Source organism: Aegilops tauschii, chromosome 1 (genome assembly GCF_002575655.3).
Source record: "Aegilops tauschii subsp. strangulata cultivar AL8/78 chromosome 1, Aet v6.0, whole genome shotgun sequence".
NCBI classification, from domain to species: Eukaryota; Viridiplantae; Streptophyta; class Magnoliopsida; order Poales; family Poaceae; genus Aegilops; species Aegilops tauschii.
Window position 1 is genome coordinate 6,997,950 of NC_053035.3, and position 72,089 is coordinate 7,070,038.

Below are 72,089 nucleotides of genomic sequence, written 5' to 3' on the forward strand. Positions count from 1 at the left end.
GTCCAATTCGGGCCAGAGGGGGAGGGGCACCGCCGGACCAAGGTGAGGAGGACCGCGGGGTCGGCGGCGAGGATGGCGACGGGGCAGTGGGCGCGCGCTCGGGGTAGGGGGCGACGGCGGCGAAGGGCGACGGCGACGACAGGGACGGGCCGGGGCAGCGCGCGTCGGGGCAGGGGCGCGGCTGACGGCGAGGGCGCGGGCAACGGCGACGGTGACGGCGGGGGCGGCGTCGGTTGCTTATAATGTTTTGAACAGAAAATACTTTGATAATTTTAGTTTCATAAATTTTATTTATGTTATTAAAGTTTATTTTATTTTGTTTCTACTTATATATTTTATTAAAGTTTATATTATTTTGTTTCTAATTATTTATTTATTTTATTTGTTATTTTTCATGCACCATTTTTCATGCATTTACTGATTATTTTGAGCTATAAGACCCTAAAATTGAAAAGCATTTCAAATGAACTCTGAAAAGGTTGAAAGTTGGCATGATATCATCATTTCATGCACATAGCATGTGCAAGAAAGTTGAGAGGGTTACGGCAAAAACTGGATGCACTTCGTGTACAAAACGGACAATCTCTTTCGAAGTATCAGGATTTCATACGGAAACTCGTCTGTTACAAAGGAATTTCATTTTTTAAAACTTATTTGAACTCCTGACTTTGTGTGTGTTCAAAATGCACCATTCAAAGCCACATCTCATGAATTTTCAACCCTTTCTGACTTCATTTGTTATTTTTCATGCATTTATTAATTATTTTGAGCTATAAGACCCTAAAATTGAAAAGCATTTCAAATGAACTCTGAAAAGGTTAAAAGTTGGCATGGTATCATCATTTCATCCACATAGCATGTGCAAGAAAGTTGAGAGGGTTACGGCAAAAACTAGATGCACTTCATGTACAAAACGGACAATGGTATCATACTCGTCAGTTACAGGCATTTGTTCTGGAACTTTTTCTCTGGCATATTTATTATTCCCTTTATATTCGACGAGAAGCCAGTCGGGACCTTCATACTGAGCAGGCATTCAAAGAAGATTTCTTTCTCTTCTTTCGTAAGAGCGTAGCTGGCAGGACCTTCATACTGCTTCGGAGGCATGCCGTCTTTTTCGTGCAAACGTTGCAGGTCCTCCCGTGCCTCAGGTGTATCTTTTGTCTTCCCATACACGCCCAAGAAGCTTAGCAGGTTCACGCAAAGGTTCTTCATCACGTGCATCACGTCGATTGAAGAGCGGACCTCTAGCTCTTTCCAGTAGGGTAGGTCCTAAAATATAGATTTCTTCTTCCACATGGGTGCGTGTCCCTCAGCGTCATTCGGAACAGCTAGTCCGCCGGGACCCTTTCCAAAGATTACATGTAAATCATTGACCATAGCAAGTACGTGATCACCGGTACGCATGGCGGGCTTCTTCCGGTGATCTGCCTCGCCTTTGAAATGCTTGCCTTTCTTTCGACATTGATGGTTGGTCGGAAGAAATCGACGATGGCCCAGGTACACATTCTTCCTGCATTTGTCCAGATATATACTTTCAGTGTCATCTAAACAGTGAGTGCATGCGTGGTATCCCTTGTTTGTCTGTCCTGAAAGGTTACTGAGAGCGGGCCAATCGTTGGTGGTTACAAACAACAACGCGTGCAGGTTAAATTCCTCCTGTTTATGCTCATCCCACGTACGTACACCGTTTCCAATCCACAGCTGTAAAAGTTCTTCAACTAATGGCCTTAGGTACACATCAATGTCGTTGCCGGGTTGCTTAGGGCCTTGGATGAGAACTGGCATCATAATGAACTTCCGCTTCATGCACATCCAAGGAGGAAGGTTATACATACATAGAGTCACGGGCCAGGTGCTGTGATTGCTGCTCTGCTCCCCGAAAGGATTAATGCCATCCGCGCTTAAACCAAACCATACGTTCCTTGGGTCAGCTGCAAACTCAGCCTAGTACGTTCTCTCGATTTTTCTCCACTGCGACCCGTCAGCGGGTGCCCTCAACTTCGCGTCTTTCTTACGGTCCTCACTGTGCCATCGCATCAACTTGGCATGCTCTTCGTTTCTGAAAAGACGTTTCAACCGTGGTATTATAGGAGCATACCACATCACCTTCGCAGGAACCCTCTTCCTGGGGGGCTCGCCGTCAACATCACCAGGGTCATCTCGTTTGATCTTATACCGCAATGCACCGCATACCGGGCATGCGTTCAGATCCTTGTACGCACAGCGGTAGAGGATGCAGTCATTAGGGCATGCATGTATCTTCTGCACCTCTAATCCTAGAGGGCATACGACCTTCTTTGCTGTGTATGTACTGTCGGGCAATTCGTTATCCTTTGGAAGCTTCTTCTTCAATATTTTCAATAGCTTCTCAAATCCTTTGTCAGGCACATCATTCTCTGCCTTCCATTGCAGCAATTCCAGTAAGGTATCGAGCTTTGTGTTGCCATCTTCACAATTGGGGTACAACCCTTTTTTGTGATCCTCTAACATGCGATCGAACTTCAGCTTCTCCTTTTGACTTTCGCATTGTGTCCTTGCATCGACAATGACCCGGCGGAGATCATCATCATCGGGCACTGGTTCCTCTTGATCTTCAGCAGCTCCCCCCTTGCAGCATCATTGGGCACATCGTCTGGTTCCTCTTGATCTTCAGCAGCTTCCCCCATTGCAGCATCACCGTATTCAGGGGGCACATAGTTGTCATCGTCCTCTTCTTCTTCACCGTCTTCCATCATAACCCCTATTTCTCCGTGCCTCGTCCAAACATTATAGTGTGGCATGAAACCCTTGTAAAGCAGGTGGGTGTGAAGGATTTTCCGGTCAGAGTAAGACTTCGTATTCCCACATATAGGGCATGGACAACACATAAAACCATTCTGCTTGTTTGCCTCAGCCACTTCGAGAAAATCATGCACGCCCTTAATGTACTCGGAGGTGTGTCTGTCACCGTACATCCATTGCCGGTTCATCTGTGTGCATTATATATAATTAAGTGTGTCGAAAACCATTACAGAACACCATGAATAGATAATTAAGTGACCAAATTAATAGAAGTTCATCATCACATTAAAATCAAAGTACATACATAGTTCTCATCTAACAACATATATATAGCTCTCCAGAGCATCTAATTAATTAAACCATACATTGAAACTATGTAAAACATTTCAATGCGAAAACAAATGCGATCATAATCGCAACCAAGGTAACAATTGATCCAACGGCATAATGATACCAAGCCTCGGTATGAATGGCATATTTTCTAATCTTTCTAATCTTCAAGCGCATTGCATCCATCTTGATCTTGTGATCATCGACGACATCCGCAACATGCAACTCCAATATCATCTTCTCCTCCTTAATTTTTTTATTTTTCCTTCAAGTAATTGTTTTCTTCTTCAACTAAATTTAACCTCTCGACAATAGGGTCGGTTAGAATTTCCGGTTCAACCACCTCCTAGATAAATAAAATCTATGCCACGTTGGTCGGCATATTTGTCATAAATAATAAATGAACGAAATAGTTATAAAAAGATAATATATACCACATCCGAATCATAGACATGACGAGGGCCGACGGGGGCGGATACCAAAACCATCGCACTATGTAATAAGAAGGAATAATAAAAGTAACAAAATTAGACAAGTATCTATCTAAAGTAAGAATTTTTTTCTTTCAGAAAGAAGGTAAGAACAAGAGGCTCACCACGGTGGTGCTCGCAACGAGATCGGCGCGGGCGATCGACGGCGGTGAAGACGGGGACGGGACGTGACGGACCGCTAAACCTAGACAAATCTCGGGGAAAATGGAGCCCGGAGGTCGAGTTTCGAGAGGAGAAAGATTAACTAGTGTGGCTCAGACATTTCATCGAACACCTCATGTGCATAGGAGGTGAGCTAGAGCACCCAAATGCCCTCCCCTCGCTGGCCAGAAAAAACAGAGCACTGTGGAGTGCTCTGCTGTGGCGATGGGGTATATATAGGGAACTCATTGGTCCCGGTTCGTGGCACCGACCGGGACTAAAAGCCTTTGGTCCTCTCAACTGCAGGCTTTCGGGCCTAACCGTTCTCTGTGGGGCCTACTGGGCCTTCTGCGGGCCTGAATCCTGGCCCATGGATGGGTTTCTAGTCGTATTCAGGCCGTGGTGGCCCAGTAGGTGGCATAATTTTTTTTCCCTGTTTTTTCTCTTTTGCTTTATTTATTTTGTTTTGTTTCTACTTACAACAAAAAACTTATTTATTTTATTTCTAATTACTTATGTATTTTACTTTAGTTATTTTATTTTTATTTATTTTACTGCGGCTATTTTTATTTATTTTACTGCTGCTATTTTTATTTAATTTATTAAGGTTTATTTATTTTTAGTTACTATAGTTTATTTTATTTTATTTTATTAAGGTTTATTTATTTTTATTTATTTTATTAAGGTTTATTTATTTTATTTACTATAAAAAAATGAACATAGATGCGCCTATAGAGAAAATTCAACCTAAATTCATAATAAATTTCTATGAAATTCAAAGAAATTTACTGTGAATTTAGGTCAAATTCCCTGTATAAGGGCATCTATTTTCACTTTGAGAGGAGCTCAACAAGGCAGAGAGGGACGGGCTTATAAACTGGTGTGAGCGCCCTTCGGTTGGCGAGGTGGGACTAAACACTGACCGCAACTAGGACCAGCCTTTAGTCCCGGTTTGCGGTATGAACCGGGACTAAAGGGTGAGCCTCTGGTCCCGGTTCAAGCCACCAACTGGGACCAATGGTGGTGGGCCAGGAGCGAGGCCCATTGGTCCCGGTTTGTCCCACCAACCGGGACCAAAGGGGCCGGACGAACCGGGACCAATGCCCCCACGAGGCCCGGCAGGCTCCTGGCCGCACGAACCGGGACCAATGCTCACATTAGTCCCGGTTCGTGACTGAACCGGGACTAATGTGAATATTGCCCTGTGACCAAAGCCCAGTTTTCTACTAGTGTAAAGGAAGCTACTCGCTAAAAAGCAGACTTCTTCCTCTGGCTATGCTGCTCGCCTAAATCGATATCAATGACTTATATCGTACTTCGCTACATATGGATGGGTCCGTGTCTATCCGAAAAATGCCGAGGAGCTCCAGGGAGCGGACCTCACCGATATTTGTCCCTTCAAGCCACCTCGAGATTAGCAACTACCATTTGTCAGACCGGTATGATTTCTTTAGATAGGTACATGAGAAAAATCTGTGCTTGGCAACTTGTTCGATGGAAAAGATACTTTTGTGGTAGCTAAAGAAGAAGAAGAAGGGCAAGGCGGTGGGGCTGCACGTGATGATGGGCATGAGATAAAGGAAGGGTTTGTGGTTGAGGAAGAACATGTTGTGCTTGAGGGATGTTGGAAGGCCAAGACTTTCCAAAAGCAGCAAAAAATAAACCAAGGGACCATGGCTTAAGGACATTCCCGGAAAAGCAAGGTATGGTACTTGACAAATGTAAGCCCTCGAAGACAAAGGGGGGGAGGGGGGGTGTTACCAGCTGGACAAAAAATTAGTATTGGGACCACATGTCAAGACTTAAGATTCGAAACTGGCCATGTGTCAATCAAAATGATGCTCATGATAAGAGGTTTCACACTATGGTTCAGCAAGACATCTATGAGGGTATTTGCTTGGACCCAAAGATATTTCTTTTCTTTTTATGCCTCAATAAACAGTCAACCTTGCTATCATTAACAAGCACCGGTGGTGGAGGTCGAAATAATTTTTAGATGTGGCGTAGTTTATGAAGGAGAAAACCATGTGTAGTACAATTATGCAAGAGCTCAAGAAGTGTTAGGGACCAAGTGAAAGTTTCTTAATTGAGTGTAGCGCTGACCATTGACTCGTTAGAGAACTCCGCAGATTGATACTTTGATTCTCAACTGAGGGGTATTCTCAATTGAGGAATATTTACTTCTCGCTACATACCATTGCGCTTGGGGGGCCAACATGATTTCCATTGGAACTTAAGAATAAGTAACATCCGTAACATAGGCTTCGGAGTCTACTAAGGTCCGGAAGCCACCTTTGGGTCATCTCCATTTCCCCCCTTTTCATACAATAAAGTTTAGTCTGAACTAGCGATTGAGCTCCTACTTTGTGTGAGAGGCTCAAGGAGAAGAAGATGAGTCTTGGTGGTGTTGGTAAACCCTGGTGGTGCCCACACCTCTCTCACAGTGACTAGCTTCTCTCCAAGGAAGTGGATACATCTCTGTCTCTGCACGCCTCGGTTAATTCTTATCCAAGGTTTGTCACTTGTGTATTTTCTTTGATCCCTTCATATCTGCATATAGGTTGTACCCACCATAGTTTCATTTAGGAGAACTTATTTATCCGGAATGCCTAAAGTGCAAAAGGAAGAAGTAAATTTACAATTGCTTACTCTCCGCAGTCAATCATCTTGATCCTTCAATTCCTCATAAAAAATTAGTCTGAAGGATTACATTTGGCTCAAAAGCTCAACACTAGACATCCTCTCAAACTCTGAGAGACGATCAATTACACACCATCAACAAAACATAAACACCATTATTGATGAAGAACTAGTAGTGATATACATATATACATCAACATTTTCAAATCAAGGATTTAAGGGATAAAATCATCCGTTAAGAAAGCATACACATATTCAATTCAACATGCAATACTTTTTCTACAAGCGCTTGCACACTAAAATTGGAAATAAATAAAGAAAGAATTAGGAACTCCAAGCTTTGCCTTCTTTTGTTCCCTGTACTCCACAATAACACTTTATAATTTGCAGAAACGACAATTAGTCACATCGACTGTGACTGTTTACTATGTATATTGAAGAGGTTGCACCATATTGTTCCGTCATAGCCGCAAGTTGTCTCGGCATCGGGGGCATGCCAATCTCCTGTAGACCCTCGAGAACCCGAACCATTTCACCCATCGTCGGTCGATCAAATTCATTATCTTGGATACACCAACATGCAACCTTGCAAACCCTTTCGACCTCTTCTAAATTGAAGTCACCATGCAAATTTGGATCCACCAAACTCTGCACATCACCCCCATGAAGCTTGTAGATAGCTTGCACTGGGAAAAATTTAGCAGAGTGGTTATTCCTAGTGTTGTATGTTCCAGATGAATTCCTAGCCCCTGATATGATTTCTAGAAGTACCATGCCAAAGCTATAAACATCAACTTTTGGCGTAATAGCATTCCCGCTAAGCCACTCCGGAGCAAGATAACCAACAGTTCCTCTGAACGTGGTTAGAATTCGGCTAAAATCCCGTCCGACTAATGCCGCCAACCCAAAGTCAGCAACTTTAGGAACAAATGATGCATCCAAAAGTATATTTTCTGGCTTAATATCACAGTGTATGATGCATTGGCGACAACTCTGATGCAAGTAGGACAATCCTCTAGCAATTCCAAGGGTTATTTGAAATCTAGTGTTCCAATTCAGGATATCACCATTAGCATTGCTCTTCTTAAACAGATGGTCATCCAGAGACCCATTTGACATGTGTTCATATACAAGTAACCTTTTATCACCTTCGCTGCAGAAACCAATCAATTTGACTATGTTGATATGTTGGATGAGTCCAACTGAGCTCACCTCGGCCCTGAATTGCTTCTCTCCTTGAGATGCACCATCAAGCCTCTTCACTGCTATACTAGTTGAGTCATTTAATACTCCCTTGTATACAGAACCAAAACCACCTCCTCCTAGCTTTTCAGAGAAGTTTTTAGTAGCACGGACTAAATCCGTGAATCTAAAGGCCATAATCCCTCCACCACTATCTTGATTGCCGTATAAAGGCAAACCACACCATTTGAGTTTCTTCATCCAAATCAATAACAACACCATGATCATTAGTAACCCAAGACCAGTAATGGCTCCTGCAATAACAACTCCGACATGCAGCTTTCTTTTATTTTTTCTGAAACTTAAATCTTTGGCGGCAAGGCGAATGTAAAGAACATCTTCAGCTGTAAAATCAATGCCATCATTCATACTTACACTAAGTAATTCCCCATACCAGACGGAGCATTTGTCATTGTTAAAGGAGTAAGCAGTGCAAGAGCAAGAGCTAAGACAAGCTTCTTCGCATTTTGTCTGAGTTGAAGCAAGGGCTATGAGTTGGGGCTTGTAGGGCAATGTAGCTTGAGCAATCGGGTGGAACATGTCTTTTGAACTTGTCATGTTTTTCTCACTAGTGCCGCAGTACTGTAATGGTGTGTTTCTGATGCATCCGCCTGTTCTATCATTAAACTCCCAATCCTGTGGTGACTTCTGAGAGAAGCCCTCCATACACTCACATAATATATGTGCATGGTTGTTGCAGACCGCAAAAGGTCCACATGTAGCAGGCGTCATGCAGGGACCATCAGGGTTGGCACCTATGGTTTCCCAGGTCTGTCTGGCTTGAGACCAAAACATCATTTTTGTTTGACCCGAGGTGTCCAGTGAGACAAATAAAGGCGGTGATTCATCCGGTGAAGTGTACATGTAGTACTCCTCTCGGTTGTTATCAACATATATTGGGTTAACCAGACCTTTAATCCGAGGATCCAAATCTACCAGTGACTGGATTATTGGTACCAATGTTGATGTTGTAGAGGACACAAATTGCCAATACACTACAGAGGGGTTGTTGCGGCGCTTGAGGACCATCCCCGTGGCACCTTCTAGTCCAACACTGTATGAGCCAAGACCAGGATTAATGAGACTCTTCTTTGAGATGATCGTGTTGATCAAGCCGGTGACCTTGTCCCAGCCAAGCTTGACGCCAGGAAGCACAACATCTGTTGGGTGGTCGAAACTCTGCCACGAAGGCATCTCTTGGCTAGTGTTTGTGGGTAGGAGGACAAGGTTTCCACTGTTTAGGAGAACAAGGGTTGTCGTGGTGGTGGTGGTTTGTGTCCTATTGACGATGTGAGTGGACCAGACAAGGGATTCAGTGCCGGCATCAACATGGTCTACGATGATGACAAGATTGCCGTCACTTGAGATCCTGAGCTGTGTGGAGTTGATATTGGGATGAGCGATGGGCTCCTCCCTATTAGCAACCCACACAGTAGTAAAAACTGGAATCTTATTGAACCATATGCCAAAGTACCAGCTAGAGCTAGAGCTGGTGTTGTCGTGGGACTTACTACTACTCATGGTGCTTGCAATCATTGTAGCTGGTTGGAAGAAGCCGAGCGCGTACTTGCCATTTCTTGAGACGAGCTTGCCGGCACCGGCACCAACAGCCGCGAAAGTTTGACCTGCCGCGAGAGTGTCGCCTGCAGAGGAGCATCGAGGAGCTGCGTACGAGAGAAGGAGAAGCCCGAGTAATGTGTAGATGAGAGGAGGCATGGCATGGAGAAGTGTACAAGTTGTTGGGGAAGATGGGATAGTTTGGATGGATGGATGAATGCTTTGTTCTACTAACTCTTCGGAGAAGGAAGAAGATGTTGTGTGCATATATAGGGAATACGACACCCTGCCGGGTGGTTGCGCGTGTAGTTACAAGGTCAACCAGAGAGGTTAATTAAATACATGGATTAGTGAGAGGGTGTTTGTTTCCAGAGACTTATTGATTTAGGGACTTAAAAAAGTCCCTATAAGTCCCATCTAAACCAAACATGAGGGACTTATAGGGACTTAAAGTGGGCATTTGGGACTTATGAAATAAGACTCTCAAGGAGGGACTTATAGGGACTTATAGTTGTAATATGGTCTTTTAGTCCATATTAAGTCCCAGAAACCAAACAGGTAGGGACTTTTTAGGGACTTGGGACTTATAAGTTGGGACTAAAAAAAGTCCTAGGACTTGTGAACCAAACAGGGCCTCATGTAGTACTAGCTAACCATGTGAGTTGGATACTTGAATAAGTTGAGTTTTCTTTCTATGAACCCTTGTGAACGGTGATTAATATATACGTGCAGGTCATAAACAAATATTTCGTCCAGTAGACTTCATCAACAAATTAAATAAATGATTATCAAGACGTATCGAATTGCAGTTACAAAATTATAGTACCAAGGTCAGCTATAACTCCGCAGACGGCAGATCCACAATAATTGAGTGACCACAAATATTTAGTTGACTAGATAGCGACGAATAAAATTAATCTCTCTGTTGGCATCATTTTCGTATAGGGTTTGTACAGTCATATACACAACAATTTCTATATATCATAGCGAACAGACAACACTTTGTGTTAATTTTGTGAGACATGTGTACAGCGACGGCATGGCGCAGAAGTTTAGAGCAATTTGTAGTTAGCAAAGCTCTTTCGAGACTTTGATTTGTTTATATACAGTAGCCTAATTTGATTGATGGCGGCTATACATAGGAGTACTAGTTATGTTTTTATATATGTTGGGGGAATCTGACCTTTGACTAGTGACTTCCTTACGTATTATTGATTCATAATTTGCTTTAGGTGCGTACAATACCAGAATGTTATTGATGGCGGCTACTAGCTATGTTCTTATATATGATAGGGGAATTTGACCTTTGATTACTTTGTTTATTTGTTACAGATTTGTACTTGGTGACTCACTGGTTTTCGTTCATCTCAATCTTGGTGAATGATTCTCTCTCAAAAAAAAAAAATCTTGGCGAATGATTAAGTGTGTTTGCTTCCTAATAAAGTTCACTTTGCTATAAAAAATAATTCCTCTAATCACGAATGTTCTTTTTTGCAAAAAGGCCAAAGCCCATATATTGAGTAGCACATACTATTACAAAAACAGCCTTGCAAAAATAAAAAATAAAATCCAAGTCCTTGGGGATGCCGAAGTCTTCTTCCTATTGCGTCTACCGGCGGCGTGCCATGAGCAACGCTCGTTGGCGCCTCTGAGCCTTCGTCTCAGTGGAGAAACTTGTTTAAACCAAATAGCTCGTAGAAGCAACGACTGGGAAGTTGTCGATGTAGACCAGAAGATGTTGCTGACCATGACCTGCGGAGCAAATAGCTGCCCGGCCCGGTGAAGGAAACTTCTGAGAGTTCCTGAAATTCACCCAATATATATGTATAATGTATGAATAACATAAGTTCAATACATTGTTTAAAGGTTTCTAAAAAATAAACTAAAAATATCATAATATGGTCCAAATATCATTAAAATTATAAGAAATAGAACCAAAATTGGCTTTATGTTTTTTTACATATTTGGAGGGGGTGCCATGGCACCCATGGAACCCCCACTGGATAACCCCTGATTTAATCTTAACAATTTCCAATTCGTGACCCACTTTCTCTGGTGTTCTTTTCTATGAAATGCTGTTCTTGAAAGGGAGCTGAAAAATTAGTTACAATGAGTCTATTCCCAACCTATTTCACACATCTTTCATGATGCAACAGACTTGGATTACTAACATGCACATTATGTTCTTGTACTACTTGTATTGATGGTTATTATGGAGGTAGGGGTGTATAGCGAATCTGTGAGTTACTCTAACCTGTTTGCAAATGCAATTGCTGCTCAAGTACTCACTCATTCAGGATCCTCAACATCCTTTTAGTGTGAGTTCTCTCCAACCAAGTACGATACTGTTCTTTTCTTTGTTTAAGATAAGAACTCAAAAACAAAACATGCAAAATAGAATGGTCACATGATCACACAGCCGACTCACACATGATAAACAGTTGCTTGATGGTCTGCTCATTCAACACATACTCCATGCTCACATTTTTCCCCATATAAGAGATACCGGAGACTCTTGGTGTATAGAGGGCTATATATACCCCTGCCTTTAGGATGTCAAAGCAAAGCATGATATGAGTTCATACTCGGGCACCCCTTTATCAGCCTTCAAGCAATCTGAAATATTGGAGAAAAACAAACGGAGCATCGTAGCAATTACAAGGAGAAACAGAAGCAGGCCGTGACACCTTAGTATGTGTGTTTTCCTCCTCCTGTAGTTTGTGAAGAATAATGGGAAGGACGGGAAACATGACAGGGCGATCAACTATGTCCCGGGTTTGTTGTGAACGTGTTCTCCTTTGTGCTTGTCGAAACAGGATGGACATACACTAGATGCGGAAGAGGTGCTTAATTCTGTGTGCCACTAAACATTTTCAGGCCAGCAGTCTCGGGGAGGAGATACAACGCTACCTATGCTAGAGAGAGGAGGATGATATAATTGTCTCTGATATTGTAAATTTGTAATGCTTGGATAGGTTGTCAATATAGTGGACTATATCTAGTCTTGCCACGCAATCGCCGCCACACCACTACTCATTCTGCAACTCTGCAGACCATTTTTTTTCACTTGCATTTAGTTGCTGGTCACAGATTCTGTAGTGTACTAAAAACTGACACATGATATTTCTGAAATGCCACATATATTTCATGATGCAACAGACGTTACTCTCTGCTCTTACTTGAGGGATATTTCCTTTGGATCATACAAGAGTAACCTATTCATGAACGCAATGCCGTTTAACTACTTGCACATTTGGAACTTCTCGTCGTTCTTTTAGTGTGAGTTCTGCAGTCTATAGTCATATAACAAAAAACACATGATAGACATTTCCCGGATGACTGGTAAACACATATCCCATGCTTAGAAAGTTAACAACGACTAGAGATATAAAGAATTCTTATATATAAGCCCCTGCCTTAGTCATATGAGTCCACCGTCCTCCTTCCACGGCGTGCGCTCCGACCACCCCAGCCTCCTCATCTTCTCACCGTCCAAAAAGTACCTCTGGCAATTGAACGGCCTGTCCTCCACAAACCTGATGACCTTCTCGGCGTCCACCCCAAAGATGAAAATGTTCATCAAATTGAAAATGTGTTCATTGAATTCAATATTTATTCATCCATTTTTTTTCAAATTTTTCCTTGAATACAATTTTGTCCATCAAGTTCAAGAATTCATTAAATTCAAAATTTGTTTCATCAAATACAAAAAATGTTTGTCATTATTAGAAAATTCTCATCAGAATAAGAAAAGTTCATTCTTTTGAAATCGTAATATTTTTTTTGAACTCGGTGAACATTGTTTTAATCCGTGAGCATTTATCATTTCCCGAATTTTTTTTTTCAATCATGAGCAATTTTTGAATTTATGAGCATTTCACAATTTGCAACTTTTTTTGAAATCCCAGATTATTTTTAAAAGCAAAAGAGTTAAAACAGAGAAAAGAAAAAAAACACAAGGTGCTTCCCTGGTTCCTAGCGCGTACAGCGTGGAATAGGAGCTCCCAATGCGGCGGATCTATCTACCGCTGCCGCCGTCAATCCCTCCTCTCTCTCTCACCGCCATCGGCCATGGCCGTTCCCCCTTCTTCCTCCTCCTGCTGCTTTCTCCACACTGTCCGGCCATTGGGGCTCCTTGCCTCCTTCTTTCCTTCCTTTGAGGTATGGATGCATGAGCAGCTGCGTTGTTTCTTCCCATCCAGTGCAGGCAGCAGCATTTCTTTTTGTTGTCTCTTAAATCATTCAATCACACTAGGGTAGGGTAGGGTAGGGATGTGGCCTTCACAATTTCACCATCCAGCTAGCTAGATCCTCCCCTACCTTCGGTGGCGATTCGTCCATTCCGCCTCTTCGATCTGTTGTAATTCGCTGGAACTACTCGTATGCAGCATTTGTTTTTTTTTTCTCACTATTTCTTATATGCGCGCGTTATTATTTGTAATATTAGTTGTTTTCTTCTGTGTTTGAGGTAGAAATTTTTAGGCCGTGGGACGGATAGATGCCGGCAGTTGTTTTTTTTTTTTCGGGAAAAACTTCCGATCTATTCATCTTTCGGCGGTTGCTAATCTGGTTTAGCACCAAGTAGTGGCTGACAGGATGTTCACACATCATGCCACGATATGATATAAGAATTTCATGATTGATTGTTATTGGGTAGGCTTTATGCTAGTCTGTTTGATTTTGTCAGCTAGTACTTGGTTGCGTTGGTGTAAATGAAAGGCATATGGAAGAAAGCTGACTGCGTTGGTGTAATGAAACGCATACGGTAGGTCATGACTGTGTCATTCCTTATTACTATATCATATTCTGGCCTTCAGCATCACTGTAGTGTTTGCCGGGCGGATTTCATTCCGTTGTTACTCCTGTAGCGGCGGGGAGCCATGGCCAACGCCAGTGAGCCGCCGGAGGAGAGCGGCGATGCGGGGGAGGTGCTCGGGTATGTCAAGGTCATGACGAACGACCCAATGGAGGCGCTGCAGAAACAGATCTCCATCTACGCCACCATCTGCGAGCAGCTCGTCGAGATGCACCGCGCCTTCACCGAGCACCAGGACTCCATTGCAGGTATGTACACTTGTGGCAGGTAGCAACTACACATGCTTGTTGTTTGTATTACGCTGTACAAACAACTGTATTATCAGTCACTACTCCCTCCGTATCTAAATATAAATTAAAAAAAATTCAATGCAAACTACATACGGAGCAAAATGAACGAATCTATATTCTAAAACATGTCTATATATATCCGTTCATTTTGGAATATCTAAAAAGACTTATATTTAGGAATGGAGGGAGTATGTGTTAAGTTTCAATAGCGAGAGCATTATGTTAAGATTTGGAGAGGAGTTGAAATGCCGCAAAATAAATCAAATAGAGCCGATTATGCATGTATGACGACACGAGTTTGCCATGTGGGACCAACTGTCTTTTTGTGCCATGTTCCCATTTGCTCCCCTGTGGTTGTTCGCAGTCTTATGCTTTTCTGTAGAATGTAAAAAGCATCTCGACTCGCCCCCCCCAATAGGCCCCTCAGGGCGCCTTTTTTTAGCGTCGACGGCGAAAAATCGGCCCAGTCGCGCCTCCAGCTCGTTGTTTATCGCCGGTTTGAGCCGAAATAGCAACCGGCGAACCCAGCCCCCCGGGGCGCCGACTGAAGCGAAAAGGCGCGTGGGCTCGCGCTGTCGGCGACAAACAAGCCTATTTCAGCCGCCCCTTTCCCTCCATTTCCTCATTGCTTCCCCCCTTCTCCCCCGCCGCTCCCGCCATGCCACCGAAGAAGTATTCGACCCCTTGCCCCGCCGCCGATTCCACCCAGCCGAAGCAGAGGAAGTCGAGGGCGTCGATGGCAAGACCATCGAGCTTGTCAAACGCCGAGTGGAGGGCGGATGTTCAGCACCGGGAGGCGGTCAAAACTAACCGGCGGAACAGGCTCATCACCAAGAGGGCCAGGGACGCGGCGGCGGCGGAGCAGGTAGAGGCGTCTCACGCGGGGATGATGAACCTTCCGCCCGGCCACTGCCCACAAGCCACGTGGGGGAGTCAGCAGAGCATCGCATCGCCGGCCAACTTCTCGCTGTTGGGGACGTAGTAATTTCAAAAAAATTCCTACGCACACACAAGATCATGGTGATGCATAGCAACGAGAGGGGAGAGTGTTGTCCACGTACCCTCGTAGACCGAAAGCGGAAGCGTTAGCACAACGCGGTTGATGTAGTTGTACGTCTTCATGATCCGACCGATCAAGTACCGAACGTACGGCACCTCCGAGTTCAGCACACGTTCAGCTCGATGACGTCCCGCAAACTCCGATCCAGCAGAGCTTCACGGGAGAGTTCCGTCAGCACGACGGCGTGATGACGGTGATGATGTTGCCACCGACACAGGGCTTCGCCTAAACACCGCTACGATATGACCGAGGTGGAATATGGTGGAGGGGGGTACCGCACACGGCTGGGAGAGATCAACAGATCAACTTGTGTGTCTAGAGGTGCCCCCTGCCCCTGTATATAAAGGAGCAAGGGGGAGGCCAGCTGGCCCCTTGTGGGCGCGCCAGAAGGATGAGTCCTCCTCCTAGTAGGAGTAGGACTCCCCTCTTTCCTACTCCTACTAGGAGGGGAAAACGAAGGGGGAGAGGGAGAAGGAAAGGGGGGCGCCGCCCCCCTCTCCTAGTCCAATTCGGACCAGAGGGGGAGGGGCGCGCAGCCTGCCCTAGGCCAGCCCTCTCTCTCTCCACTAAGGCCCATAGGGCCCACTATTTCTCCCCGGGGGGGGGGGGGTGGTTCCGGTAACCCTCCGGCACTCCGGTTTTCTCCGAAACCACCCGGAACACTTCCGGTGTCCGAATATAGTCGTCCAATATATCGATCTTTACGTCTCGACCATTTCGAGACTCCTCGTCATGTCTGTGATCATATCTAGGACTCCGAACTACCTTCGGTACATCAAAACACAAAAAACTCATAATACCGATCGTCCCCGAACTTTAAGCATGCGGACCCTACGGGTTCGAGAACTATGTAGACATGACCTAGACACGTCTTCGGTCAATAACCAATAGCGGAACCTGGATGCTCATATTGGCTCCCACATATTCTACGAAGATCTTTATCGGTCAAACCGCATAACAACATACGTTGTTCCCTTTGTCATCGGTATGTTACTTGCCCGAGGTTCGATCGTCGGTATCTCAATACCTACTTCAATCTCGTTACCGGCAAGTCTCTTTACTCATTCCGTAATACATCATCCCACAACTAACTCATTAGTTACAATGCTTGCAAGGCTTATAGTGATGTGTATTACTGAGTGGGCCCAGAGATACCTCTCCGACAATCGGAGTGACAAATCCTAATCTCGAAATACGCCAACTCAACAAGTACCTCCGGAGACACCTGTAGAGCACCTTTATAATCACCCAGTTACGTTGTGACGTTTGGTAGCACACAAAGTGTTCCTCCGGTAAACGGGAGTTGCATAATCTCATAGTCATAGGAACATGTATAAGTCATGAAGAAAGGAATAGCAACATACTAAACGATCAAGTGCTAAGTTAACGGAATGGGTCAAGTCAATCACACCATTCTCCTAATGATGTGATCCCGTTAATCAAATGACAACTCATGTCTATGGCTAGGAAACATAACCATCTTTGATCAACGAGCTAGTCAAGTAGAGGCATACTAGTGACACTCTGTTTGTCTATGTATTCACACATGTACCATGTTTCCGGTTAATACAATTCTAGCATGAATAATAAACATTTATCATGATATAAGGAAATAAATAATAACTTTATTATTGCCTCTAGGGAATATTTCCTTCAGTCTCCCACTTGCACTAGAGTCAATAATCTAGATTACACAGTAATGATTCTAACACCCATGGAGCCTTGGTGCTGATCATGTTTTGCTTGTGGAAGAGGCTTAGTCAACGGGTCTGCAACATTCAGATCTGTATGTATCTTGCAAATCTCTATGTCTCCCACCTGGAGTTGATACCGGATGGAGTTGAAGCGTCTCTTGATGTGCTTGGTTCTCTTGTGAAATCTGGATTCCTTTGCCAAGGCAATTGCACCAGTATTGTCACAAAAGATTTTCATTGGACCCGATGCACTAGGTATGACACCTAGATCGGATATGAACTCCTTCATCCAGACTCCTTCATTCGCTGCTTCCGAAGCAGCAATGTACTCCACTTCACACGTAGATCCCACCACGACGCTTTGTTTAGAACTGCTCCAACTGACAGCTCCACCGTTCAATATAAATACGTATCCGGTTTGCGATTTAGAATCGTCCGGATCAGTGTCAAAGCTTGCATCAACGTAACCATTTACGATGAGCTCTTTGTCACATCCATAAACGAGAAACATATCCTTAGTCCTTTTCAGGTATTTCAGGATGTTCTTGACCGCTGTCCAGTGATCCACTCCTGGATTACTTTGGTACCTCCCTGCTAAACTAATAGCAAGGCACACATCAGGTCTGGTACACAGCATTGCATACATGATAGAGCCTATGGCTGAAGCATAGGGAACATCTTTCATTTTCTCTCTATCTTCTGCAGTGGCCGGGCATTGAGTCTTACTCAACTTCACACCTTGTAACACAGGCAAGAACCCTTTCTTTGCCTGATCCATTTTGAACTTCTTCAAAACTTTGTCAAGGTATGTGCTTTATGAAAGTCCAATGAAGCGTCTTGATCTATCTCTATAGATCTTGATGCCCAATATGTAAGCAGCTTCACCGAGGTCTTTCATTGAAAAACTCTTATTCAAGTATCCTTTTATGCTATCCAGAAATTCTACATCATTTCCAATCAACAATATGTCATCCCACTCACTTTCTTGTAAATACAGGCTTCTCCAAAAGTCTGTATAAAACCATATGCTTTGATCACACTATCAAAACGTTTATTCCAACTCCGAGAGGCTTGCACCAGTCCATAAATGGATCGCTGGAGCTTGCACACTTTGTTAGCACCATTTTGGATCGATAAAACCTTCAGGTTGCATCATATACAACTCTTCTTCTAGAAATCCATTCAGGAATGCAGTCTTTACATCCATTTGCCAAATTTCATAATCATAAAATGCGGCAATTGCTAACATGATTCGGACGGACTTAAGCATCGCTACGGGTGAGAAGGTCTCATCGTAGTCAACTCCTTGAACTTGTCGAAAACCTTTCACAACAAGTCGAGCTTTTTAGACACTAACATTACCGTCCGTCAGTCTTCTTCTTGAAGATCCATTTATTCTCTATGGCTTGCCGATCATCGGGCAAGTCAACCAAAGTCCACACTTTGTTCTCATACATGGATCCCATCTCAGATTTCATGGCCTCAAGCCATTTTGCGGAATCTAGGCTCATCATCGCTTCCTCATAGTTCGTAGGTTCGTCATGGTCTAGTAACATGACCTCCAGAACAGGATTACCGTACCACTCTGGTGCGGATCTTACTCTGGTTGACCTACGAGGTTCGGTAGTAACTTGATTTGAAGTTTCATGATCATCATCATTAACTTCCTCACTAATTGGTGTAGGTGTCACAGGAACCGGTTTCTGTGATGAACTACTTTCCAATAAGGGAGCAGGTACAGTTACCTCATCAAGTTCTACTTTCCTCCCACTCACTTCTTTCGAGAGAAACTCCTTCTCTAGAAAGGATCCAAATTTAGCAACAAAAGTCTTGCCTTCGGATCTGTGATAGAAGGTGTACCCAATAGTCTCCTTTGGGTATCCTATGAAGACACATTTCTCCGATTTGGGTTCGAGCTTATCAGGTTGAAGCTTTTTCACATAAGCATCGTAGCCCCAAACTTTAAGAAACGACAACTTTGGTTTCTTGCCAAACCATAGTTCATAAGGCGTCGTCTCAACGGATTTAGATGGTGCCCTATTTAACATGAATGCAACCGTCTCTAAAGCATAACCCCAAAATGATAGCGGTAAATCAGTAAGAGACATCATAGATCGCACCATATCCAGTAAAGTACGATTACGACGTTCGGACACACCATTACGCAGTGGTGTTCCGGGTGGCGTGAGTTGCGAAACTATTCCGCATTGTTTCAAATGAAGACCAAACTCGTAACTCAAATATTCTCCTCCACGATCAGATCGTAGAAACTTTATTTTCTTGTTACGATGATTTTCCACTTCACTTTGAAATTCTTTGAACTTTTCAAATGTTTCAGATTTATGTTTCATTAAGTAGATATACCCATATGTAACACCCACGATGCGGCTATATCTCCCACGTGCCGAGGCACGACTTAGAGGCATAACCGCATTGTAGGTATTGTCGCAAGAAGGGTCATCTTCACACAATCCCATGTAATGAACAAGAATGGGATAAAGAGAGTTGGCTTACAATCGCCATTTCACACAATACATAAATAAAATCATACATCATCCAAAATACACACATAGACCGACTACGGTCAAAACCAAATGAAAAGAAGATAACCCCAAATGCTAGATCCCCGATCGTCCCAACTGGGCTCCACTACTGATCATCAGGAAACGAAACATAGTAACGACCACGTTCCTCGTCGAACTCCCACTTGAACTCGGTTGCGTAATCTGCACTGGTATCGTCGGCACCTGCAACTGTTTTGGTAGAATCTGTGAGTCACGAGGACTCAACAATCTCACACCCGCGAGATCAAGACTATTTAAGCTTATAGGAAGGATGGGGTAATGAGGTGGAGCTGCAGCAAGCACTAAGCATATATGGTGGCTAACATACGCAAATAAGAGCGAGAAGAGGAGCAAAGCATCGGTCGAGAAGCTAGAAGAGATCAAGAAGTGATCCTGAAACTACTTACGTTCATACATAACCCAGATCGTGTTCACTTCCCGGACTCCGCTGAAAAGAGACCATCACGGCTACACACACGATTGGTGTATTTTATTAAGTCAAGTGTCAAGTTCTCTACAACTGGACATTAACAAATTCCCATCTGCCACATAACCGCGGGCACGGCTTTCGAAAGATAATACCCTGCAGGGGTGTCCCAATTTAGCCCATTATAAGCTCTCACAGTCAACGAAGGATAAACCTTCTCCTGGGAAGACCCGATCAGTCTCGGAATCCCGGTTTACATGACATTTCGACAATGGTAAAACAAGACCAGCAAAGCCGCCTGATGTGCCGACAAATCCCGATAGGAGTCGCACGTATCTCGTTCTCAGGGCACACCGGATGAGCCAGACGTCGGGTTGGCATAGACCCTGGTTGCCCAGGGGGCGCCGGACATCGCTCGGTTTGGACCAGCACTCGAAGGAGCACTGGCCCGGGGGGGGGGGGTAAATAAAGATGACCCTCGGGCTCGCGAAAACCCAAGGGAAAAAGGCTTAGGTAGGCAAATGTAAAACCAAGGTTGGGCCTTGCTGGAGGAGTTTTATTCAAGGCGAACTGTCAAGGGGGTCCCATAAATCACCCAACCGCGTAAGGAACGCAAAATCAAGGAACATAACACCGGTATGACGGAAACTAGGGCGACAATAGTGGAACAAAACACCAGGCATAAGGCCGAGCCTTCCACCCTTTACCAAATGTATAGATGCATTAATTAAATAAGAGATATTGTGATAAGCCAAAATATCCATGTTCCAACATGGAACCAACTTCAACTTCACCTGCAACTAGCAACGCTATAAGAAGGGCTGAGCAAAAGCGGTAACTTAGCCAAACAACGGTTTGCTAGGAAAGGACGGTTAGAGGCTTGACATGGCAATATGGGAGGCATGATATAGCAAGTGGTAGGTAGCGTAGGATAGCAATAGAACGAACAACTAGCAAAGCAAAGATAGAAGTGATTTCGAGGGTATGGTCATCTTGCCTGCAAGGTTCTCAGAGTCGTCGAAAGCTTGATCCTCGTAAGCGTTCTCAACAGGTTCCTCATAAGAGTTCTCGTCTCCCGGCTCTACCCAAAGCAAGAACACAAGCAATGGAACCACGATCAAACACGGTGCAATGCACAAGCAACATGATGCAAAACCTGCATGATATGCGAGATGTGGTATGCAATGCATATGCGTGCTCCGGAAGAAAAGATGAACAAGGCATCAACTTGGCAAACCAAGTATGCCGCTGGAAATATGGGATGATTTCGGTCGAAATCGATACAAAGATCACCGGAAACGGATGCACGGTTTGCAAATGGCGAGCAAAACAAGAATGACACCAATCTGCGATTAACAACATGATAGCACTTAGAATACATCAAGTAACTATGCTACAGCACCCAACATAGCAACAAAGCATATGGCAGTGATCTACAGGAGATGCTTGACAAAATATGAACACTGAGCTACGGCTAGATCACACAATAACAGGTTCAAACAAGCATGGCAAAAGTGCAAAAGATATCAGCTTCGCAGACTTGGTGAAAATACTGGACATGGCATAAACAGCATCAGGTAGCAACGTTTAGAGCAAGCAATCAACGTGCTACAGGAACTTATCATAGCAAAACAAGGCATGGCAGGAATCTAATAAATGCATAGAACAAAAGTCCCTTACTGACCATGAGCCAAAAAGGCACAGAAGATATGATGGCACCCATGTAAACATAGCAAGTTTCGTTAACAGATTTCAGACTTAGCATAAAACAGAGCATGACATTAACAGAATTATGAAGGCATCTTTGTGAGCTCGATTCACTCATCACAAGGCAATGCATGACAAAACAAGCATACCAACAGCAAGAAGACATGTTCATGAAGCTCTCCATGGCAAGAGCAAGTTCATAGCATGTATGGGTCAACTACAACAACCTTGACAAAATTGAATCGCATGCTAACGTACTGCCAGAAACATTTTATAGCAAAAGTAGAGCAAGATTGAGACATGCTAGGGCACTCCATAATTGCAAACACTGGCATGGATGGATAGAGCACAACTATATGTCCAAAACATCCTTACTGGACATACTGAAAAGAAGCATGGATCTCATTGTAGCATCAAGTTTACATGGCATCAAAATAACAGCAGGAAAAAGACTTAGCAAAATCGTAAGTCCCTGAAAACAGAAACATCACGAAGCCTAGTTTTCATGCTCATGCTCATAAGATGCACACATCAAATGCAACAAAAATGACAAATCATCAAGTTCTGATAAGTAACAGTAGTAAACATCATATAGCACTCTTGCATCAGAGATTTGAGCACCCAGATGAACTCAAACGAGCATGGCACAATGGAACAAAATGAAGAGCATCTTGTGATGAACATTTCGATATAACATGCGCATGAAACGGAGCAGTATGCAAGGAGATATGATGTGATGAACAGAGCCACATAATGTGATAAACTCAGGACTTGGAGGATTTTCGGGGTCAACCTTTGTCCAGATCTAGGGTTCGTCGGCGCGGACGTCGAGATTCGTCGGAGGAGTGGCCGGAGGAGTCCTTGCGGTGGCTGGAGCTAGGGTTGCCGGATCCGGGGTCCGCCGGGGCGGATCCGTCCGGCACCAGGCGCGGCGGCGAGGGAGAGGAGGCGGCGCGCGGAGGTCAGGCGGCGTCGGGGTGAGGCGGCGGTGGCCGGCGACGACCGGAGCGAGGCGGCAATGGGCGGCGGGGTTGCCGGAGCTTGGCGCGGGGGCGGCGCCCTGCCGGCGTGGAGGAGCGGTGCGGGAGGCGCGCGGGTGGCGGAGCCGGGCTCGGCGGGCCCGCCGTGGGCTCGCGGGCCGGCGGCGGTGCAAGGACACGTGGCGGCGAGCGATAGGCACGGGGCGGCGGCGCGATCTGTCCGGCCGGACCGGACGTGTCCGGCGGCGGAGAGGGAGCGGGGCTAGGGTTTGGACTGCGCGAAAAATCCGGAGGGGATCACATATTTATAGGTAGAGGGAGCTAGGAGACTCCAAATGGGGTGTAGTTTCCGCCCACACGATCGTGATCCGACGACGGAGAGCATGGAAGTGACTTAGATGGGTTATTGGGCTGTTTTGGAGGGGTGTTGGGATGCAACACACAAGAGGCCTTTGCGGTTACCCGGTTAACCGTTGGAGCATCAAACGGCCTCCAAATGGAACGAAACTTGATAGGTGGTCTACCGGTGGTGTACCAAGGACACTTGGCAAATCTCGGTCCATTTCGAGAACGTTTAACACTCGCTCACGAGAAGAGACAAGAAGGGTGCGCCGGTGCATGTGGGAGTGTCGCATTGCAAAACGGACAACGGGGAAAATGCTCGGATGCATGAGACGAACACGTATGCAAATAAGATGCACATGATGACGTGATATGAAATGCATGACATGAACAAAATGCAAAACGAAAGACAAAACCCGACCACGAAGGGAATATCATAACACATAGCCGAAAATGGCAAGAGTTGGAGTTACAAATATGGAAAGTTACATCCGGGGTGTTACACCATATCTGCTCAAATCATCTGTGAAGGTGAGAAAATAATGATACCCGCCGCGAGCCTCAACATTCATTGGACCACATACATCAGTATGTATGATTTCCAACAAATATGTTGCTCGCTCCATAGTTCCAGAGAACGGCGTTTTAGTCATCTTGCCCATGAGACATGGTTCGCAAGTACCAAGTGATTCATAATCAAGTGATTCCAAAAGTCCATCGGAATGGATTTTCTTCATGCGCTTTACACCAATATGACCTAAACGGCAGTGCCACAAATAAGTTGCACTATCATTATCAACTCTGCATCTTTTGGCTTCAATATTATGAATATGTGTATCACTACTATCGAGATTTAATATAAATAGACCGCTCCTCAAGGGTGCATGACCATAAAAGATATTACTCATATAAATAGAACAACCATTGTTCTCTGATTTAAATGAATAATCGTCTCGCATCAAATAAGATCCAGATATAATGTTCATGCTCAACGCTAGCACCAAATAACAATTATTTAGGTCTAAAACTAATCCCGAAGGTAGATGTAGAGGTAGCGTGCCGACCGCGAGCACATCGACTTTGGAACCATTTCCCACGCACATCGTCACCTCGTCCTTAGCCAATTTTGGCTTAATCCGTAGCCCCTGTGTCGAGTTGCAAATATTAGCAACAGAACTAGTATCAAATACCCAGGTGCTACTGCGAGCATTAGTAAGGTACACATCAATAACATGTATATCACATATACCTTTGTTCACCTTGCCATCCTTCTTATCCGCCAAATACTTGGGGCAGTTCCGCTTCCAGTGACCAGTTTGCTTGCAGTAGAAGCACTCAGTCTCAGGCTTAGGTCCAGACTTGGGTTTCTTCTCCTGAAGAACAACTTGTTTGCCGTTTTTCTTGAAGTTCCCCTTCTTCTTCCCTTTGCCCTTTTTCTTGAAACTGGTGGTCTTGTTGACCATCAACACTTGATGCTCCTTCTTGATTTCTACCTTCGCAGCCTTTAGCATCGCGAAGAGCTCGGAAATCGTCTTATCCATCCCTTGCATATTATAGTTCATCACAAAGCTCTTGTAGCTTGGTGGCAGTGATTGAAGGATTCTGTCAATGACACTATCATCTGGAAGATTAACTCCCAGTTGAATTAAGTGATTGTTATACCCAGACATTCTGAGTATATGTTCACTGACAGAACTATTCTCCTCCATTTTGCAGCTGTAGAATTTATTGGAGACTTCATATCTCTCAATCCGGGCATTTGCTTGAAATATCAACTTCAACTCCTGGAACATCTCATATGCTCCATGACGTTCAAAACGTCGTTGAAGTCCCGGTTCTAAGCCGTAAAGCATGGCACACTGAACTATCGAGTAGTCATCAGCTTTGCTCTGCCAAACGTTCATAACATCTGGTGTTGCTCCTGCAGCAGGCCTGGCACCCAGCGGTGCTTCCAGGACGTAATTCTTCTGTGCAACAATGATGATAATCCTCAAGTTACGGACCCAGTCCGTGTAATTGCTACCATCATCTTTCAACTTTGCTTTCTCAAGGAATGCATTAAAATTCAACGGAACAACATCACGGGCCATCTATCTACAACAAAATAGATAAGCAAAATACTATCAGGTACTAAGTTCATGATAAATTAAAGTTCAATTAATCATATTACTTAAGAACTCCCACTTAGATAGACATCCCTCTAATCATCTAAGTGATCACGTGATCCAAATCAACTAAACCATGTCCGATCATCACGTGAGATGGAGTAGTTTTCAATGGTGAACATCACTATGTTGATCATATCTACTATATGATTCATGCTCGACCTTTCGGTCTCAGTGTTCCGAGGCCATATCTGCATATGCTAGGCTCGTCAAGTTTAACCTGAGTATTCCGCGTGTGCAAAACTATCTTGCACCCGTTGTATTTGAACGTAGAGCTTATCACACCCGATCATCACGTGGTGTCTCAGCACGAAGAACTTTTGCAATGGTGCATACCCAGGGAGAACACTTATACCTTGAAATTTAGTGAGAGATCATCTTATAATGCTACCGTCGATCTAAGCAAAATAAGATGCATAAGAGATCGATAAACATCACATGCAATCAATATAAGTGATATGATATGGCCATCATCATCTTGTGCTTGTGATCTCCATCTCCGAAGCACCGTCATGATCACCATCGTCACCGGCGCGACACCTTGATCTCCATCGTAGCATCGTTGTCGTCTCGCCAACTTATTGCTTCTACGACTATCGCTACTGCTTAGTGATAAAGTAAAGCAGTTACAGGGCGATTGCATTGCATACAATAAAGCGACAACCATATGGCTCCTGCCAGTTGCCGATAACTCGGTTACAAAACATGATTATCTCATACAATAAAATATAGCATCATGTCTTGACCATATCACATCACAACATGCCCTGCAAAAATAAGTTAGACGTCCTCTACTTTGTTGTTGCAAGTTTTACGTGGCTGCTACGGGCTGAGCAAGAACCGTTCTTACCTACGCATCAAAACCACAACGATAGTTCGTCAAGTTAGTGCTGTTTTAACCTTCTCAAGGACCGGGCGTAGCCACACTCGGTTCAACTAAAGTTCGAGAAACTGACACCAGCCAGCCACCTATGTGCAAAGCACGTCGGTAGAACCAGTCTCGCGTAAGCGTACGCGTAATGTCGGTCCGGGCCGCTTCATCCAACAATACCGCCGAACCAAAGTATGACATGCTGGTAGCAGTATGACTTGTATCGCCCACAACTCACTTGTGTTCTACTCGTGCATATGACATCTACGGATAAACCTGGCTCGGATGCCACTGTTGGGGAACGTAGTAATTTAAAAAAATTTCCTACGCACACACAAGATCATGGTGATGCATAGCAACGAGAGGGGAGAGTGTTGTCCACGTACCCTTGTAGACCGAAAGCGGAAGCGTTAGCACAACGCGATTGATGTAGTCGTACATCTTCACGATCCGACCGATCAAGTACCGAACGTACGGCACCTCCGAGTTCAGCACATGTTCAGCTCGATGCCGTCCCGCGAACTCCGATCCAGCAGAGCTTCACGGGAGAGTTCCGTTAGCATGACGGCGTGATGACGGTGATGATGTTGCTATCGACGCAGGGCTTTGCCTAAACACTGCTACGATATGACCGAGGTGGAATATGGTGGAGGGGGGCACCGCACACGGCTGGGAGAGATCAACAGATCAACTTGTGTGTCTAGAGGTGCCCCCTTGCCCCTGTATATAAAGGAGCAAGGGGAGGCCGGCCGGCCCCTTGTGGGCGTGCCAGGAGGAGGAGTCCTCCTCCTAGTAGGAGTAGGACTCCCCTCTTTCCTACTCCTACTAGGAGGGGGAAAGGAAGGGGGAGAGGGAGAAGGAAAGGGGGGCGCCGCCCCCCCTCTCCTAGTCCAATTCGGGCCAGAGGGGGAGGGGCGCGCGGCCTGCCCTAGGCCAGCCCTCTCTCTCTCCACTAAGGCCCATAAGGCCCACTATTTCTCCCGGGGGGGGGGGGGGGGTTCCGGTAACCCTCCGGCACTCCGGTTTTCTCCGAAACCACCCGGAACACTTCTGGTGTCCGAATATAGTCGTCCAATATATCGATCTTTACGTCTCGACCATTTCGAGACTCCTCGTCATGTCCGTGATCATATCCGGGACTCCGAACTACCTTCGGTACATCAAAACACAAAAAACTCATAATACCGATCGTCACCAAACTTTAAGCGTGCGGACCCTACGGGTTCGAGAACTATGTAGACATGACCTAGACACGTCTTCGGTCAATAACCAATAGCGGAACCTGGATGCTTATATTGGCTCCCACATATTCTACGAATATCTTTATCGGTCAAACCGCATAACAACATACGTTGTTCCCTTTGTCATCGGTATGTTACTTGCCCGAGGTTCGATCGTCGGTATCTCAATACCTACTTCAATCTCGTTACCGGCAAGTCTCTTTACTCGTTCCGTAATACATCATCCCACAACTAACTCATTAGTTACAATGCTTGCAAGGCTTATAGTGATGTGTATTACTGAGTGAGCCCAGAGATACCTCTCTGACAATCGGAGTGACAAATCCTAATCTCGAAATACGCCAACTCAACAAGTACCTTTGGAGACACCTGTAGAGCACCTTTATAATCACCCAGTTACGTTGTGACGTTTGGTAGCACACAAAGTGTTCCTCCGGTAAACGGGAGTTGCATAATCTCATAGTCATAGGAACATGTATAAGTCATGAAGAAAGCAATAGCAACATACTAAACGATCAAGTGCTAAGCTAACAGAATGGGTCAAGTCAATCACATCATTCTCCTAATGATGTGATCCCGTTAATCAAATGACAACTCATGTCTATGGCTAGGAAACATAACCATCTTTGATCAACGAGCTAGTCAAGTAGAGGCATACTAGTGACACTCTGTTTGTCTATGTATTCACACATGTATCATGTTTCCGGGTAATACAATTCTAGCATGAATAATAAACATTTATCATGATATAAGGAAATAAATAATAACTTTATTATTGCCTCTAGGGCATATTTCCTTCACTCGCCGCCACCGCCGCTCTGGGGGTACGTACCCTTGCCTGGATACTCCGACGACGATGCGCATGGCGGTTTCAACCCCAACATCACCTTTCCTCATGGCGCGCCGCATCATGCCTCCCCCTCCGGCTTCAACCCCGACCCACACACTCCCTCCCCCGCGTTCAACGCCACCACCCAATACAGCTACTCACCGCCGGCGTACTCAGCCTCGCCTGCGCCGCCTCTGCGCCGGGGCGCCCTACCCTTCGCTCTCGGTTCGGCGCCACAGTTCAGCCACACCGACGCCACTGACGCCGACATGGACGAGATCATCACGAGCGGCTCGGTCGCCGCTGTTTCATGCCCCGGGTTCCGCGCACAAGACGAGACGATGGACACCGCCGTCGACATGGACAACGAGCTCGACGACGCGGAGGTGGAGGAGGAAGAACAGACGGAGGCGGAGCCGGAACCAGCACCGAAAGGGAGAAATAAGAAGCGGGCGCCCAACGCCAGGCCGGGCGAACCTCGCATCAAGTGGACGTCCAAGGAAGACGAGTGCCTCGCCGACTCATGGAAGACCATCAGCATCGACCCGATCATCGGCTCGAGTCAGAACGCTGACACGTACTGGAGAAGGATCAAGACGGTGTTCGACGAGTGCAAGTTGGTCGACCCCTACTTCACCAACATCCACATGGACCGCGGCGACAAGGCCATGGCGAATCACTGGGCGACCATCCAGATGGCCTGCAACAAGTGGCATGGGATCGTAGAGGAGGTCGCGGCTCGCCCGGAAAGCGGCACCAATGTGGAGGGTCTGGTATGGCCATAGTTCGCTGGCCCAGTTTGTCGCCCTGTACTTCGCCGACACTTTTTGTCCTCGGCTGTGCAGATAGTTCGGATGTTCACCATGTTTCGCCAGGACAACGGCGACCAAGAGTTCAAGTTCCTTCACGTGTTCTCCAGGATCGAGTCGTGCGAGAAGTGGAGGGAGGTCCGGCTCACTCTCGCCAAGGCCAAAGAGACCTACAAGCCGGATGCGCCTGCCCCGGCGGCGGCAGAAGGCCGCCCTGATGGCAACAAGAGAGCCAAAGCGGCGAGGGACGCGGCGCCCGCTGCCGAATGGCTGCAATCTTCGATCGAGCAGTGCATCACCGACGCCAAGACATCGCCGTCAAGAGGGAGGAGAAATCCGACGCGAGGTGGTCGGCGTTGATGACGAAGCAGGACACCAAGCTCGACCTTCTCAGGACCAGCGTCGCCGCGAAGAAGAGGAACACTGACCTGGCATTCTTGATGGCGGCAGACATGTCGACGATGGACGAGCAGGTGAAGGCGTGGTACCTGGCGGAGCGCGGCCTCATCTTGAACCAGATGCCCGGGCCGGTGGCGACCACCGCCCCTACGCCCACGACGACACCAACGCCGACGCCCTGCCCGAGCAATGAAGTGGTGCCGACGCCGACGACCAGCCCGAGCACCGAAGCCACGCCGACGCCGAGCCCGACTACGCCCACGCCGACCCCGGCCAGTCCCACGATAGAGGAGCCTGCCATTTGGTGCGTTCCATGTCTATGATCCCTTCCTTTTGATCGCCAAACTTTTGGGTGTGTTTGATCGCCGAACTGTGGCATGATGATCGCCGACTTGTGGCATGATGATCGCCAAACTTGTGGCGTTTTTTGGCAGCCGGAAAGACAACTTCGAATTTTTGGGCGTCTGACGGCCGAAACCTAGGGACGCGGCTGGAAACTCAATCGCCCCCAGGGCGAAAAAACCGCCGGCGCAAACGCCAAAAAGCATTCGCCGGGTGCGCTGGGAGGCCAAACGGCTGAAGATTCTCTATGCTTGACCGACATGCAGGAGTTAGCATGTTACTCTCTGATTATCGTTCAACTGAGTCGAACAATATTTCTTGTTCTCCAATCCTAATAATTTGATCACCCGCATACAGTTTGCATACCTGTCAGATTTGTATTCGAACTTCAGTTAAAATATTTTTATCAATTAACTAGATTTCCACGTGAAAACTTAAGCATGGTTTATGTGAAGTTACTGATATATAATTATGTTAATTCATCCTAATCACCTAGGACTAGATTGTGCTTGTTGTACACTCCCAAAACACAGACCTATGAGCTATTACAGATAGGCTCCTGAAACATAGTTTGCGTTTCTGCCCATTCTTAATATTTCTACTGGACACCAACCCAGATGCAGCTGCAAATCCTCGAGAGCATTTTTGACCAAGGAAATGGAATACCAAGCAAGCAGAAGATAAAAGATATTACAGCGGAGCTCTCGCAGCATGGCCAGATCTCAGAGACCAATGTCTACAACTGGTTCCAAAACAGACGTACACGTTCGAAGCGCAAGGAGGCTGCTCCTCTACAGAATAATGCCGAACCTGAAGCTGAAGAGGCAGATGAGGAGTCCCCAACTGACAAGAAGCCTAAACCAGATGGGCCACATGAGTAGAGAACGGCTGTGAGAGCTCACAATCCTGAAGAGATGATGTGTCATCACTTAGACATGGAGCATGGGCAGACCCGTGATACGATGTATGGCTCCAATGACAGCAATGGCTCGAGATCATCAGGCGGTTTGGGACAGATGACCTATCGGGAGAACGTTATGTCGAATCCAAGTATGCTCGACAAATACCATGTTTTATTGTACATAAAATTCCACAGAAACCTACTTGGTGAATCTGATACTGATTTGATTTCTGCAGGAATCGACCAGTTGTTCCAACACCGGTTTGGCGAAAGCTTCGACATGTCTAGATGACACGGTGATTCATGTTGGTCGTGTTTCTTACAACATAACCCTGTAAAAAGCAGCATGTGGGCTACGAGCAGTTTACCTTGGTGTAAAAATCAGCATGCGTTGGTTGGTTATCATGCTCTTGTTGACATCCTCGAAAGAGTAGTTTTCTTTTTATTGAAAAGGAGGTTAAAACCCCCGACCTCTGCATCAATCGATGCATACAACCATCTTTACTAGTTATTCAAGAAAGATCTGCCAAGAACATATATCAAGTCTCGAAAGAGTAGTTAGCTGGAGACATCCGTTTTCATCCATTTCTCCTTAATTGGTTCGCTGGTTATCATGGTCTTGTTGGCTGGTTATCATGGTCTTGGTTAGTTATCATGGTCTTGTTGACATCCGTTTTCTTGTGGAAATAGCTTAAGAAGCTAATATAAGTAGAAGAGTGGGACTCTGAGCTTATCTACTCATTAAGCCCAAGAAGGGGCTTTATACAAAGTACGACATAACAGAATATGGCTATGCGTGCACAAGCTAGTGGAGCATGGCGTGCGGTTACAAGTCATGTACATGGTGTGAGACTCGGTCCCTCTGTTGAATATGCAAAGGGCATCGTCCAACAGACCCCACAGTCACAATGAGATCATCAAGGACGTTGAGGCTTGACCGGAAGTCGAGGAAGATGGACGATGGTAGCCCCTTCGTGAAGATGTCAGCGAACTGTGGCGTAGAGGGATCATGTAGGGCACGAACGTCACCAAAGGAGACACACTCACAGCCGAAGTGGATTGCTGTCGATGTGCTTCGTCCGTTGATGTTGCACGGGGGTAGTGGAGAGGTACATCACGCTCAAGTTGTCCCAATAGACGATCGTCGCCGTGTCCGGAGGGCACCGGAGCTCGTGGCGTAGTTGTCGAAGCCAACATGCCTCAACAACGACACCAAAATGCTAGAAAAGCCACCCTCGAAAGTAAACGGGAAGGAGCCCATAGCGATTGGTTGAACATGTAGTAAGCTACGATTAATTTCACTAACGGCACTAACATTTTTATTTATAAATATAGTACAACCACGTATATTCACATTCACGCACGGGCTCTTACCTTTACGGGCGCACACCTTCCTTTAAACTTGCAGAGACTGGGGTTAGTTTAAAATTACAACACTTATTATGGATTGAAGGTAATAGTATTATAAATCAGAGTTGGGAGCACCATATTCATGCATTACTTAATGCTACCTATCAAAATCAACATTATACTAAAAATGATAATCATGCTCTCAATAATTGGTGCTTGAGGAAGGATGAATGAGACAACACAAAATGTAAAACGATAAGCCCTTCGAGCATGCTGTTTATGATGTGGTATATATTCTCCCATAAAAGCATTGATCATATATTTGAAACTTCTTATGCTCCTAGATGGCAAATTATAGAACGATATTTTAGCATAGTGAGGAAGGAAATATCGTAAGCATAAAGGGATGGAGACTAGTGCCCTTTCATAAAAAGTCTAGCAAGATCTTCAACTTTGTGAGCATGATTAAAAACACTTTCACTATCCAATCTCTGCAAGTTTAAAGTTTCAAAGTTTTTAATAACTTCAGGTTCCATGGGAATATCATAAGCATCATCTTCAACATATATAGGAGAAGCACAAAATACATCATCAGGTAAAAACAAGTCTCCCAAAGCTCTTTTTTTTTTAAGTCCCAAGCATATGAATCTTTACTAGACAAACCTCGAGTTTACTTAGTGTAAGATTTTGCCGACTGTGTTTTCAGAATCACTCGACAAAAGCTATGTTTGTTGAGTGCCCAAAGAATATGAAAAGAAAGAAAAGAAAAGAAAAGGGATACGGAAACAAATCTCTGTTGAGTGTTTTTCTTTTGCGATTGTTACACTAGACAAACCTCGAGTTTACCTAGTGTCAGATTTTTGCTGAGTGTGTTTTGGGATGCACTAGGCAAAAGCTACGTATGCAAAGTGCCTGAGAAAAAACACTCGACAGAAGGTTGGATCATGTACAACTAGGAGTCCAAAATTTACACATCAATAGGATTTGAAGGGGAAGGTTCTTGGAACCTTCGTTTTAGATAATCCTCTCCACCAGGCCAAGGTGTTGCCATGTTACGGGTGGCGTCCCCCGGACCTTGGGTTTATTACTATCAACACAGATGCAACAACACAATGTGATGAAGGTAGAGGGGGAGCTGGTGGTGTAATCAGATCTCCATCTTCTGTCTTGGGGGCTTGGAGCAAGCCTCTTCGTGGAGTCACGGATCCTCTGATAGCAGAGGCTATGGCGGTTAGAGAGGGAGTTATTGTTGCACATCTTCGTGGCTTCAAGAAGATAGTCTTCAAAACGGACTGCCTGGAGATGGTGAACCTCTGGAATACTCGTCACGATTCTCGTTCAGTTGTGGCACCCATTTTATTGCAAATTGGAGAGCTTCGTAATAATTTAGATTTCTTTTTAATTCGACATGTAGCGAGGTTAGCTAACGGTCCTGCACATTTGTGTGCTCAACATGCCTATATGCTGGATGTGACTGAAAGCTGGTTTGATGGACCTCCTGGTTTTCTGATCAGCAGCCTCCTAGCTTACTGCTCGGCGACCTCTTTTATTGAATAAAGCTCTCATAATTCTCTGCAAAAGAAAAAGAGTTTACACCTTAATATGATTTGAAGGAAGGTTCTTGGAACCTTCGTTTGGGATAATCATATATGGAAGCTAATCCCATAAGGATAGAATTGATCCATACGTATTAATTGCATCTCCATATATAGATAGTACCAATCGTACCTACTACCAAACCCATCGATCCAAGCTAAGCATCTGCATCTTCCTGCCGACCATCCATGGCGATGAAGATGAAGACGAAGAAGGGAGGGACGGGGAGGAAGAAGAGAGACGAGATGAAGCTCATCGAGGACCCGGCCAAGCGGCAGGTGGCCTTCTCCAAGCGCCGCCCCACGCTCTTCGGCATGGCCGGCGACCTCTCCGCGCTCTGCGGCGTCCACGTCGCCGTCGTCGTATTCTCCCGCTCCGCGCGCGGTAACGCCTACGCGTTCGGCAGCCCCTCCGTCGACGCCGTCCTCCGACGCTACCACCAAGATGGCGGCCACGACGAGGATGACGACGCTACCGCTCTTGCCGTCCATGGCGATGACGATGCTGGCGCTCTGGCGGCGTTGCGGCGGGAGCTGGACGACACCAGGACACGTGTGGAGGCGGAGAAGAAGCGCATGAAGGCCGTGGAGGCGAACGTGGAGCGGGCCATGGCGGCAAGGTCAACGGCGCTGTGGTGGCAGGCCGACGTCGAGGCGCTCGGGGCGGCGGAGCTGCCCGAGTTCGAGACGGCGCTCTGGCGGCTCAGGGACACCCTCCTCCGCCGGGTGGACGCGCTGCAGCTACCTCTAGCCGCTGCACCGCCGGCCTGCATGAACATGTAGCGGCTAATTAGCGGTACCTTTACGACATCTTCGATCTTATCTCAAACGAAAAGTACGGATGCATGCAAGCATGCATTATGTGTATAATCCTCGCAACATCGAGTACAACCATTAACTTCACGAAGCATTTTGTTTTTTTTTAATATATGGGAGTTCCGATTTTGTTTTTTGCACGTAATGTCATGGATGTCATTTATTCATAATAGGATCCGATCGAGCTTACAACAAACGGCATTGCATGCATGCACAATCATGTTCAACTCATCTCAAGGCAAGTGGCCTGTCTCCTCAGCTTACTATTTGTCTTTTTTTTTCGAGAAACTTCCAATCTATTAATCTTTAATTATGACTATACAAAGAACAGAGGTAGTAAATAGTATTACAACCATGTCCATGGACCACCTAGTGAAGAGTACAAACACCGGAGTGAGCCGAAGGCGCGCCGCCATCATCGCCCCTCCCTCACGAGAGCCGGGCAAACCTTATTGTAGTAGACAGTTGAGAAGTCGTTGTGCTAAGGCCCCATAGGACCAGCGCACCAGAGTAGCAACCATTGCTGATGAAGAAAGTCGTAGATCAGAAGGATCAAACCTGTAAACACTCAAAAGAAAACGAACAAAGACCGGATCCAAACAGAACAACCGAAGACCAGCACGGATCGAATCCTGCAAGAACCGACGGAGGCAAACCTCCACACGCCCTCCGACGATGCTAGACACACCATCGGGACAGGGATAGAACGCGGGAGACATTATTCCTACTAAGGGACATCGCCGCCGCCACATAGCCCCAACCAAGACGTTGAATCTAACAAGAACGAGAACGTGTCCGTACCGCCGGCGAGGGCCGAGATCCTTCGTACCTACATGGCCAAGAGGCCATCAGAGATGGCGCGGACCGGCGACAGCGCCGATGGGAGGAGAAGAGCTTTTGTTGTGGAGGAGGAAAGAGAGCTGGTTCAGCTACCACCCCTTTTTTCCTTTACTCCCTTTTCTCTAGGAATCCACAGCTGATGGGCTGCATTGGGCCCGGTAACTCTCTTTTTAACTTTTCTCTTTTTTTGGGCAGATTGAAATGCTCTTTAAAATATTCATATATTTCAAACCTCAACTCTAACTCTGACATGTTATATATGAAAATCCATCAGAAAAATATGTAGATTTCAAATATGCTATTATCTTGCATGTTAATCATTTCTAAGATTACATTTAGGGTGCAACATTAATTAATAGCTTCTTTATATGTGGTATTTTGGAAAAGCCTATGTTTCCTACCTCATTTATGTAAACAAGTGGCTTAATGTTGCTTTCCATATTGTTTGAAATTGTGCCCATAAAGATTTTTGGAAACACCACTAGTACACCAAAAAATCACCCCACCTTTATTTTTGGCGCAACACCACTTATCATGTTGTTTGTTTTTTTGACTGGGAACTGTAGGGGAAAACCCCCACAGCATATCAAAACTTTATTAAAAAATAGAGTACAAATACAAAGGGGGGATTACAAGGGGTAATCAGACTAATCTAAAGAGAGAGAGAACAAAGAAAGAGAAGATTACAAAACAGGGCCTCAAGGAGGCAGAAATGAGACCCATCTGAGGAGGTCATCCTTGTAGGCTGCTTTCACTCTGTATTGCATCAAAGTAATATCATGAATGAATGCACTTCGCCATTTATTAAAGCTAGCTCTGTCATGCCTGAACACTTTAGCATTTCTGATGATCCCATATACTCCAACATGCAATAAATACCACTTCAGTGAAGAAGGGTTTCCCAAAGCTCCTTCTAGCATTGATAACCAAATCAGTCATGGAGTCACCGGATGACCAATCAACATGCAAATAGTTCCAGACTCTGACACTGAAGTTACAATTGAAGAACAGATGATCTCTTGTTTCCCTAGCCTGCAAAGGACATAGAACACAATTGACTCCATCCTCCAGATGCCAATGCCTCCTTTCCACCATGTCCTTTGTGTTTAATCTGTCCATAATGAGCATCCAAGCAAAAACCTTGATTTTCATTGTACAGGAGGACTTCCAGATCCAAGTGGTCAAAGGGTTGAAGGACTCTGCTGCAAAAGGATGGGAGTAGAACATCTTTGGCTTATATCCCTTGTCAGTGCCATGCCAAAACCAAACATCTTTGGACCTATCATGTTGTTTGTTGTGTGCCATCGTGAAAGATTACAATGGATTTGTTGATGCCGTTGAGTGTGTGTATGAGGGGTGATTTTTTTTCTTCCGTTGCAACACATGAACATGTTTGCTAGTAGTACTAATAGGTGACGATGAGCCCTTGGCGGGATTGGAGAGAAAGGGCCTTAGCGAATTCGGTTCCACGTGAAGCTTGAGCTTGAACATTCAACTTTAGCATTCGTCCATGATACATCAGGAACCAAACTTTGCTTCCAACAAAAGAAAAAAACAACAACATGCATGATGATGTTTGCTTTATCTCCTATACGTTAGGAACTTAGGACAGGTCCGATCCTGCTAAAGAAAGACCTGCATGCAGGTTGCATGTGATCATGGGGAGAATAATTCTTGCAGTGAGCGTCATTATTATTGCCAGCGGCGCGCCTGACATCGGCAAAGAACACTTTACAGCCGGCAACCAAAGACCAGTGGGCACTAAAGAGATAGATGCGTACAGTGCGCCGTGGGCAACGAATACTGTACCTACTACATCCATACTAGTATATATACGCATGCATGACCTCCCATCTGCATATACAGAGAGGAGAGGACCAATCAATCAATAGACTAGCTAGCTAGTAGAATATATGGAGCTACAGAGCGACCGGTGTGACCGATCTTCCATGGAGTCGGCGCAAGATCTGGTCAGGAAATTCAGGACTCTCCTGCAGCTCATGGCCGCACGGTCTGGCGACTATGAGACTCCAGAGGACGCGGCGGTGACCGCCGCCATGATGGCTGGATGGCATCGCGACGTCGTCATCGACCTTGCCGCCGCGAGCGAGGGGGACACCCAGCTCCATCGGGCGGCCGCTGGCGGGGACGGCGTCTGCTACCGCAGGTGCGTGGACTTGGCCTGCAACGGCGACAGTAGCCGGTTGCTCGCGTCCAACGGGGACGGCGATACGCCGCTGCACTGCGCTGCCAGGGCCGGGCACACTGGCATGGTTAAACACCTCATAGGCCTCGCACAAGGGGACGGCCAGGACGATGGTGAGATGGCCAAGACCATGGTGAGGGTGCGGAACAACCGTGGGGAGACGGCGTTGCACGAGGCCATCCGCTCTGGCTGTGAAAAGGACGTGGTATGATATTATTACTACTACTTTTAGCAAATATTCTATCTAATTATAATATAATCTTATCTTTACCTTTTATCTGTACCTAATAATAAAGAAGGTTGGGTTTCTGGTCGTCCGTCATGGCATTTTGCAGAAAAGTCTCTCTGTTCTAAAGAATTCAACCCGCGGCCCTGTTTTAAGTAAGAACAAATCGTTTTTTCGTATTTTACACAAAAGCCCCTGTGTTTTCTTGAAATCAACCCGCTGCCCGGATTTAAGTTACACCCGAACCGTTATTGTACATTTTTTGAAACCCCCCCTGAACTTTTAGGTAATTCATCCGCGCATCATATTTAAGTCAAACAAATATGTTTCTAAATCATCCATATCTTTTAAACCGTAACTCCGATTTGAACATGTTATATATGAAATTTGATTAGAAAAATATGTAAAATCTGAATATGAGATTAATTTTACCTGTTAAGTATTTTTAAATATTATTTTGGAATATATTTAAGTCAAACAAATAATTTTCTAAATTATCCGTATCTTTTAGACCGTAACTCCGATTTTAACATATTATATATGAAATTTGATTAGAAAAATGTGTGGAATCAGAATATGATGTTAATTTCACCTGTTAAATATTTTTTTGGAAGCAAACTTAGAATTTACAGCGCACGATCCATTTTTCTTTCGTACCGGCGGCGATCCGGATGGCAAATAAACATCCCACTATAACCATATAGGAAAAAAACATCGCTAACAACACATGCATACCTCTGAAAAACATCCCAGGGGAAAACAACAGATTTCTAATCGCGAGAGTGAGAGAAAGTGAGACAGAGAGAGAGGGAGAGGGAGGAGAGAGAGAGAGAGAGAGAGAGAGAGAGAGAGAGAGAGAGAGAGAGAGAGAGAGAGAGAGAGAGAGAGAGAGAGGGAGACGCCTTAGGGTTAAGCATATTCAAACATGTTTTGTTTTGTGTGAACACTGAGGCCATCGCCGGCAAGGGTGAGAAGGAGGATAAGCGGCAACACAAATAGGATGCCTCGCTAAAATAAAGGAGATGGACCTATTGTGGTCTTGAGTGATGGTTGTTGGGTTAAGAGTGTGCGTTATGTTTTTTCTCCCGTTGCAACGCATGAGCTCTTTTGCTAATAATTACAAAACACAAGAGGCAAACAAGGCATTATATTCCTCCACATATATTAAATTTTTTCGACCATTAATTCGGGATATTGACGGTCGAGATTCGAAGATGTTTACGTTACATCGAAATATGTATTGTCACGTACAATCAGCCCACATGTCTTTCTATTGAATACATGTCCGAGAAAAGCAATTAGCAAAATGGAAAAAAAAAAGTTACCCATAGGCTTACGCTTGGTATTTGTAAAGATTTTCTATGGCAGCCAACTAAAGAAGAGTCCAACAGATAAATCGGTGCAGATAAAAAAATAGATCAATCTGTGATGTCAGCAAGTCAATATATCTGGATTCAGCACGTTATTATGAAATACTATATAGCAAAAGGATTCATCCTGAGGCTTAGGTTGGTTTGAAACAGGATGACAATCTACCTATACTGAGATTATAAATATAGAATACGTGCGTATGTAGCAAAGAGATCCATCATATAAAGCATCTTCTAACTTTCTCCGGTCAGGCCCCTAAAGAAAATAAAAAACTTTCTCCGGTCATGTTGATTCCCATCCTATACTCTCTATTTTTAACTATATTTTTTTTGAGCAAACTATTTTTAACTATCTATACTGGACATGTTAATAAATAATTTCAACTCAATTTGTTTTTGAAAATTCTCATAAATATTTATCATGATCATTGCAGACGACTTTGTACTTACATGTAACATTCCACATTAGTCGTGCATGTATTTCAAATATCATATAAAAGAACACAAAATTTGTCTATTATATAATTATAATTAAAACAGAAAATAAACAAGCCATCATGTTTGTCCAAAAAGATTAAATTATCTTGATCGTCCATATTAGAAATTAAGGTTTGAGATTAAAAAATGTAGCATTACATACAAATATTATCACGTACAAATAATTTGACATGTCATGTGTCGCGTCCAAATAGTCTAAAACGTCTTTGGTCCAACTCGTGTCATGGAACCTAGCACAAGTTAGGAGTAATTCCTCTGAGTTTGAGTTGGAGTCGGGTAGCATAAAAACCACGCACATTTTTTTAGCTCCACCAAACCGCCAGATCTTATTCGGCGCTGAAGCCGGATACCGGCAAACTGGCCAACTGGCGCACACTCCCGTCTCCGCCTTGGGCCGGCCCACTTTCATTCTTCCTTTCTATTCTAGAAGGGAAACGCTTGAAACCGGTCGACTGGCTGAAACTCCGCCGGCCATATCCAAGGTGGCAGCAGGCCAACGCACTCACTGCTTAAAGCCTTTCCTTATCCTTTCGTCTGGACGCATCCCTAGCCATTCATTCCATTCAATCCATGCTCGTCTTCTTGCTAGTGACCTCCAAAAAATAAGCCACTCGCCAGCGATCGCCGTCGATTTCGGCCCAACCTGCTACTTCGGGAGGTACCCGCTACCGCGCGAGGCAAGAGGGAGGTCATGGCCTGCGGCGCTGACAAGGTGAGGTGCTGCAGACCGGCCGGGAGATTTGTTTCAACCGAAGAGGATGGTGATGGGCGGCGACGGCGGTGACCGCCATTATTTATTTATTTTGCATCGTTTCTTTTGCTGGAGCCACTTCTATTTTCGCTGGAACCTTCTTTCAATTTTGCTATGAGTTGAGACGATGGTGGTGCCGTAGCCGCCATGATTTTTTCTTGCTGGAACTAGCATTCACTTTTGCTACCATGGTCTTTGATTTTGCTGGAACCAGCCACTTTGTTTGCTACAAACTGGTCTTTTCATTCTATCACCCATCTTTGGATTTTTGCTGGAACCAGCCACTTTTTTTGCTACAATCGGCTTTCTGTTTTGCTGGAACTAGTACCTATTTTTGCTACAACCGTGTGGGGCTTGTGCGGAACCAACGTATTTTTCTACCACCATCTTTTTGTTTTGCTGGAAACGGCCTAATTTTTTGCTACCACCGGCTTTGGCATTACCATGTCGCCATTATTTGCTGCGAGCGACGCCATGTCGCCATTGCTGCAACTGGGGGTTGGCAGAACCGGCGAGGAACAGTTTGCGGCTGACGCCATGGTGGCACTACCATGGATGCAGGGACGGGGATGAAAAGCTGCTACGGGGCTTTTTTGTGATTGCGGCGGCGAGCTTCGACGGCGCGCATCGGAGGCGAGGCAAACCGACGAGGGCGGCAACACGTGATGCTGGACGCGGGAGAAGACAGGGGCGGCCGCCATGTTTTTCTTAGCGGGGGATGTGAAGGCCGAGAGAAACGGTGGGCAACGAATAGATAGAACGGTTTACATGCGCAGGGTCGAAGGGCCGCGGTGCGACTTGCCCAAATTTGGGCCGGCGCGCCGGCACCTATCAGTGCCCTTGTAGCAATGTTCAAAAAAAATGCGTCGAACTGGAGATCTCCAGGAAACCAACATACGTCACTAACCAAAATTGCCATTTTACCACTTGTGACAAATATAGGTAGCTACGGCTTTGTTGTTAGTTAAACATCACAGTGCTTTCACTATTTTTATTTTTCGGTTTTTGTTTTTGGCGGTTTTCTTCCCTTTTTCTCTTTCTCTTTATTTTTTTATTTTCTTTTTTAAAATTCGTTAACCTTTTTAAAAAATCGTGAACTTTTCTTAAATCCGCGATCTATTATTCAAATTAGTGAACTTTTTTCAAAACACGTGTACTATTTTTTCAAAATCGTGAACTTTGTTCAAATCGATGAACTTTTCCTCAAATTAGATGAACTTTTTTCAAAATGAATGAAATTTTTTCTCACTTTATGAACCTTTTCTAAAATCAGTGAACTCTTTTTAAAATCAGTTAACTTTTTTCAAGATCGATGAACTTTTTTCACAATCGATGAACTTTTTAAAAAAAGTGATGAACTATATTTCAAAACTGATGAACTTTTTTCAAAATCGATAAACTTTTTTTGAAATCGATGAACTTTTTTCAAAATTGATGAACTTCTTTTTTCAAAATTTTGAACTTTTTTCTAAATATGATCAATTTTTTTTCATAAAAATGAAATTTTCCAAAATAAATTCAGAAATCTAAGGGGTACTGTGTAACAAATAGCACGACTGCGATGGTTCTTAAAGTGTTCGCATTGTTATCAAGCAGTAGCATTCTGAAGGTGTAGTGGTTTGCTGAACAATCACTGCAACGTTGTTGTGTGAGTTTGAGCCCTGTTACACGTGTTTTAGCTGGATTTTTTCATCAAACTGTTTACTACGCTGTGTATGGGCCGGCCACTTGGCGTTTCTGTGGGCGCCAGTTGGCTTCTGCGGCACTGAAGGCGCTGAGGGGGTGGTCTCCACCAAACCTGGCACATGAAGTCTCCTTTTCTTCTATACTAAACGGATCAGGCCAGCCTTAGCAGGTCTTTTTTTCAAGGGAAGCCTTAGCAGGTCTTTACGTGTCTCCAAACCCAGCAAGCCTATCAATCCACCTAATATATAAATGGAAAGACATGTGTAAACATATTGGCCAAATTGAAAATTACAACTATTAACAAATTCTATCACCTAAAAAACTATTAAAGAATTCTACAATAGATACAATAATTTTAAAAAATCTTTATTATATCGGATTGAGCATGAAAAATAAAAGTGCACTTCATGTAGTATCAACTAATAATCTATATTTGGAGTAAATCCTTTCCGAAAATTCTGATTTGAATGTGTATAGGAAATTCACTATAAAACGAAACCATGAAAAAATTGACATAAGATTAATGATTTTAATTTTGTTAAGTAGCAAGCAATATTTAGTCAAGTAAGACCAATGTCATGTAACTTGGGTCCTATGTATCGAAAAAAAAATCTCCTCCGTATGAAAGGAAATATATGAGTAGAAGAGGGGTAGTAAAGTCATGCATGGACTTTTGACAAGAAAAAACCGACAAGATAGGTTAGAGACGTCATTATTTATGTCAAAAGTATGCATCTTTCTAATTACTGGAGTACTGGAGCTTCATGATTGACATGATAGCACTTTCATTAGGTAGTAAAAAAGTATTAATAATATTTTCAAATGAAATGAAATAAAATAAATAAAATTTAGCAATTTGATTTCTATGTACTTCAGAAATAGTACATACATAGCTACAATTCAATATATATTTTATATACAATCAGATAGTTACATTTTGCATCCACTCCTCTAGCTAAATAAGCTAAGATCACATATGTGCTAATACTTAATATGGAAGGGAACCATAGAAATTCAAGTGAAACCTACTCCACGAAATTATTTGATCCATGGATTGGCACTGTTCTGGCGTAGTTCATAAACTAGATAAATCATTAACGAAGGCACAACGGGGGGTTATCACAAGCACCTTCCATGCATCGGTAAGTGACATAGGAAAAATACTATACATAAAGATGTTGGGAAGGGGGAGAGAGCAATTATATTTTCGCAAATGCAATTGAAGTAAGATAAGCTTTCCTGGAACGACCGAAAACACCATCAATATATAGTCAATGAGAACGTAGATGGATGAAGGCATCAATCTCAAGTACGATATTTCACTTTTTGGATTGATCCATACTTTAGATTCCTCTAGAATTTATTACGGGAAATATAGACATAAAAATCCCTATATTCTTCAAAAGTCCATGAGTTAGACCGTGAGCCAAAGGCTCCAATGCTATTGGTCTTTTGTTGACAATTTTATAATAACAACACAATGGAATTAGTATAGACATATGATTGCCAAAGTGCAATAATGTTTCCACATCGCATATATGTTAGTCATATATTGAGTGATAGTTGACTAAACATTCTATAGATAAATACCAATAACTACAAAAAAGGTGCTAAATCTAGCCGCGCAAATGCGTGGGACACAGTGCTAGTTATTATCAAAAGCGCCCGTGCATTTCAACAAGAGAAAGAAAATAGCAGACCTCCCCAACCCAATAATTATGACTAAAGAACTCAGTAGGTCCACGTCCTTTATTTTACCCAAATGATAAGTGTCACATGTGTAGCAGGAAGTAACACCGTCCTAACGTTCTTTCCACTAAAGTTACCATCCGAAAAAATAAATAAACCCCCAAAAAACTGAAACTTGCCATCCAAACAAATAGTTGCCATACTTCACTACTAAAGTTGCCATCCTCTTGTAACTAAGCTTGCCATCAAAAATCGTCATGGCAAATTTGTTTCTTCACACACGTGTGTCACTTGTCAGGGTCCTTATTTTAACATGGCATACCATATGTGTTCCCCCTTATCCTCCTTTTCACCCTTGCTGATAGTGGTTCCAGTGCTCATACAACCAAAATGTGTTTGAATGTGCTCAATCCAAAGGTCTCTCTCTTTCTCTCTCTCTCTCTCTACTGTGAGAAATTTGTTTTTTTCTTGCCAGATTTTGATGAGGCGCGAATGCATGTTATTATTGGTTTCTTTCATCTCCTATATGGTTTTGCTAAGGTGTTCATTGCAATGCGGGCCAACCTCAGTACAAAAGAAAGAGAATCGTGTGTTATTGATTAAGATTGCACCCCAAATAGCACTTAAAAATGTTTAACGGGTAAAAATAACATCATATCTAGTTTCTACACATTTTTCTAAGAAAATTTCATATGTAACATGTTAATATCGTAGTTAGGGTTTAAAAGATATGTATATTTTTTAAATATTTGTTTTAGATGGACTTTGGGTGATTTAGCAAAATATCGGGGGGGGGGGGGGTTCTCTTTAATTTCTGTCATTGTCCATTGTGGGTTAATTACCATAGAGACTAAGGGGTCTTCTGTAAAATTGCAAAAAACAAAAGATTTTTGTGACTTCAAAGTGGACCGTGAGTTAATTACCATAAAAGGCAGGGTTGTTTTGTAAATGCGGAACACATTTCGTTTTCTCTAACTTAAGTTGGACTGCGGGTAAATTAACATCAAACACAGTTTCTTTTGTAGAAGGAATGACGACGGACGGGCAGAAGCAATAGCCCCTTTATTAGTAAAAAAATATGGATTTTTAAGAAAACGAATCCCCCGAAACAACCATCTTCTTGTGCCTTGCCCATAAAGGCATTTCTGACAGATCCGCTGTTACGCCGGGCTAACTCAGGCTGATTAGTCAACGCCAGCTTCGCATGGTCCGACGCAAGTATCCCGCTACCTACACCATGCCTTGTAGTATTTTTTCCCTCTTCATTTATATCACCTATATTTGCTAAACTGAGATTCAAACTTAAAAACTTCTATATATTTGAATCCCTCATACCAACACTATAACGATGCGAAACATTTTGAATACCTTTCAAACTTTTTTAAATTTTACTATATCAGTCATATTCTAATCGAATGAAATATGTGTTATTTTTTCCTGGTATTGATTGCAATACGCACTCAGTGCTTTCCATGATTGAGTGACATAATTGAAATTTAATTATTTCACTTATATTTCTATAATTACTAGAAAATTATTTAAGACATGATTGTTTATAATTTCACCCAATTTTAAAAAATAGTTGATAAATAGTTTAGTTCATGAAAATTTGACTTAACAACCAACCATTATAAATACTTTAAAAATAGTTATGTGTTAAATGAATTTTGAAATTGAGTGAATAACTAGCATACAATTAAATGTTTTCTAAAAGTGAGTGAAATAATTAAAATGTATGCGAAATGTTTTCTACAATTAAATTACTGCATTATATTTGACTCGATTTTGTAAATCATTTAAACATTCTTTCAATTGTTAAACTCAATTTAAAAAAAAAATTGCCAAATACTTTAGTTTAGTGGATTCTGATTGAAACATCTAAACAAAACTTTTCCAGTTCCACTCTTTCAATCCACTCAAATATGTTTCAACATACATTTTTTTGCAAATATCAATAACAATTAAATCAATTTGACTCAAACTTCCAGCAACTAGCAAAGAATTCAACTAACATATTAATGAATTATATTTGATAACTTTCTCGAAACATTAAAATGTTGCTGAAATATATGAAATTGGTGTGAAGTCTACGTGGTTTTATGAGGTCGTTTGTTATATGAGAGCAACAGCTGAACATCATGTGGATTTTGTATGAAGTACTTTTTATAAACCTTATTTGTTACGATAAATTATATTCCACCCATCCCAAATTAAGTGTATTTGACTTAGTACAACTTTGTATGAAATTTGTACTAAATTAGCGACACTTATTTTGGGACGGATGGAGTACCAAATAGTGTAAGTGAAATAAATAATTAAATACAAATACTTCACATCAAATTGTTTTGATAACATTTCGTTTAAAAAATTTAATGTTTATGAAATTGATTTGAAATATGACAATACAATTAAATACTAACTAGTTCAATATATCCAGTATTGATCTTGTTTTGAAGGTCTTGTTGCTTGGAATTAAAATACATATAAAAAATGGAGTTTTGCTTCAAATACACAGATCATCCAAAATGTCACAGTAAAATAAAATACAAGTCAAATTCATTGAATAGTCCATTATGCACTCTCTCACTCTCTTTCCTGAAAAAGCCGAGAAAAGTTGACAAAATTGTTGCATTCTTCTCTCCATCTTGTTGAAATGGTTTCACAGATTATGCCCCAAAACTTTGCATGAACCTCAATGTTGAAATCAATGTTAGATGCCACTCGGCTATATGGAAGCTCCTCCAGATTTTCCAAGTTGGTGACTTGCCTGTCTTCACGCAGAAAAAGATGGTCGAAGATTTGCTGGCGGTGGATAATCAACTAGCATGTCTAGAAGCATTTGATGGTACTTCGACTCTGTTCTTAGCCATCTCGCTGGGCCAACATTGGCTTGCTAGTTGGTTGTACGAATGGGGTCATAAGAAATTGTCTTACTCTGGCCCCGAGGGGCAAAATGCCTTGCACGCTGCTGCTCTCGACGGGTTTCGGCACAGCACAGGTGTGTATGTATGTATGCACTACTAATTTACATATAATTTTCTACTCCAACATGAACAACATGATACCTAGCTAGATGAGTTAAAATATGGATGATAGAAATCATATATTATACTTCTGAAACGGATTTTGTGATGGCTCCTCTATATATATGTAGGGCTGGGATGACACCCACCCACTTTTTTCTAGGATTCGTACTTTATTTTTGGGACTAATGCAATACTTCCCCTATTCCAAAATATAGTATTTCTGATTGTTTTTTTCATAGTCAAACTTCATAATGTTTGACCAACTTTATAGATAAAATATTAACATTAACAATACCTGATAAATACAATATATAAATATGTTTCACCATGTGTCTAATGATATTTATTTGGCATTGCAGATGTACATATTTTCTTCTATAAGTTTGTCAAGCTTGACTTTTCAAAACAATTTATACGCACTATATTTTGGAATGGAGGAAGTACTAAAGAAATATTAAACTAGATACATATACAAAAACGGATATTTTTTTGCAACGAGTATAGACATCACATGTTCTTATCCAAGTTATTTTCTCTTGTATTGTCACTCCATGGCACCATCCCTTCCACGGTAATAGAGTTGATTTTCATTAGCAAAATTTAGAGTTTGCACCTCTATTGAACTAAATATTGAATTTATGATCTATTTTGACGATTGTCTTTATTGTAATAAAACCCAAGACCAATATTTATTACCTGTGTCTCTATTCACATTGCACCCTTTTCATTCATGATATAACTTTGAACACTAAGTTGACAAAAATAATAGATAATTTGTGTGATACAGAAAAATACGGTTAGATATACGTTTTGAATATGGATTCATTGATGTAACTTTTGGAGCACATAACCCATATTTCATTGGTCAAACTGATTGCCAACTTGAACCTCGAAATATATGGGTCCTATGTAAACTAAGTTGCACCAGAGTTGTATATATTTGTAAAATTTCCTTTTTCTTCTGTAACCATAATATTTTAAATGACAATTCCACATATGTGTCATATAATACATCTAAGTTCCACTATACTATCATAGCAGTAATACAAGTGTCACAGAAGTATCATTGTGGTATTGTAGTAGTACTATAATTAATAACATCGTCAATATCCATTACACCTGAGAAATGTATGATTAACTTAATAGTGTCATATAGGTACCTTAGGAGTATCACATGATGACTCTACTAGTATCATTGCACTTTCAAATCAATTAGAATCTAATGAATATCATCATGCAATTTTCATATGTTTGGTGAATTTCTATATATGTTTCGTTTCCTAAATATTTTCTTATGAAAAATAATAGAAAATGATCTTCCTTCAAAACAATATTTGTGTTCAAAAGTTACATGAAACTTACCGGAGGTTATCATGGGTGAATCAATTAATGTAATCTATATTCATTATATAATCTATATTTATTATATATTTGGTACAAAGACAATTATTAATTGGAAATGACATATTAGAGAGCCACCATACCATCTGTTAAGATTTTGCTTGCCTGTTCCACATAATAAATAAAAGGTTAAATGAGACAATATTGAATGTGCTTCATGTGTGTCGCAGATTTCAGCATGATTTGTATAAAAATTACTATTTTGTGAATATATTAAATCTCTTTCATGTTAATATGTTTAATTTAATATCAAAGAAGATATGATAAATATGAAATTACCATTAAAAATATGTAAATGATTTAATATTTTACATGATATTTAGAGAATAAATAAGCCAGTCTCATGTGGGTGCAGGCGTTGATGGCTATAATAATTAGCTATGGATATTGATGTAAACATCAAGATTTGTTATATTGTTCCTTACATTTTATTGCTAATTTATTAATTAATATCTCAAATCAGATAATCCATTTATACCCAATAACCATTTATAAGATTGGTGAACTTAACCCCATTTGAGCATTGTTACAACGTCATTACTAAAAATCTCTTTTTTATATAACAATTATACATTAAATATGTAGATAGGTGGTAACTGATTTATATATCTTATGAACTGGATATCCAATTTGAATAAATCCATGACTATGTAAAATTTACTTACTAAGTTACCTAGATATCCCTTTAGGTAGTTTGAGTTTATTTGAAGTCGATAAATTGTTAGGAAAATTCTTTAGATATCCCTTTATCACATATTAAAATTTACTTACTAAGTTATCTGGATACCCCTTTATCACATATGGTAAATTACCTACCATGTATACCAAGCTCTTTTTATCACATTGTTTTGGCTATATTATTAATGTATAAGATGTCTCAATTAATGTGAACTTGCATAAAACATGCATCGGGGTCCCCTAATCATTGTGTTTATACCCATGTGTGTGTGTGTTAAGGAAAACATATACATAAGATTAAATATCGGGCTCCTAATTTATGTTTGTTTCTTTCCCATTAGTGTATCTTCTACTAAGAATTAGAGTGTATCCATGGCGATAAAATGGTAATAATTGAAGAACTGGAGTGGTATATGAGATGCAAGTATATCTAACCATGTGCGCACGAAGAAGGTCCAAATATAAATGGATATCATATTTTTATAGAATTTTAGTTTTCTAAAGAAAGTTGTATTCCCAAAGGAAAGCTGATAGCTAGTATAATAGCATTTGATCGACATTAGAATAAATATATCCACCCATAAATTATGATTTCTTGAATGAGATATCTTGATTTTGATGTCAAATATGTTGTTGTTGAGTTGTATCATACAAATCAATATAAATTTGTCAATTTGTTATAAAACTGTAGACGAACTTACTATTTTATTGCTTTTTCTACATGAGTTGAAAAAGGCAATAACATTTGTGAATTTTCTGCCAATAAAATCGTACTTATACGTTAACACATAATAACTTATCCTACTCTTTAGAGATTGTTTTTCTATGCCATGAGGGGTAATTTATTTAACTTTTGTTATGATTTCCAAGTTTAGAACTTTCTATGGATAGATGTTTCCAAAGAACGTATTGGCTTTTACTTCTACCTTTGTCTAATATCTGGATAATATCATAACGTCAGTAAGCCAATAACTGCAGGGATAGCAAAACGGCTGCTTCACTGGAATAATAGCCTTGCCAGACAAGCGGACAACTCTGGAAGTACACCGTTACACTTTGCTGCGTCAGCACAAGATCCCACATTGGAGTTATTTCTGTTTGTTTTTGGTGACCAGGGCTTCGAATCACACTCTCCATTGTCGCTCACCACTTTACCTAAGAAATGGGTATACAAGTTCTATAAGTGGAGGGAGCATCCAACCTTTCTACTAGTGGATGCTAATCCACATTCCGCATTTCAGCCAGATAGGAATAGTTTGTATCCAGTGCATGTGGCTGCCTCGGCGGGAAGCTTGGTGCCTATCATCATATTGCTCTGCCATTCTCCTGGCTGCGCCGGGCTACGAGACAACCAAGGAAGGACCTTCCTTCATATTGCCGTGGAGAAGAAGAAGCATAACATTGTGTGGTTTGTGGCTTGCCGGTTAGATAATAAGGCCATCATGAACATACAGGACTACAACGGGAACACTGCCATGCACCTAGCTGTTGGTGGCGGGAGCTGGGATATCTTCAAGATCCTCATTGGGAACAAGCACGTCTGCTTGAATTTGACAAATAAGGAGGGTGAAACTCCCATGGATATTGCACTCAGCAACGTTACTCCAACTGGATTTTATTTTGGAATGGTACTTAACTTGCTCCTACTGTTTGGATTTGTCCCTTAAATATGAAATTTAGAATAGATAGATAAATGCATGTTATCTGAAAAAACAATTGATGATGAATTCCTATTGTGTTTGCTTGTTCTTGCTTGCATGCAGCATGCACGGCGTCGAATACTTGTGACATTGACCTTAGCAAATGGTAAAAACAGCTTCTGCCGGCGGGACCGTTTCCTGGATCAATATGTTCCCAAGCTAGATGAAAAGGAAGAATCTGATAAAATAACATCGTTCGCACAGATTGTTGGTGTTGGCTCCGTTCTTGTAGCGACTGCTACGTTCGCTGCAACATTCACCATGCCAGGCGGCCCCAACAGTACCGATCCCAAGATCCCACCCAATGGCAGAGGTGGCACGCCGACACTCGCGGGGCTCTACGCTTTCGACGCCTTCGTCATCTCTAACACCCTGGCCTTCATCTGCTCCACTTTGGCCACCTTCAGCCTCGTCTACACCGGGGTGGCCACGGTGGACATAGAGAAGCGGATCAAGCTGGTGGCCTTCTCCCTGGCGCTGCTCATCAGTGCGGCCAGGAGCTTCTGCGCCGCCTTCGCGTTCGCCATCTATGTGATGCTCCCTCCCACGGTGGCCCATGGGACTGCCATGGCAGCATGCGTAATGACGGTCCTTGCACTAATGGACGCGTTTTGGTTCATGTGGGCCATCGTGACTGATACAATAGTTCTCGTTAGGAGGGAAGACTGGCGGTCAATGCCCAAGCGACTGATGAAGCTGGCGGCAAGAATCCTAATCAACACTGTGTATGTGTTCTGGCCCTACATCGTCATCTTCGGTCTGTTGGCCATCAAAAGCATCACTGGCCATCAAGAGACCTGAGTACCTGCACCAATGCCCACCCAACGGCTATGAGATTGATCACTAAATGCTTCCTTTATAAAAAAGAATACGATTGATCACAATGGAAGCCACGGCAAGCCAGACAAACTCACCTTAATAAATATGTTGACTTATGAATCCTTCCTCATCGTCCCATATGTTCATTTTCAGAACAATTTGTTTTCAACTCTAAGGGAATGTGTGTTTTTTTTTGTTTTATCATGGTTTGTAAGCATGTGATAAATTTGTTCAACAGTACGTAAGCTTCTGCTCATGCTTCGTCGTGGTACTTTTCTGTCTTCTACTAGCTAGTATAGACATTCAACTTGAACAATTTTTGAATTGTGTGCATTTCTTACATTTTATGTCATTTGCATGGTATGCATGTATTTTATTGTATGTAGACGCCACACCCAATGAAGTGATATTGAAGTTTATAATTCATATGAAACTAGCATAAATTTTATTTTGGAATGATATTTGTATTAATATCAACTTGGACGCATAGTTCTTTTAATAATATTGGAAGTTCTAGAGGATAAAAATATATGGAAAATTGCTAAATTGTCTCGTTAAAGAGGAGTCCAACTTCTATACGCATGGCTGAAATCACATGATAAAATAGAAGTTCTACTTTTTTTTAGACAAGAGTACTACTGCTATACGTACGTGCTGGATAGTCTTGCAACAGGCGTACTTTTTTCCTATCTAATCTCCACAAGCTGCTCAGCCTTTCAACTAAATGAAAATTGCCCGGCCTTTCAACTCAAGAAAAAAAAAAGCTCCTCGGCCTTTAGGGTATCCAATTCCGTGACAGCCCCATGGAGTCGTCTTTCTCTCTGATTAGGATCTTGCTAGCATGGGACTCTTCTCTATGTTCTCCCTTTTTACCTCCAACCCAAAAGTTGGAAATCATAGTCTCCGGCCAATCCGTGTTTGCAAGGTGCCGGTGGAAGTTTGTTTGCAAGGTGCCGGTGGAAGTTAACAAATCTGTTTCAGCAGCCTAGGCCAGCGACGGTCAGCAGCGTCGAACATCACCTAGGGATCATCTTACTTCTATGCCACTACCTCGGCCCTGGAATCCTCTTCCCCACGCCTTCTGATTTGGTCACGGGGACAAGGAGGTACAACTACAATCATGCCCGATTGGATAAGAGTGCCATGTTTCATGCAATTTAGTTGACTTGATTTGCTCTATATAGAAGAATTTGCGTGCAGGCTAACCTCAATAGGAGGGGAATTTTGGTCATGCGTGCTGTCAGTAGGTTTGTTAGAACTAATAGGTTTATGTATATAACAAATCAACTGCTTCGATCAATTAGCTCACGCAGCAAGATACTGACACTAGAAGATGCTCAATACTATTTCAATTACATCTGAGAGATAACATTTTTTGAAACTAACATGCTCAGCCTTTCAACTAAAAAAAAGCTGCTCGGCCTTTAGGGTTTCCAATTGCGTGACAGCCCCATGGAGTCGCCTTTCTCTCTGATTAGGATCTTACTACCATGGGACTCTTCTCTCTGTTCTCCCACTTTACCACAAAAAAAAGTTGCTAATCATAGTCCCCGTCTAATCCGCGTTTGCAAGGTGCAGGTGGAAGATAACAAATCTGTTTCTGCAGCCCAGGCCAACGACGGACAGCAGCTTCGAACATCACCTAGGGATCATCTTACTTCTCTGCCACTACCTCGGCCCTGGAATCCTCTTCCCCATGCCTTCTGGTTTGGTCACAGCGACCAAGAGGTACAACTACAATCATGCCCAATTGGATAAGATTCCAATGTTTCATGCAATTTAGTGACTTGATTTCCTCTATATAGAAGAATTTATGTGCAGGCTGACCTCACTAGGAGGGGAATTTTGGTCATGTGTGCTGTCATTTGGTCTGTTAGAACTAATAGGTTCATCTATATAACAAATCAGCTGCTTGGATCAATTAGCTCACGCGGCAAGATACTGACACTAGAAGATGGTCAATACTATTTCATTTACATATGAGAGAGAACATTTTCTGAAAGTAAACGCATACAGAAGTTTGTGTCATAGGAGAAGCAGACAACCAGTTTTTAATTCTGCTCGAAGACGCATGCACAGACACGTAGGTGGGCTCTTAATATTTTATCAGGTTATATAAGCTCCTATTGAATAACTGTTTGCGTTGGACCATTGGAGGTAGTGTAGGTACATTATTTTTTTATCATCGCATTTAAGCACTATATAAACATTTTGCATTAGAGATGGCTTAATAGGATGTATCGTAATATTTTAATGAAATACATGACACAGTAGTCGTGATTGGCAGGACACTTGCAGTCAATATATGGCAGGATAGCTCGATTATTTCCAAGCCGATCGGTGTTGAGAGCAGATGAAAATATAGCAGAATCGTGCATGTAAAGAAGCTAGCAAACTGCTGGATTGATTCCTCTGCAAGACACAGGTATATGATGCTAATTTCTTAGATCCGTTTGGGAAAACACACGTACACGATGTCATAAATTCTTTGACATAGAATCGTGGCGCGCTTGGTCGAATCAAGCTAGCCTGTACGTGTGTGTCCATGACTCTATATATGGCCGAAAATAACATGACCAATTTCATGACTGTGAGCGTTCTCTCAGCGTGAAGTAGACGAGGACGAGAGATGATCGAGCGTGCACAATTGACAGAGTTTTTATTGCTCAAGCTCTTTCCAGCATTTTGCTTCCTATTTACATGGCAGTGGTCAGATTTTCTACTTTGGAAGTATATTTGAATTACAATCACAAGAATGGATAGCCTCAATCATGTGAGTGCTCGCCCAACTGGAGGTTTGCTTTATTGCACCATGCTTTTGATATTATGAGCAAAACACATTGTTTTGCATTACTTCTTCTGTCTGTCTGTTTTCTTCTTTTAGACCAGAGTGCATGGACATATATCATGTTTAAATAGTGAATTATTTGCTTCTGGCTTCTATGGATGTAAAAATGCACAACCCGCTGGGACTGTCACAGGGATTGAAAGTGCGTTATATCGACTAGAGGGGGGTGAATAGACGATTTTTATGAATTCTTCACTGAGGAATTTGCGGGTGAGGAAATTCCTTAGCGAAGAACTACTTGCAGCGGAATAAGTACTCAGATGTAAACATAACTGAACATAGGCATCGTCATCATGATGAAATGAAGACAAGCACAGAGTACAGAAATCGTAAACACAGGATAAAACAGGATGAACACAAACAGACTGAAGAAATTGAGCTGAGGGAATTGAGAAAGTCTTCAGTCAAAGTCTTCAAAAACAAATATGAACAAGCACACAGCACAATTATGAGGAAATGGAAGGGTTGAGGAAATATAACCAGTAAGCTTGGTGAAGACAATGATTTGGTAGACCAGTTCCAACTGCTGTCTCAGTTGTACGTCTGGTTGGAGCGGCTAGGTATTTAAACCTGAGGACACACAGTCCCGGACACACAGTCCTCACTGTATTCTCCTTGAGCTAAAGTCACACAGACCTCGCCCAATCACTCGTGGTAAGTCTTCAGGTGACTTCCGAACCTTCACAAACTCGGTCACTCGGCGATCCACAATTCCTCTTGGATGCTTTAGACCATGATGCCTAACCGTCTGGAAGAAGCACAGTCTTCAAAGGTAATAAGCGTCGGATCGACGCAGGATCTATCTCTTAAGTGATGCTCAATCACTTTGGGTTTGTAGGTGTTTGGGTTTGGGTTTTCCTCACTCGATGATTTTCGCTCAAAGTCCTCAGAGGATGGGTTGCTCTCAAATGACAAGTGTCAGTTTCTCTCGGAGCAGCCAACCAGCTAGTGGTTGTAGGGGGCGGCTATTTATAGCCTAGGGAACAGCCCGACATGATAAGACATAAATGCCCTTCAATGATATGACCGTTAGGTGGGTAGATATTTTGGGACAGCTGGCGCGTAGCACAGCAACGGTCGTATATTTGAGGTTCAAAATCCTCAGGGCTATCATGTTCCTCACTGTGTAGGCAATCCGCACTGGCGAATTCCTAACTCCTCAGTCAGAACAAATTCCTCAGAGACTAGAAGAACTTCGTCTGTGTCACTGAAGAATATGACTGAACTGTATGAGATTTCCAATGGCTTCACTCGAAGGGATTGGTAGGTGTAGGATTTTGAGTTGAGCATCACATGGAAATTTTTCCTTAGTATTTCCTCGACCCCCTTTAACAGTACAGTGTTTCCTATGACTCAAGAAAGAGAAAATGAAACTACGAAAATAAAAGTCTTCACGCTTCATGTTCCTCGAATGAATACCAAGTCTTCAAGGTCACATCAATTTCTTCACTTTCAAGGTCTTCAGAAAGTCTTCAGAATTACAAAGTCTTTAGACGAAGAACTTCATTTTTAGGGGTCGACTTTCATTGTAAATATCAAACTCCTCATAGACTTATAGACCTGTGTACACTCATAAACACATTAGTCCCTTAACCTATAAGTCTTCAATACACCAAAATCACTAAGGGGCACTAGATGCACTTACAATCTCCCCCTTTTTGGTGATTGATGACAATATAGGTTAAGTTTTCAACGGGGATAAGCATATGAAGTGTAAATACTGATATTGAGGAATTTGATTGCAAGATATAGAAGAACTCCCCTGAAGATGTGCATAGTGAGGAATTTGCTTTTGAAGCAATGCACACTTGAAGAGTTGAATCATGGAGATGTCCCCCTATATCTTGTAATTCATACACGCATTTGACATATAATATGAAGAATTTGAAATGCATGATGAAATATGGTGACTGATGTAATTCAGCTTGCGTGCATTAACATTAACGAGGAATAAGCATGCAGAAAAACACAGCAAAAGTATCAGGCCACCATAGAGTTTAAGTTTACAACTCGATCCAGAAAAGTCATCAAAAGAACGAGAGTTGCAACTTTGAAAAAAACGCCCATATAGATAGACCCGCTTGAAAACTAACTCAAATTTCTCCCCCTTTGTCATCGAATGACCAAAAGGATCGAAACTGAGGACTAACGCCCCTGGAGAATATCAAGTTGATGAAGGAGCGCCAGGGTTGATGGGGTCGTTTGTCGTAGTAGGGCTTGCTGCAGTGTCGTCCAAGTCTTCATGCTCATCCGTGTCGTGAGATGAAGAATATGAGCTAGCCACCAAGGAAGAAACCTTGACCTTCTTGTATTTCTTCGGTGGAGGAGCAGACCAGTCAAAATCTTCCTTGAGACCCATGTTCTTCAGATCTTCTTCGCTGTAGATGTGAGAAAGAACAGCCCAGGTGCGGTTGAAGGTTTCATGGAGGTAGTAGTGGTTTTTCTTCACTGCATTGTGGGTAGCAATCATGTTGTGAAGAATTGAACCAAACTGACGCTTGACCTATTTATGGTTTCGATCAACCTTCTGATGAAGACTGAGGAGAAGCTCACGATCAGTCATCACCCTGGGAGCTGTGCCTTGAGGATTTTGCTTGGTTGTGTTGGCGGCAGAGTCATGAGTGGCAGAGTCGTCATTGGTGGAGTAAGATGTAGCCTTGTGAAATTGACCATCCAATGGACGAATGCCTTCATCAATAACAGCAGCAGCCTTGCCCTTGTCATTAGCTGAGGAAAATGTCCGTTTGAGGACTTCAATCGGGGGCAAGTAGCTGAGGTGATTCTGAAAATCAGCCTTGTAGTTGAGTGAAGACCTTGTTCTGATGAATCTCATAATCCACGGAGCATAAGGCTTCAACTCAAATGGTGACATAGCGACATTGGCCAGAGTCCTCATGAAGAAATCATGGAAGTTGACGGGAACGCCATGCATGATATTGAAAAGCAGATTCTTCATGATGCCAACGACTTCTTCTTCATTCGAGTCGTGGCCCTTGATAGGACTCAATGTCTTCGTCAGAATGCGATAGACAGTCCGAGGCACATATAGTAATTCCTTCACGAGGAATTTGGTTCGCGGGGCCTGACCTGGTTTCAATGGCTTCATCAGCACTTGCATATAGTGGTCAGTTAGCTCAGGTTCTTGGTACATGCAACGAGCAGCTTCAAGGGGAGGACTGAGAGGCAAGGCACGAAGCAATTCAGTAGCTGGTGCCTTGTAGTGAGTGTTTTCAGTCATCCAGTCCAGCACCCATGAATTCACATCTTCAGAGTCTCCGGTGATGTGCAGCATTGCATAGAATTGAAGAATGAGTTCTTCATTCCAATCACAGATGTCAGTGCAGAAATTTAACAGTCCAGCGTCATGAAGAACACTTAGGACTGGAGTGAAGCACGACAAAGATTCCATATCCACGTGACGAATGTGCTCATGATCGAAGACTTTGTCTTTGTTGAACAGCACTGAGGAATAGAAATTTGCCTGGCTGGCAGTCCAGAAACGCCTCTTCCTAATGCGAGCAGAGTCATAGGGGTTGTAATCAGAGAAGAATACATGCTCGTCGAAGAAATCACCAGGCTTGAATTTTTGCTTTCTTGAGAATGGATCCTTTGGCTTGGGTTGAGGAGTGTCAGTCAATTGCATCACAACCTCAGGAATCGCAATCTCAGGTTCTTTAGGCTGAGGAATTTCTGGTTCCTCTTCAGTGGCAGTCTGTGTCTTCAATGAATCATCATCAGCAGTTTCTTCAGCACTAGTGGCTGGAATTTCTTCATGAACAGACGAAGTGGGGTGAGTTTCTTGAGAGCCCAATGGAACAGTATGTGCTGGGGACTGAGGGATTTGCTGCAATGGTGTGAACAGTGGAGAGTTGGGATGCTAACTTTCCCAAAAGTCATCATTCATCAATGGAGTAGTACTCCCAATGTCCACGTCAGAATTTTGTTCATCCAATTCCTCAACGCCGGCCTCTTCAGCAGTGAACTGAGGCATGGGCGAGGAGACAATTGGAGTTGAAGGGATTGCATCCGCTTCAATTTCTTAATCCATCTGCTCTAAGGAAGCAGCAGAGGGAATGTCTCCATCGGATCCACTGGGGATCACATATTCTTCATCAAAAGGTACAAGGTCCTTTGATGGCATGGTTGAGATCGGAACATCATCAATTGGGTTTGCAAACGAGCTGGTCAAAGGCTTCATCTTCTTTGGAGCTGAAGAATCTGATGAAGCTGATGCCTTCCTTTTCTTCACTGCTGCACGCTCTGCAGTCTTAGTCTTCTTCACATCTGATGCAGATGGAAGGTTGGAGTTGGTGTAGGCGCAGGAGGAGCAGAGGAATTTGGTTGATTTTCTTTAGGCACAACTGATGTAGTTGCCCTGACTTCTTCATTTTCTTCAGGTGCACCACTAGTGGATGCCCTGGCAATTTCTTCAGCGGCTGGAATGCAGTCATCAGCCCTGGAACTCACATTTTCTTGAGCAGCCTGATTTTCATCAGCGGTGCTGGCATGTTCTTCAGTAGGCTGAGCTGATGCTTCAGCCTAAGGGTTTTCCTGTTGCGTTGGAGCTGCAACATTGGAAGTGAACTTTTCAGTAATCTTGACAAAACGGACTTTGGCTCCAAGCCAGTCAGCGTAGTAACGATCAAATTCATCACTCAGTTGCTTGATCTCAGCTTGCAAGGCAATTAGTTCTTCAGGGGAAAGCTTCAGGACATTTTGCTTCAAAAAGCGCTCTTTCTTGCACTGCGCTTTCTTCACTCTTCTTCCTTGTTCAAATTTCCACTTTTCTTCTTCAATGAAGGCAGTCAAAACATGACTTTGACCAGGAGTGAGGTTCATCTCAGGCAAAGGTGTGTTGGGATCTTTGTGCCAGAGGTTGATGAAGTCTAGGATCAGCTTGGGATCCAAAAGCAGTGGCACATTGCTTCCTTTGGCACTAGCGGCCCTGTGCTGCCTGTCCCTGATGATTTCGGCTAGTTCTTCATTAGCCTCATCATCATCAGAGGGCACTTGGAAAGCGACATGTTTCTTATGAGGACTTGGTCGAGGACCTCGTCCAACAGTGGTCTTCTTCTTCAGCAGAGAAGGGCCAGCTGAGGAACTTGCAGAGGCTCCTGAAGCAATAGATATGCCTGCAGTCCTTTGGCACGTGGCGAGATGCACAGGTGCTGAGGATTTTGTCGGGGCAGCCGAAGACTTTGGCGGAGGAGCTGAGGACTTTGGAGGAGCAGTTTTAGGATTGGGCCGTGAGGGCATTGCTGAGGAACTTGGCCTTGAGGGCATTGAAGGTGAAGCACATGGCTTATGTGCAGGCTTCTTTGCCATGGCCTTCTTTGGCTTGCTAGCAGAGGCCTCAGCAGAGGCAGCAGCAGCAACAGAGTCTTCATTGAATTTCCTCACTGCTTCTCTGGCTTGTCTAGCCAACTTGGCCTGGCGCTTGGCCCATTCTTCAGGATAATCCTCACCGCGCTTGAGGCTAGTGGGATCCTCTTCTTGGCCAGGTGCCAATGGAGGTCTTGAGCATGGAGGGTTGAGAACGAATTTCTTCATGTACTTGGGAGTTACATACCCGTACTCCCTCCATTCTCTTGCCCATCTCCTCTCTATCCTCTGGATGCGCACCTTGCGCTGATTTTTGTCTTCTTTTCCAAACTTGTCCTCATCAGGAGTGCAGTAATCCTTGTATATGTCATCAGGGATCTCAAAAGCAGTATTGACCTCAGGCCTCTTTCCTCCCTTTTGTGGCTTCTTTCCATCAGCCATTTTCTTCAGATGAGGAATTTGAACAATGGAATTCTCTGAAGAAGTATGCAACTTTTCTTCGAGGAACACTACAAATGAGTTAAGTTGATGAGAACCTACAGATTCAGCAGCGGACATGAGTACCTGTGAAAAGAGTATAGTTGCGAGGAATTTGGAGAGGTCATATGCGTTCTCAGAAGGTTTTTCAAAAAGAACAAGTTTGAGGAATTTGACCAGATGAGTCTTGAAGAATTTCATTAAGCATTCTTTGTCTTAGGTTCCAGAGTTGTACAGATCAGAAATCCACACAATTGAGGAATCTTGAAGAAAAATATAGCTTAGAGAAATGAATCAAGAACAGATGACATCTAAGGTGTTTAGTGTGTGAAGAATTTGAAGGATAAACACCTTTGAAGATTTTGTAGAAACCATTTGAATCAAAGAGGGCAGTAAAAGTAACTTTTAATTACCCTGAACGAAGAACACGACGAACTGAGATGTGGAGATGTGAAGTTTGTCAGTGCAGATCTTCCACGCCCTAACTCGGCAGAGGAAGACGGCTACGGCGGCGGCGGAGTGAAGAAATCCGCGGCCGGCGCGAGTACGACGATGATGAGGTCGAGGCAGTGAAGCTCTTCCTCACCAGCGACGATGAAGTAGCGGCGGCGCTAGGGTTTGAGAAGCTCGAGCTGGACTGAGGTCGAGCGAAGTAAAGGAGAAGTGAGGAAGGGAAGGGGGGTATTTATAGCCATAGTGAAAAACTGTTCGCCTGAAGAAATTGGACGAACGTGCCCCTGACCCTTCTCATTCGCTTGATATGTGTCACCCACGTACTGAGAAGTGGAGATCTGTGAGATCGTGGGTGAATAGATAAGTGTTATCATGGGATGCAGAACGGTTTGAACGGCAAAACCGAAAATTTTGGATAAGATAAGTTAAAAGTTCTGTTCGCAATTTCGTCAGCTAACAAGGACACAGTGAAGATTTTGAACGAGTTTCAAATAGAACGCACATGAAGAATTTGTGAATAGATTGGGTTGAGTTCAGCATAGAGGGGGAAGGGTCCGATCACATTCACTTAGCAGAAAAACCAACTTGAAGAATTAGCCAATGAAGAAAAACGACGGAAACAGTGAAGACATTGCAAAGTTGAAGAATATGAACAACTGAGGAATTTCAAAACTGAGGAAAAACTCAAATTGAAGATTTTCAACTTTTGTGGTGGCGTGACCCACCGTATAAGAATGATGATTTCAGACACCGCGTACAATTGTCGTAGGGTTCTGAGAATCAAATTCTTCGTTAATTTCTTCACACTTAGAGTGTTATTCTTCATTGATTGAAGAAAAACGTTTCTTCATGTGTTGCACATCTAAGTCATCAATTTTGCATAAGTGTTAAGATGTGTGTCCTTTTTAAAGAACATTCGAAGATTCTAAGATTTTTAGCTCACACCGCAACTTGCTAAATCTCTTCTCATCCAAGGGCTTTGTGAAGATATCGGCTAGCTGTTCTTCAGTCTTCACATGCTCAATAGAAATGTCGCCCTTCAACACATGATCACGAAGAAAAGGATGACGAATCTGAATGTGCTTTGTCTTCGAGTGCTGAACTGGGTTATGAACAATCTTGATGGCACTCTCATTGTCATAGAAGAGAGGCACATTCTTCACGTTGACGCCGTAGTCCTTGAGAGTTTGCTTCATCCATAGCAATTGAGCAAAGCAAGAACCAGCAGCAATGTACTCAGCTTTAGCAGTAGATAGTGATACGCAGTTCTGTTTCTTCGAGGACCAACAGACCAAAGATTGTCCGAGGAAATGGCATGTCCTAGATGTTGACTTGCGGTCCACACGATCACCAGCATAGTCAGAATATCCAATGAGATCAAAAGCCGAGCCCTTGGGGTACCATAATCCAAGTGTTGGTGTGTGAGCTAGATATCGAAGAATATGCTTCACAGCCTTATGGTGTGATTCCTTCAGTGTAGCTTGAAATCGGGCACACATGCAAACACTAAGCATAATGTCTGGCCTAGATGCACATAGATACAATAAAGAACCAATCATGGAGCGGTATACCTTTTGATCGAAGTCAATACCATTTTCATCAGTGCATAGATGGCCATTTGTGGGCATAGGAATTTTGACGCCTTTGCAATCTTCCATGCCGAATTTCCTCAGTACATCCTTGAGGTATTTCTCCTGAGATATGAATATGCCATTGCGCTGTTGACGAATTTGAAGACATAGAAAAATTTCAATTCTCCCATCATAGACATTTGATATTCTTCACTCATCATATAGGCAAATTCATCACTATAATGTTGGTCAGTACAGCCAAAGATAATATCATCAACATATATTTGGTACACAAACAATTCACCATCATAAGATTTAGTGAAAAGAGTAGGATCAAGTGAATCTGGTTTGAAGCCTTTCTTCATGAGGAATTCCTTCAAAGTATCATAGCACGCCCGAGGGGCCTGCTTGAGTCCATAGAGGGCCTTATTGAGTCTGAAGACTTTGTCAGGATGCTTTGGATCTTCAAAACCTGGGGGTTGAGCAACATATACTTCTTCCTCAAGCTTACCATTGGGGAATGCACTTTTCACATCCATTTGATATAAAGTGATATCATGATGGTTAGCATAAGCAAGTAATATGCGAATAGCCTCAAGTCTAGCAATAGGTGCAAAAGTTTCATTGAAACCAATTCCTTCAACCTGTGTGTAGCCTTGAGCTACAAGCCGTGCCTTATTCCTCACCACAAGGCCATTTTCATCTTGCTTGTTGCGGTAGATCCACTTTGTGCCAATGATATTGTGCTTGCGAGGATCTGGACGTTTGACTAGTTCCCAGACGTTGTTGAGCTCGAACTGATGTAATTCTTCTTGCATAGCTTGAATCCACTCAGGCTCCAAGAATGCTTCATCTACCTTAGTGGGCTCTGTAATAGAGACAAAAGCATAGTGCCCACAAAAGTTAGATAAATGTGAAGCTCTTGAGCGTGTGAGAGGACCTGGTGCTTCAATGTCATCGATGATCTTTTCAACTTGCACTTCTTTTGCAACACGAGGATGAGCTGGTTGTCGTCGAGGAATTTGATCAGCATTTTCTTCAGCACCATTTTCTTCAGGTGCATTAGCTCGACGTTCTTCACGTTCTGGAATGAATTCTTCAGCAGATTCTTCGGTCGGAATGACATCCTCAGTAGCCTTGAACTTGATAGTTTCCTCAGGTGCTAGTTCATCTATCACAGAAGGTAGGTGCTCTCTTTGCGAGCCATTAGTTTCATCGAACCGCACATCTATAGTTTCAACAACCTTGTGAAGAACGTTGTTGAAGACTCTGTAGGTGCGCGAGTCCTTTCAACCAAGCATAAAACCTTCATGTGCTTTCGGTGCAAATTTTGAGTTGTGATGAGGATCTCTAATCCAGCATTTAGCACCGAAGACTTTGAAATAACTCACATTGGGTTTCTTGTCAGTGAGGAGTTCATAGGCAGTCTTCTTGAAGAATTTGTGAAGATATACTCTGTTGATGATGTGGCACGTAGTATCAATTGCATCAATCCAGAAACGACGAGGTGTTTTGTATTCATCAAGCATAGTGCGAGCCATCTCAGCAAGAGTCCTGTTCTTGTGCTCCACGACGCCATTCTGCTGAGGAGTATAAGGAGCAGATAACTCATGAGTAATACCAAGTTCATCAAGATAGTCATCAAGACCAGAATTCTTGAACTCAGTTCCATTGTCACTTCTGATGTGCTTGATCTTCACACCAAAGTTGGTTGAAGCCCTCGAGGAAAATCGTTTGAAGACTTCCTGCACTTCATGTTTCTAAGTAACAATGTGTACCCATGTGTAACGAGAGTAATCATCAACAATAACAAAGCCATATTGAGATGCTTCATTTGAAACTGCAGAATAATGGTTAGGACTGAAGAGATCCACATGAAGCAATTCAAATGGTCGAGTAGTGGTCATGATAGTCTTCGCTGGATGCTTAGCCTTTGTCATCTTCCCAGCTTCACAGGCTCCGCATAAGTGATCCTTGAGGAATTTGACATTCTCAATGCCAATGACATGCTTCATCTTAGCAAGCGTGTGCAAATTCCTCATTCCTGCATGACCAAGTCGTCGATGCCATAGCCAGCTTTCTGAAGCTTTTGCAAGTAGACACACGGCTGGTTGTGGTCCTGTAGAGAAATCAACAATATACAAGTCTCCTCTCCTAAAGCCTTCGAAGACTTTGGAATTGTCAACTTCCATAACCACAACACAACGATACTTGCCTAAGACAACAACCATATCAAGATCGCAAAGCATTGAGACAGACATGAGGTTGTATCCTAAGGGCTCGACAAGCATGACTTTGTCCATGTGTCGATCCTTTGAGATCGCAACCTTACCTAGGTCCAATACCTGACTTTTGTCTTTGTCAGCGAAGATGATATGCTTCAGATGCGATGGAGATAAGGGAGCATCCATCAATAGATTCTTGTCACCAGTCATGTGATTTGTACATCCACTATCGAGGACCCACTCAGTGGCTTTGGGTTGATCATCGTGCAGATGAATTAGTGCAACTTACGAACTCATATACTTCATCAGTGAAGAATATGATATCAATTCATCAGATCAATCTCATCAAGAAGTAGAACAGATAAAGCAGTATGAGGACGTGAGAAATGAAAGTTCATTTCTTCATGATTAGCCTGTGTCCTTTCAGGCACTCTCAGGTCTCCAGCAAATTCTTCAGACGTTTACGCACGTCTGGAGACCTGACCCTGCATAGGAGATTAGTTCTTTTTTTTCACCACCCACATCTGAAGGGGTGGCAAAGAGTTCATCACTCTGCGAGCACCATATGAGAAAGGTGACATAGAAGCCAGTCCATTTCGTTTCCCATAAGAGGAGCTAGGATAAGCATATGAATAAGCAGAGAAATTCTTCGAGGACTTATGAACATAATGCTTAGAAGAATAATGTTCATATTCATAGCCCTGAGCTCTTCCCTGCGAAACAGAGTTATTAGCACGATGATAATCATATGAGGACTTTGATCCTTTTGAGGAATTCGATCCACGTGAGGAATTTGGTCCGTATGAGGACTTGGATCCATATGAAGAATTTGGTCCATATGAAGAATTTGATCTGGGGTTCCTGTTCTTCACTGGTGGTGTCATGAGGACATTCACCTGAAGATTTTCAAGGCACCTTTTGGGAACCCAGATTTTCTTCACAGGGGAACCGTTCCTGCAGTTAGTGCCAACATATCTAGCAAATACTTCACCATTCTAATTTTTGAACAGTTTATAGTTGGAGTCAAATGACTCATCAGAAGAATGAGGAGATTCACATGTAAAGCCAGATAAATTGGATGGATCAACTGGAGGTCCCTTTGCAGCAACCCATGAGGTTTTGGGGTACTGCTCAGGCTTCCAATATGTACCATCAGCATTGAGTTTTGATAACCCACAAGTATAGGGGATCGCAACAGTTTTCGAGGGTAGAGTATTCAACCCAAATTTATTGATTCGACACAAGGGGAGCCAAAGAATATTCTCAAGTATTAGCAGTTGAGTTGTCAATTCAACCACACCTGGATAACTTAGTATCTACAGCAAAGTATTTAGTAGCAAAGTAATATGGAAGTAACAGTAACAGTAGCAAAAGTAATATTTTTGGGTTTTGGAGTGATTGTAACAGTAGCAACGGAAAAGTAAATAAGCGAAGAACAATATGTGAAAAGCTCGTAGGCATTGGATCGGTGATGGAGAATTATGCCTGATGCGGTTCATCATGTAACAATCATAACATAGGCTGACACAGAACTAGCTCCAATTCATCAACGTAATGTAGGCATGTATTCCGAATATAGTCATACGTGCTTATGGAAAAGAACTTGCATGACATCTTTTGTCCTACCCTCCCGTGGCAGCGGGGTCCTAATGGAAACTAAGGGATATTAAGGCCTCCTTTTAATAGAGTACCGGAACAAAGCATTAACACATAGTGAATACATGAACTCCTCAAACTATGGTCATCACCGGGAGTGGTCCCGATTATTGTCACTTCGGGGTTGCCGGATCATAACACATAGTAGGTAACTATAGACTTGCAAGATAGGATCAAGAACTCACATATATTCATGAAAACATAATAGGTTCAGATCTGAAATCATGGCACTCGGGCCCTAGTGACAAGCATTAAGCATAGCAAAGTCATAGCAACATCAATCTCAGAACATAGTGGATACTAGGGATCAAACCCTAACAAAACTAACTCAATTACATGATAAATCTCATCCAACCCATCACCGTCCAGCAAGACTATGATGGAATTACTCACGCACGGCGGTGAGCATTATGAAATTGGTGATGGAGGATGGTTGATGATGACGACGACGACGAATCCCCCTCTCCGGAGCCCCGAACGGACTCCAGATCAGCCCTCCCGAGAGGTTTTAGGGCTTGGCGGCGGCTCCGTATCATAAAACGCGATGAATCCTTCTCTCTGGTTTTTTTCTCCCCGAAAGTGAATATATGGAGTTGGAGTTGAGGTCGGTGGAGCGTCAGGGGGCCCACGAGGCAGGGGGGCGCGCCCCCCACCCTCGTGGATAGGGTGTGGGCCCGCTGACGTGGATTTTTCTTCCAGTATTTTTAATATTTTCCAAAAAGATGTTCCGTGGAGTTTCAGGTCATTCCGAGAACTTTTGTTTCTGCACATAAATAACACCATGGAAAGTCTGCTGAAAACAGCGTCAGTCCGGGTTAGTTCCATTCAAATCATGCAAGTTAGAGTCCAAAACAAGGGCAAAAGTGTTTGGAAAAGTAGATACGACGGAGACGTATCAAGTTTCCTCTCAAAGGCAATACCCTCTTTCCTAGGGTTCCTGTTGAGGATATGCTTTTTAAGCACATCACAAAGAGTCTGATGCCCTTTGAGACTTTTGTACATGCCTGTCATGTACAATTCCTTCAGCCCTGCATCGTCAGTGATACTAGCAATGTCCTCAGATGAGGAATTAGTGATAGCAAAGACAGTTGAAGAATTTGTAGCATTGGCAGCATTTGAACATTCAGGTGAAGAATTAGCAGATTCACGTTCAATGCACTTCAAACATGGAGGAACAAATTCTTCCCGAGAAGCGCTGATTTGTTGAGCAAGTAATGAATCGCGCTCCTTCTGAAGATCTTCATAACTCACTCTTAGCTTTTCAAGATCTTGCTTTCTCTGAAGAAGTGCATCAGAAAGCTTCTCATGATCAGATAAGAGAGTGTTATGATGATCTTGAAGGGTATCATACTTAGTATGAAGTCTCTGAAGACTTTCAGCCAGCGCTTTCGACTGATCCATTTCTTCACCCAACATATCATCGCTCTTATTTAGCATGTATTGAACTTTTTCCAAAGCTCTTTGTTGTTTAGTGGCAAGGGAAGCAAGTTTGACATAACTGGGTCCAAATTCATCACCAGATTCTTCATCACTGGACTCAGATAGGTAGCATTCAGTTACCTTAGCACTTTTAGCCATAAGGCATGGAGTAGAGGATGATGATTCTGGTTCGAATGTCATCGATTTGAGAGATTCCTTGAAATCCTCAAACCAAGGATCATGACGGGTTCGATGACCTTCATAGACCTCAGAGAGGCGGTCCCAGATGAGCTTTGCATGATCGAGATGCATGATGTTCCTGAACTGATTTTGAGACAGATAGGAGCAGATGACGTCCTTCGCCGTGAGGTTGAGAAGAGTGTACTTGCGAATGTCATCAGCTTCCGCCATCTTGCACAGATCGGTAAGACCAATCTCAGTGACGGTCCACAACTCGCTGTTCATCGCCATGAGGCGCTTCTTCATCATGGCCTTCCACTTGGGATACTCGTGACCGTCAAAGATGGGGCATGACACAGTCTTCATTCCTGTGGTCGACATAACTAAAACTCCAGGCGGTTAAACCAAAATCACACAGAACAAGGGAGTACCTTGCCCTGATACCAATTGAAAGTGCGTTATATCGACTAGAGGGGGGTGAATAGACGATTTTTATGAATTCTTCACTGAGGAATTTGCGGGTGAGGAAATTCCTTTGCAAAGAACTACTTGCAGCGGAATAAGTACTCAGATGTAAACATAACAGAACATAGGCATGGTCATCATGATGAAATGAAGACAATCACAGAGTACAGAAAGCGTAAACACATGATAAAACAGGATGAAGACAAATAGACTGAAGAAATTGAACTGAGGAAATTGAGAAAGTCTTCAGTCAAAGTCTTCAAACACAGATATGAACAAGCACACAACATAGTTATGAGGAAATGGAAGGGTTGAGGAAATAGAACCAGTAAGCTTGGTGAAGAAAATGATTTGGTAGACCAGTTCCAACTGCTGTCTCAGTTGTACGTCTGGTTGGAGCGGCTAGGTATTTAAACCAGAGGACACACAGTCCCGGACACACAGTCCTCACCGTACTCTCCTTGAGCTAAAGTCACACAGACCTCGCCCAATCACTCGTGGTAAGTCTTCAGGTGACTTCCGAACCTTCACAAACTCGGTCACTCGGCGATCCACAATTCCTCTTGGATGCTCTAGACCATGACGCCTAACCGTCTGGAAGAAGCACAGTCTTCAAAGGTAATAAGCGTCGGATCCACGCAGGATCTATCTCTTAAGTGATGCTCAATCAATTTGGGTTTGTAGGTGTTTGGGTTTGGGTTTTCCTCACTCGATGATTTTCGCTCAAAGTCCTCAGAGGATGGGTTGCTCTCAAATGACAAGTGTCAGTTTCTCTCGGAGCAGCCAACCAGCTAGTGGTTGTAGGGGGCGGCTATTTATAGCCTAGGGAGCAGCCCGACATGATAAGACATAAATGCCCTTCAATGATATGACCGTTAGGTGGGTAGATATTTTGGGACAGCTGGCACGTAGCACAACAACGGTCGGATATTTGAGGTTCAAAATCCTCAGGGCTATCATGTTCCTCACTGTGTAGGCAATCCGCACTGGCGAATTCCTAACTCCTCAGTCAGAACAAATTCCTCAGAGACCAGAAGAACTTCGTCTGTGTCACTGAAGAATATGACTGAACTGTATGAGATTTCCAATGGCTTCACTCGAAGGGATTGGTAGGTGTAGGATTTTGAGTTGAGCATCACATGGAAATTTTTCCTTAGTATTTCCTCGACCCCCTTTAATAGTACGGTGTTTCCTATGACTCAAGAAAGAGAAAATGAAACTACGGAAACAAAAGTCTTCACGCTTCATGTTCCTCGAATGAATACCAAGTCTTCAAGGTCACACCAATTTCTTCACTTTCAAGGTCTTCAGAAAGTCTTCAGAATTACAAAGTCTTCAGACGAAGAACCTCATTTTTAGGGGTCGACTTTCACTGTAAATATCGAACTCCTCATAGACTTATAGACCTGTGTACACTCATAAACACATTAGTCCCTTAACCTATAAGTCTTCAATACACCAAAATCACTAAGGGACACTAGATGCACTTACACCTTATGTTTTCATGGCACTAGGCCACACCTACTTCCTTCACACCATTTTGTTCCCACCTTTCTTTTGATCTTACATTACATGACACATGTTAAACTCGTATAGCTTTCTTAATTTCATGAGGAATAACATAATTGATACAATTATTTTAAGGTGGGTTTGCAAGTTTAGCCGGTTTGAGATGGTACACACGAACACATCGCTGTTGCGGGCTCCTCTTCTGCGTAGGAAGCTTCATGTATAACTCTAATGTTGTTGGCAATACCATTCTCAACCTACTTCCTCTTCGGTGTGCCTCAGTAAGCCTTCTTTGACCGAAAACAATCATTCAAAAATTACATGGTTATATTTCCTTCATTTTCTTACATGTGCGTGAGGATTTGCTCACCTGGTATGTGTCGCTAACTATTTTCCTTTGGGTATCACATAGCTTTCCTATTGCCGGTATCGTGCTGCATGGCTACTGATTCCGAGATTTCTAAGTATCTCTATTTTCTCTTGGCTCGATGGAACATTTCCCAAAACAAAAGCAGTATTCCTTTGGCAACTTCGACATCACTATTAAGAGCTTGATTTTTTTAATGTATAGTTATGAACAAATGGATCTACCATATTGTTCACTTTCATCCTCTAATGATTTATTATGGTTCAAGACAAAATCCATCAGTTTGTTATGCATAGAGTTCGTCAATCATGTAAATAATTTTTCGCCTACCATAAGCTCCAATTTGTGTTATTTATTTTATTTTTCCGAAGGCCAACATTTTGTGTTTTTATCAAGTTTTCGAGACATTAAATGTTTATCACTACCCACATATTTTGCTCTTTTGTATACAATTTAATGGTCAAATTTCATGCTCATTAGTCAATATGGATTTCTGGAACTGACTGTTCCATAATTTTGAAAAAACTAGGAATATGAAATATTTTCTCAAGGGAATATAAGCATATGTAAAGTCATGAACTGTACAGATTCTTAGTAGGAGTTGGACGAATGACTAATTAATTACTACGGGATGAAAATGTGGTACTTTAAGTAAAATGTTTTAGAACAATTGTGATATTCATGGGCATAATAAACAATAATATGTACTTTGACGTTTGATATTCGGGACATAAATGTTCACAAACAATTGTGGAACAGATTTTCATAAAAAAATTATGTTACTACATATTATGACTCGACCTTCTTCAATATTTCTATATATTGGTAGTGGAATTTACCTACATGTTTTATGTGTGCCATCCATTTAATACTGGATGTCACATAAAAATTCAACTGTTCTATAGTTTGAGTATTTAAGTAGCCATACAATACCATTCGAGATATATTAGCTTACATGAGAATATATAATTAGGGAAACAGAAAGAAAAATTCTCGACTATCCAGAATTTTTATTGTTCAAATATTTATTTGAATAGTTACAAGTATAAATGCCATACACTATGCATAAGAAAAATAAGCAGGATGTTTGGCGTCTCTACATCCTTCCCAAATGAGACCAACAAACATATGATTAGGGAAATTGTTCACAGAGGATTGTATCTTCGTATTAGTGAACTTTGAGCAATATAGCGTGATTCTATGAGGTCAAAAAACATTGTTGTTTGGTGACGTTACATGACGATTTCATTTAACTTATATGCATACATTCTTTTGGAAATCATTGTGACTCGAAAGGCAAATACCAAAAAAAAAATCAAGTATAGTGCTCCATATTAAAAAAGCCATATTTTGTAAAAATACATATCGATAGGAAATTTTCGATCACCAGCCCGTGCGAATGCACTGGTTGACGACTAGTGTTCTATAATTCATGAATATTTCTTTTAATCCATGAATTCTTTTTGAATTCGTGAACTTTTTCAAATCTGTCAAAAACCCATGAGCTGGTGTTTTCAGCCACCAGCAGATGGTTTTTTGGCCAACAGCTGCTAGGTCTTTAGAGGCTAAGGTCCACGGAAAAGAAAAACTGAGCAAGGCGAGCTAGTGGTACTGGGCCACGGCCCACCGAAGTATTCCTATTCGGCGCTCATCACAACTGCCACCGGCGGCAGCAGCAGCACACACTCGCGCTCGCCGCCGGGGTCCATCCACCCGTTTTTTTACGACTTCAACCCGTTGGGCAGCCAAGTGGCCTTGACGAGCTTCCGCCCTGTCCACAGGCCGAAGTCCCCGAGCGTCTCGATGACGACCGCACCATCTCAAAATAGGCTTTCGCCCCGCTTTATAAATAAAGCAACGGTCCATACAATCCATGTTCGAACAACACCCGACAGACAACGGCTGGGGCCACAGCACAGTCAAGCCCAAGAAAACATAAAAGAAATATGGAAAAGGCCACCTAGTGGCAGCCGCGAAGCGGCACTACGAGGACGATAGTCGACGCACCGAAGCCAAGAGCGCATCCATCATAAGGCCGAGTCGATCACGATCACGCTGTCTCGAGAGCGGGTGCCAGTGCTGCAGACGACCGCACCATCATCGTATGGCAGGCCGGGACAGCTGATAGTCGTTGCTCATGGTCAGACTTATGACTTGACTATCACATGCATGTGTGGGTGCACAAACGAACACGGACTTCCACACACACGCACGCACATGCATGCATGCATTGCGTCTCGGTCTGCGATTTATACTTGGTTAGTTTGCATTTCTCAATTAGTTAGTTAACGATCGCACTAGCTGCCATGACATGGGCTGGCCAA

At 43.0% G+C, this 72,089-nt stretch overlaps 3 protein-coding genes and 1 pseudogene across 3 annotated transcripts; 3 read left to right on the top strand and 1 right to left on the bottom strand.

Annotated features, from left to right (window-relative positions):
• Nucleotides 1-6,077: 6,077 nt before the first annotated feature.
• Nucleotides 6,078-11,895, bottom strand: LOC141027598 (G-type lectin S-receptor-like serine/threonine-protein kinase At2g19130). Its single transcript, XM_073504684.1, has one exon. The coding sequence runs from the start codon at nt 9,450-9,452 to the stop codon at nt 6,786-6,788; it is 2,667 nt and encodes an 888-aa protein (XP_073360785.1). The 5' UTR covers nt 9,453-11,895; the 3' UTR covers nt 6,078-6,785.
• Nucleotides 11,896-14,949: 3,054 nt separating this feature from the next.
• On the top strand, nt 14,950-29,976 carry LOC109774920 (uncharacterized; annotated as a pseudogene).
• A 3,752-nt stretch (nt 29,977-33,728) lies between these two features.
• LOC109774921 (agamous-like MADS-box protein AGL61) lies at nt 33,729-34,447 on the top strand. Its single transcript, XM_020333682.4, has one exon. It carries the CDS (start codon nt 33,757-33,759, stop codon nt 34,348-34,350), a length of 594 nt encoding a protein of 197 aa, XP_020189271.1. The 5' UTR covers nt 33,729-33,756; the 3' UTR covers nt 34,351-34,447.
• A 2,633-nt stretch (nt 34,448-37,080) lies between these two features.
• LOC109774923 (uncharacterized) lies at nt 37,081-51,527 on the top strand. The gene is made up of 4 exons (XM_020333683.3): nt 37,081-37,634; nt 46,431-46,647; nt 49,733-50,382; nt 50,518-51,527. The coding sequence occupies exons 1-4, from the start codon at nt 37,137-37,139 to the stop codon at nt 51,253-51,255; spliced, it is 2,103 nt and encodes a 700-aa protein (XP_020189272.1). The 5' UTR covers nt 37,081-37,136; the 3' UTR covers nt 51,256-51,527.
• The last annotated feature ends 20,562 nt before the right edge of the window (nt 51,528-72,089 follow it).

Excerpts from the sequence above, each read along its gene's own strand:
- LOC141027598 (XM_073504684.1), bottom strand. The coding sequence starts at position 9,452 with ATGCACACAACATCTTCTTCCTTCTCCGAAGAGTTAGTAGAACAAAGC.
- LOC109774921 (XM_020333682.4), top strand. The coding sequence starts at position 33,757 with ATGGCGATGAAGATGAAGACGAAGAAGGGAGGGACGGGGAGGAAGAAG.
- LOC109774923 (XM_020333683.3), top strand. The coding sequence starts at position 37,137 with ATGGAGCTACAGAGCGACCGGTGTGACCGATCTTCCATGGAGTCGGCG. Across the intron at positions 46,648-49,732 it reads CGGGTTTCGGCACAGCACAG|GGATAGCAAAACGGCTGCTT; the intron begins GTGTGTATGTAT and ends CAATAACTGCAG. Across the intron at positions 50,383-50,517 it reads CTGGATTTTATTTTGGAATG|CATGCACGGCGTCGAATACT; the intron begins GTACTTAACTTG and ends GCTTGCATGCAG.